General features: G+C 35.2%; 4 protein-coding genes across 19 annotated transcripts; 3 read left to right on the top strand and 1 right to left on the bottom strand.

Moving 5' to 3' along the window:
* Positions 1-17,894: 17,894 nt before the first annotated feature.
* On the bottom strand, positions 17,895-24,832 carry LOC122312108 (two-component response regulator-like APRR3). Of its 2 annotated transcripts, XM_043126843.1 has the most exons (9): positions 24,691-24,831; positions 24,331-24,507; positions 21,570-21,731; positions 21,339-21,469; positions 21,075-21,227; positions 20,731-20,902; positions 20,223-20,628; positions 18,763-19,513; positions 17,895-18,351 (listed from the first exon to the last, which is right to left on the bottom strand). In XM_043126843.1, exons 1-9 carry the CDS (start codon positions 24,791-24,793, stop codon positions 18,265-18,267), a joined length of 2,142 nt encoding a protein of 713 aa, XP_042982777.1. In that variant the 5' UTR covers positions 24,794-24,831; the 3' UTR covers positions 17,895-18,264. The 2 variants fall into 2 exon arrangements, with proteins under 2 accessions (XP_042982777.1, XP_042982778.1); XM_043126844.1 differs by lacking the exon at positions 21,570-21,731 and having other exon boundaries at positions 24,691-24,832.
* Positions 24,833-31,281: 6,449 nt separating this feature from the next.
* On the top strand, positions 31,282-39,319 carry LOC122311983. Of its 9 annotated transcripts, none has more exons than XM_043126812.1 (6): positions 31,282-31,561; positions 33,748-36,302; positions 36,410-36,497; positions 36,672-37,442; positions 37,649-37,718; positions 38,938-39,319. In XM_043126812.1, the coding sequence occupies exon 2, from the start codon at positions 33,748-33,750 to the stop codon at positions 35,095-35,097; it is 1,350 nt and encodes a 449-aa protein (XP_042982746.1). In that variant the 5' UTR covers positions 31,282-31,561; the 3' UTR covers positions 35,098-36,302; positions 36,410-36,497; positions 36,672-37,442; positions 37,649-37,718; positions 38,938-39,319. The 9 variants fall into 9 exon arrangements, 7 of the variants coding, with proteins under 7 accessions (XP_042982746.1, XP_042982740.1, XP_042982767.1 ...); XM_043126806.1 differs by having other exon boundaries at positions 36,602-37,442; XM_043126833.1 differs by lacking the exon at positions 36,672-37,442.
* A 1,610-nt stretch (positions 39,320-40,929) lies between these two features.
* On the top strand, positions 40,930-44,363 carry LOC122312037. Of its 7 annotated transcripts, XM_043126840.1 has the most exons (7): positions 40,937-41,095; positions 42,025-42,268; positions 42,441-42,679; positions 42,778-43,007; positions 43,151-43,243; positions 43,365-43,460; positions 43,611-44,363. In XM_043126840.1, exons 2-6 carry the CDS (start codon positions 42,058-42,060, stop codon positions 43,435-43,437), a joined length of 846 nt encoding a protein of 281 aa, XP_042982774.1. In that variant the 5' UTR covers positions 40,937-41,095; positions 42,025-42,057; the 3' UTR covers positions 43,438-43,460; positions 43,611-44,363. The 7 variants fall into 7 exon arrangements, 6 of the variants coding, with proteins under 6 accessions (XP_042982776.1, XP_042982774.1, XP_042982775.1 ...); XM_043126842.1 differs by having other exon boundaries at positions 40,930-41,095; positions 42,645-42,679; positions 43,365-44,363; XR_006243007.1 differs by having other exon boundaries at positions 42,778-42,987; positions 43,365-44,363.
* A 16,951-nt stretch (positions 44,364-61,314) lies between these two features.
* On the top strand, positions 61,315-68,240 carry LOC122311974 (conserved oligomeric Golgi complex subunit 4). Its single transcript, XM_043126780.1, has 2 exons — positions 61,315-63,113; positions 67,358-68,240. Exons 1-2 carry the CDS (start codon positions 61,503-61,505, stop codon positions 67,985-67,987), a joined length of 2,241 nt encoding a protein of 746 aa, XP_042982714.1. The 5' UTR covers positions 61,315-61,502; the 3' UTR covers positions 67,988-68,240.
* The last annotated feature ends 3,849 nt before the right edge of the window (positions 68,241-72,089 follow it).

The raw sequence follows: 72,089 nt of genomic DNA, 5'->3' as shown, positions 1-72,089 counted from the left end.
CTGTTGCAATGCCCTAGAACCGACTCTCTGCCCCCTTCTCCTTTGAGCACTGCTTCGGGAGCCAGACCCACAAACAAGTTTAGAATCGTTATTAATCGATGGGCTAGAATCAAAGCCCACAAACATATGAGGGGCCTCCAACACTGGAACATCCATAAGCCCATCTTCCACTTGATTCTCTTGAACGACATTTAAACCCACTGTTTCAACCACTTCCTTATTTGAGCCTCCTACATCCACGGGTGATTCCAAAACAGCAACCCCCTCCTTCAATGCAGACGGCGTAACAGTCGGGTCAGATGAAGATCCTTTATTTGCAGAAATTTCGGCCCCTTCAAATTCTGGATTTTTCTCCCCCACAGGATCCATAACGGACTGACCTCCACCCCCCTTTCCGTTACTATCCTTCCATGAAGCTGTCTCAACCGGATCAAGCGTCGCCGCCTCTGCTGTAGCCGTCGCAACCATTGTAGTAGCACGTCCTCCTCTCCTACGAGAATTAAGAAATCCCGCCCGTAGCCAAGGACGATATGGAAGCCTCTGGGAATCGACTTGATTTTCATCAATATCCTCACATTCCTTTAAGGAATGACCCAAAATACCACAGTGAAAACATAAATCCGGTAACCGTTCATAAGAGAACCTCACCCAACAGGACACCCCCTCCTCCACGATCATATGCTTCCGACGTAAAAGAGGTATGGAAATATTGATGAGAACCCTGACTCTAATATATTCCCCTCACTCCATCTCACCGTTGTCTAAGTCTACTTCCAAAACCTCCCCCAATGCACCCCCCACTAACCTCCCGATATACTCATTACGGGCCATTAACGGTAAATCGTGTAAACGGACCCAAAAATGAGCATGCACCAATTCTATCTTACCTATCTGCAACCTACCATCGAATTCTTTCAACAAAACCAGATGCTTATCAAAAGACCACAGAACCTCACGCATAACCTTGAGTTTATCTCTCATATCATCAAACTCAACCAACGTACACTCAGAATTAAGATCACGAAATTTCACACCCTTAACCAGACGCCAAACTTTCCTCATCGTCTGCTTAAACACCTCGTGATTATAATGCTTTTTAATCAAAAGCTTCATAATCAAACAATATGCCCCACGTTCCAAAACATCCCCCAGCCGGCTAATCTCCATCGAGACTGCTTCATTCTCCTTCTTAGTTAACAACAAATTTGCATACAATTCATCTAATGCATCCGCCATGCTGAACACCTCGTACAAGAGAGGAGAGGAAAAACCCCTACTCTATCTAGAGAGAGAAGAATAATTGAAGAACTGTATTTCTAAAACTTTACGTATTTAAGATGAACGGTAGTCATAAAAAATTAAAATTATTTTTTAATAAAATGGCATTTCGTAATAGAAAAATTTAATTACAAGCACAACAATACATTAATATGTGTACTAATTTAATGTGATTGATCAAAAAGTATATTTTATTAAAAATAGTGCTAATTTAAATTTTAAATATAAATTAATCAGTATCGATATGCAGATTAGTACACAACTTTATTTATACGTAGCAAAACTCGTATGTAATTGGGTTGGTTATTCACCTGCATGCTTCAACAAGACAAAAGGAAAAGTATATATATATAATGATCAAGGCACTGTCACATTTGGCAATACTACAAGTAGGTGCAAATACGAATAAATTAAGTTTTGAGATTCCGAAGGGTTTTGCTATTTATCATATTCATATACCACATATTATATTGATTTTAATTTTTTTAATTATTTTTTTATTCTTCTTAAACTAATTGAATTCTTTTACTCATCATCCATATATCACATATTTAGTAAGAGAAAAAAATTAAAAATTTAGAAATTATGTGTAATCTATGAGGATAATGAGTAGAATTTTTCATTTTAAATTACTCATTTTGTGTTTTGATGTGTCACTGCAATGTAGTGACATGGGACTTAATAAAAAATTTAAAAATATATATATTTAAAATAAAATGGCATCCAAAAATTTAAAAAAAAAATGAAAAACTAAAATTTTAGATTCTCCCTACTTTTTTATGTTTATGTTTTTAACTTTTTTTAAATTTTTAATAAGCCGTGTGGCATCGTATTGCAGTACCACATCAAGAAGGTAAAGTGAGTAGTATAAATCAGATAACATTGTCTCAATCGAAAACCAATGAACCCCATCAATCCTTTGGCAGTTGTCATCCCATAAGCTGTTGTAAGGCCTTCATGTAAGATTTTTATTAAAACGTTATATCCCACACACTCATAAACTAATGGGTTTAGACTAATTTAAATATTATCATTTAATAAGTCACAGTGGGACAAGAATACCTCTAGATTTAGTCGTAGTGGGACACGAATGTCTCTAAATTTTATGATGGCCAAAAATTTATAAATAGCATTGAGTGGTTAAAAAGTTCCCACGTACAACATAATTTGTGCTTTTAGCCATCGGGGACATGTGGAGATGAAGTTGTTGGGGTGATCCTTTTCTCATAGTCAGGTCAGATTCTCTATCAAATTGTGATGAAGAGATGCCTCTTTTCTAGCTGTTATTATTTAGTATCGTGAATAATAGAAAATTAAAGGTCCTAAAATTTAATATTTTATGTTAAAATATTTAACATGTGATATTAATGCTACAAGTTATAGGTATTTTATGGTTTCGATAAAATATATCACATAGATATAATAAATGTGTTTTGGTTTTATATGGCCTATGCATGCTTCTCCCAAATTGTTGTTGTAACTAAAAACCCAATGTTATTCTTGCTTCGGTCAAAGAGAAAATTTATATTATTATTTGGGAATTTAAAATTATTGTTACAGTTCTCATATATATAAATTTTGTAGCAATATCATGTGGAATTGCTTCCTTTTTATGAACTTGAGTTTTTTTTTTTTTTTTTTTTTTTTTTGGGTTCTTTGTATTGTGTTGTCTAAGAGAAAATCAATGGAAGAGTTTCATTTTTCATATGGCTTCAGAGAGAATAGGGAGAATCAACCACTAGGTGGGGTCGGGAGAGGCGGCACAAGCTAGGTGGTCAGAGTGCCCTTATTGGTACCCCGAGATGGAAAAATGCTTCTGTTGCCATGAAGCTCTCCTCTGTTCGATGACCCGATCTCTCTTTGAGATGGGTTTTGAAAAATCGAAGAAAATAAACGAGAGAGTGTGTGGTGACGCAAGGAGGCTGAAAAACCTCCTCACTGGCACCTCTATGAAAGTGCCACAGAGGACTGTGAAGCCCGGTGGCTGCAAGATTTGGTAATAGTAGAAATAATAAAAAAAAAAAAAAAGCCAAAGGAGTTGGGCCTATAGAGAAGGCCCAACCCAAATGAAAGGGCCTATAAAATCAACCTAACCCAACTACCGTCTGACCAATACACTGAATTGGGTTTTAGTCCAGGTTCTTGGACCAATTGGGTTTTAGCCCAGGTTCTTGGACCAATTCGATTCAGACCCAAACATGTAAGATTTATAATAATATTATATTATTATTCTTTAAAAAAGTCTGAAATTTTATTTTCTCTTATGTGCATGTTTTACTATTCAATAAATGTATAATTTAATTAATGTTGATTTCTAGCTTTTGTTTAAATTATTGATATGACATATGTAATTGTCTATCCCTTATGGGACAAATGGTTTGCACTAAAATTAAGGAAAATATTAGTTTCATGTAACGCTCCCAACCTCCGCTTGGGATGGAATGGAGACTTATAGTGTCGGGATATGGAACATAAGGTTACATATCACTGTTCATGAAAATTAATATGCAATGCATCTTATAAATGCATCTAGCAGTATGCAATAACTATAACCAAATAAGGGTGGCTAAATAAAACTTATGTCAAAACAAATTAAAGCATCCCAATTGTCATTCATAATCATCGTAAGCTGAAATCATAAGGTAGCATAATCTTAATACAATTATTCTTGATAATAAGTCTCTATGGCTAAATCAACTACTTCATGTGTTCTAATGCACGAAGGGTTATAGTTATAAACATCAAAATGAGATCTAATTTTTTGTTGAGATCTGGCTTCTCTTCAATCAGTCAGATCCAATGGTCCATCTAGTCAATCATCATCAGGTCCTAACACAACTTCTATCATTCTAAGTGATAGTGGGTCCACAAGGGGTGAGATTTACTTGAAATCTCATTAAGTTAGACAACTAATGTGTACAAAGATAAATTATGCATGATGAATGATAAATATGAAATGTGTACTATGAAGAAAATCAGTATTTGTCTTCCATCCAGATTCTTCAACATTTTTTAAAAACTTTAATGCACATTTTCTTACAGAGAACAGTTTTCACTTTAATTATCAAAAACATATATTTCATCATAACGTTTTCATCATTATTAGCAATTTCACATATAATCATAATATTAATATCATAATATATGGTATCGTCATAATTCCCCATATGCATTTTGAGTACTTGCTTGTGATTGTAGTATAACTTATGTTAAAACTACTTTGTTTACAAACTTATTCTCGATATATTGGTAACATAACATAACATAACATTATCATAACATCATAACATATATATCCACCAGTTTTAGGTGTCATAACATTTGATTTCGCTCTTGTGTTCTTTAAAAAAAACTCATTCAAAGCCCGTTGACTATTTTTCGTCAAGTCAGGGGTTACCACTCTATTTTTACTCACTCAAGAGTGGACAGATGAGTTCTACTAGGATAATTCCTCATTCTAGCCTTTGGAGTCATGACAAAAATTATTTTCAAACTATGTTTTGAAAAATTATAGTGCATGACATGTGCATGCGTAACAAACTTTCATGTGAAAATGAGATTTATATACAATATGCTAAAAATGGAGAAAATGTCACATGTCATGTAGGCAAGTAGTCATATACTCAATGTGTCATATAACATAATGTTTTCATGTTCAAAATGACAATTATAATATGAATGTAATATTTATCAATAAATCATAAATATCCTATTAAGATGTAAGTTAGAGACCAACTTACAAACTACCTGAGTTTGGGAAAGTTGTAGCGGTTGTAATCAAATTTGTATTAAGTTAGAATTTGTACTATTACAGAAGATGTTTATAATCAAAAGTTTCAAAAATGGGTATTTACAAAAATACCCTAAACTTTCCAATATTGCCACTTCCTAATTTTTCACTATTTGCAAATGAACTCCAAATTTAACCCAACTTTATGGACCTTATATTTTCCATATTCTAAAACCATATATTTCCTTAGAATAACAAAAATCAAAGTGGAGGTAGTACAAATACGCTCAACCCTCGACATGCAATCTAGTTTATCCCTAAGTGTAATTTCAACTATTGACCCTTATGAATGCATGCACTTTAAATTTCTTTAATTACAAAGAATTACTATTATCCTTAATGACATGTTAAAAGCTTAATCTTAGATGAATAAGTTCATCCCAGAACTTAATTATGGCTAAAAACCTTAATCTTTATTAATCTAGTTTTTAAGCATGCATGATATCTCTTAGTCTTTTTCATCAAGGAAAGTTTTAAACTAGAATTAAATAATGTGTTTCCCTTCTTATTCCAATCACAAGATTTTCTAAATACTCATATTTCAAGCTTAGGTGGAACAAATCAAAACTTCGTAAGTTAAGCATAATTTAATCAGAATTGTGCATTCTTGGATGATCAACACAAGATAGAATTAAAACCTATCATGGCATGCTTTCAACCTCAAATTTAAATCTTCAAAAATCATTCTAAGACATTATTAAATCATATCAAAACATGCTAAGACATGCCATAGCTAAAATTTCAACTTAAAACAATTTAAACACTTAATTCAACCTTAACGGATTCGGTTTTAATTTAAGCATTGTAACATTTTCTAAACTTAAACAAAAATCACTTCAGCACTAAAAAGAAAAACATACAAAATAAGATCTAGGGCAAGAAAACTTCCTATTTTCGTGACCCTTTGAAGCTCCCAACACAAGAATTCTCAAGAACACACCCTTCGAATTCACTCTAGATTTTCTAAAGGAAGAAGGCTCTCAATGCTCAAGAGGAGGTTTGGAGAAGTGGTGTGAAGGAAATTTGGGGAGTGAGGGGGGTATTTATGGGAAGATATGGGGGAGGTGACATTGGCTTTAGTCCATGGTGATTGGGTGAAGTGGGCGGTGGTGAAGAAGGATTTGAATTTCCAGCTTGGTTGCATCACTTTGTGTAGGTAAATAGTGACCCCTATCAAATAATTTTCTTCATTTTCAGGTGCTACCATGTAAGGAGAGGGTTCATGTGCTGCCATGGTGCATCATTAGAAGGAAAAGAAAAATGGTTTATGACATCAAGCATAGTAGTCGTAGGTTCAAGGCTAAAATCTTTGGATAGTTTTGATCATTTCTTGACTCACCCTCTTGTCCTCTCTTCACGGTTGTTTTATACAAGTCATGAGTCACTCTTGGAAGGATTTTATAAGTGGTAGAAGGTGGGTGATTGGCTACCAAGTGATGATGAAGTGGTAGTTCAAAGGGAAGAGGTGAAGGGAAGGTGTTGTCGAGTGGGGTGGTTTGATGCCATCAGTTTTGTGTATTACTTTTTGAAAAAAAATTTGGTCAATTTCCCATAATGAATTTGAGGGTCACTTGGGTATTGGTTGGTGATGGAGTGGCGTGAGGGTGTGGGTCATTTGACAGCAAGAAATTAAACAAAAATGCAAGACATTCGGTTTCCATCCAACTAGTATTTAGGTGCATTCTGTTCTTGGGTTTTTGGTTTGGTTCTTGGAACCAATTTCATCTACCAATAAGTATGCATTGAGAAGGGTATTTTGAGATGCTTAAAGAAAATTATTCCCTTGAGAAGAAGGCACAAAAATTTTGGGCTAGGGACTGTTCAGTCCATTGCACATATGGGCACACGTGTGTCAATTGGGGTGGGTTTAGGGTTTTGACATGTCATTACCTTTAGTGACATGTGTGGAGATTTATCTAGGGTTCTAACATAATCTAATAATGATGCAACTGAATAATAAAACAATAAAATTTCAGATAAAAAAGGCTAAAAATTTAGTAAGGAAAATTAAACTCAAAACATGATTTAAAGATCACTAATAATGGATAAGTTGATTAATGTCCTTAACTCAAGTTAAAAACTTAATTATGGACAAATGAGAGTCCTAAGGGGCTTGGGATACCATTTGGACTTGAGGGAAACTAATGGTATAGTGTGTGGGCTTCAAATAGAGGTATGAAAATCCAAGATAAGACTTTGGGCCTTGTTGGGCTTAAAAAAGCCATGAGTAGGAGTTACATGGTTTATGGGTTTTGGGTACGAGCTAATGGGAGATCTTGGTTCCTGATTTTAAAAGGTCATGAGAGGCCTCAAGATACACAAAGATGGGACTTGAAAGACTTGCCTTAACATAAATAGGTCATGGGTCAAGGCTATCTCTAAATTATGCCTAAAAGGCCTTATGCCTTTCTCACACTTGGACCAAACCTTTCTAAAGCTAGCTCACAAAGACTGCCTCTATTTGGATGTTGAGTTGAGTTGAATTGAATTGAGATGAAAGTTGAAAGTTGAATAAAATGTTAGAATATTATTTTTTAATATTATTATTATTTTAAGATTTGAAAAAGTTAAATTGTTTATTATATTTTGTATTAGAATTTGAAAAAGTTATAATGATTAGATAAGATAAGTTGAGAGGAGTTTGGAATCCAAACTGGCCCTAAACTCTTATAAGGCTTGGTTCAAGGCTTCTAAATTTTGTCCCATACCATTCTAAGGGTTTAAGGGCCTTAAGTAAAGCACTAAAGCCCATAACATTGTAATGGGCTTGCTTACTAAACCATTCATACTTAATCCTTAAGCTTAACCACTAATGATACTAAGTGCCATAGTTTAATGAGTAAAACAAATCTAACTAACTCCCTAATAATAAATCTTATGCTAAAAATATAATACAATATTATAAGCTCATTTTAAGGAAGACTGAGGGTTAATCCTATTAGGTAATTAGGCGGGGTGTTACAACGTCCAAAGGGTACAAGATTTTCTTAATATTGATGAAAAAACCATTAAACTCTATAGTAAAAATGGGCATGATGGAGTAAACAATTTGTGTGTCAAGATCCACTCATAAAAGGAGGATAGGAGGATTTTGATGACACTATTAGCTCATCCATTAAAGTAAAGTTTAAGTGAATAATTTGTGTGTCAAGATCTACTTCCAAAGGATGATTTTGATAACACTACTAGTTCATCTATTGAAGTATAGTTGGAGTAGACAATTTATTTGTCAAGATCTACTCCTAAAGGAGGGTATTGATGATACTACTAGTTCATCCATCAAAATAAGGTGGGAGGAAACAATTTGTATGCCAGAATTGAATTTACCCCCAAAGGAAAATTTTGGTGATACAGCTAGTTCATCCACAGAATTTAAGATTGGAGAGAACATTTTGTATGTTGAGATTCACTCCCAAATGAGGGGTCTTGATGACACTAGTAGTTCATCCATAATAATTTAAATTTTGTTATTTTTTATCAATGTGAAACTTAAAGTATTAATGTGATTAAAATGCTTTTCTTATAATAAGTATGTGAATATTATTACAAAGTTTCCTATACAAAATGAGTACTCTAGTTTAGAGAAACATGAGCATGTCATATTTACAGTAAGAGTTTTAGACCCTAGCTTATTCATTTTAAGTCTAACATTAATTATTATTAAAAATAGCATTAAGGGTCAGAAAAGTACAATATTTAAGAAGATGGCATTAATTACTACATATCAAACTTTGAACTTTAGGAATTTCTTAGTTTTGTACGGCATGATTTACTCTATAGGCATTCTTATTTCATCAAAGTAGTGAGAATTGAATTTTGAAAGAAATAAGGACACATGAAGGTTTAGGTGTCCTATGCATAAGACATGACTCAAATGGAAGGATAAACTTTTTCTGTATATATAAGTTTTGAATCAAATATTATAAATGTTTATACTTATTTTTTAAAGTTAAACTCAAGTGCAAATGTTCATGTTTTTTTTGTTTGCATGAGTTTCAAATCAAACTCTATAAATGTTGATACTTATTGTTATTATTATTTTTTGTGGTTAAACTTGAGTGCATATGTTCATATTTCAATTTGTTTCAAAATGCCATTTATGTTGGTTCCATTTTTCCTTCCAATAAAATTTTTATTTGTCATGCCTTCGTAATAATGTTTTTTTTAAAAGTTTTTCACTCATGAGGCATGTACTGGAACCAAAGGAAAATTATTTATGAAAAAATTTTACAATTTGTGGCATAGAATTTGAAACATAATTTGTGGCATAAACGTTTGGAGAATATTTTCAAGAAAATTTGTAGAAGTTAGTAAATATTTTTCGCATTTAGATTTTCTTATCTCAAAATGTGTGTTGATTTGTATTAAAAGAAAGCAAATCAAACATATTAAGAAAAGATACTACAAGGAATAGAGAGTTTTTTTTAGATTATGAATATAGACACATGTAAACCTTTTTCTCTACAATGTTTTATAGATAGAAAAGTATCTCATCTTCATAAATGATTTTTATGGTATGAAAGTATCTATTTACTACATAAGAAGTCTTAAGCCTTTTGTAATTATTGAGGTTAGGTAGAAAGGTGAAAATCATCGAATTGGATTAAAGTAGTGAATGCTAGGAAAAGTATTATGAGTCAAATCATAACCCTGGCCTAATTCGTTAGCTTCTTGAAAAAATGTGTAGCAAAATTCTTACAAACAGTTGTGTATATCTTAAATTGTGTTCCTAGTAAGTAGTCTCAAATACTCATTTTGAGTTGTGGAATGATAAGATACCTAATTAAAAGCATATGCATGTATGAATAGTCAATCTAAAGTAGACTTTACAATCCAAATAAGAGGAAATTGGATCGTATAACAATTAATGGGTACATTATTGATTACTCAGGGAGATTCAAATGATTTAGGTTGTATTGTTTCTATTCATAGTTTGAATTTTGAGAAAATTGAAATGTCAAATTTCGTAAGGTTGGTAAAACCAGTGGAAGCATAGAAACTAGAGATGTGATTGTTGTGAAGTTCATTCTTGTACTTTTGAAAATGCTTGTAGTTCATTTTTCTAATTATCTCAATGATAATATGGAACAACAAACAAATGATCATCCACCTCTTAAGAGAAACACTATTGAAGAATTGGCCATGGAGACATCAGAACAAGTAACCTCATGCGATCTTCTTGATTTTCTATGTGGTTAGATTACGTATTGTATTTTCAAAATTTAGAATTTGACAAACAAAGGTCTATTTATGTTCTCACAAGTTGTAGAAAGAATTGATTCTATAAAAGATCGATGAATTAAAGAATGATTGAAATCCACGAATCAATGCAAAGTCTTTAATATTGTCGAATTGTCTAAAGAGTGAAAATTCGAATGTAAATGGATTTTGAAGACAAAATCCTGACTTTAAAGGCAATGTTAAATAATATAGAGTTAGACTTGTAATCCAATTAGAATTGATTAGAAAAAGAGATTTATAATAAACCTAAAATGACTCATTCAGGATCACTATAGTATTAGTAGTTCATTATGATCTAGTTGGCAGTAGCTCATCATGATCCAGAGTACATTAAATGAATGTGAAAACTATTGTGGAGTAAAAGTTTATATTATGAGGTTTACGAGAAACAATCAAAAGGCAACATAGAAAATGTAAGTTTCAAAAAATATATTTGAAAATTGATAATAATATCACTACCCCTTTGGATTAAAGAAAAACATTTATTGTTGATGTATATTCCCAAAGGTTAGTGGGAGTACGTTTGTATTTGTGGTCATGTATATGACATTTTAGCAAGTATAAATCACGGTTTGTAGTATAACATTAAAGTTGTGCGTTAAAATCTTCAAAAATGAAATTTATAAATAAGACATCTTTCTTAATTGTAATTAAATTCCAATACCAAGATGAACATTGTTAGGTTATCTCAGTATATTTGCATTTCACGTAGAGTTTTGAAAGACTTTGCATGCATAATTGTTGGTCAATAGATGCTTTAAAAACAAAATGTGGCATGCTTAGTATTTTATATATCTAAAAATTGGTTAGGTTGTTAAAGAAAGTTTATACAAGTTTTGCTACTCATCATCCTTACACACCAAATACCACCCTTATTTTTATTTTATTTTTTTTATTTTTATTTTTTTGTTTTATTCTTCTTAAACTAATTGATTTCTTCTACTTTTCATCTATACACCACACATTTGGTACGAGGAAAAATAAATAAATAAAAGCATTATGTGTGCTGTGAGGATGATAAGTAAAATTTTTCATTTTGTATATGTTGGTTACAAGGAATCTAATGATTGCACAAACTTGTATAAGGTCAACTATCAGTTTTTCAGCTGACATCCTTGGTTATTACCAAAATAAGCCAAAGATGTTTGACCTAAAACCTATGAAAAGAGTACAAGATTATTTGCAAGAAATTAAAGACAATATTGTTACTTTTAAAAGAACCGATACTCTTAAGATAACTGGATATTTAGACTCTAATTTTGTGGGATTGCTCTGATAATAGAAAATACAATTATAGTTATGTATTTTGCTATCTAGTAAAGTTATTTTATGGAAAAATATTAATCAAATCTCTTACTATTTTATGTACAGTAAAGGCTAAGTTTGTAGCATGCTTTGAGGCCACAACATATGGTAAATAAATGAGGAAATTTGTCTTAGGATTTAGAAATGTCGACTTTATAACCAAACTGCTAAAAATGTATTGCAAGAATTCCTCTGAGTATTTTTTTTGTCCAAATAATGAGTATTTAATGAAATTTTAGATATAAGTATTAAGGATAAAGTATAGAAACAAATAATGTCCATATCAATATTGAGTTAATGATTATACTTTAAAGAACATGTTGAAAAGATGGATCTTATGCTCATACCCATGACGTGAACATGTTAAAGAGATCATTGATATGATGAATATTCTGCTGCTCGACATTCAGAGATATCTATTATGGTTGTTTCTATTGTCTTGTCTTATACTTTATATTTACATTGAATGGTATGGATGAATGATGACAATATAATATTTGAAATTCAACTATTTAACCTCTATGGATGCATGTGTACTCAAATTCATCAAGTGCCAATAGTAATTATAACTTTAGGGATAATTAAAATTAGGCATTAGGTCATACAAGTTCATCCTAACACTTAACATGGCTTCAAGACCTTAATTCTCACTAAACCATCTATTAAGCATATGCATGATGTTTCTAGCTTTCCTTACCCAAAGATGTTTTAAAACTTAGTTAAATCATGCATTTACATTCTTATCCCAACCACAAAGCTTTTCTAAATGCATATTATTCAAGCTTAGGTAAAATAATCAAAACTCTATAAGTTAAGCATAAACTAATCAAAACCGATGCATACTAGATGATCAACACAAGATAGAATTAAATCCTATTATGGCATGCTTCCAACCTCGAAATTAAGCCTTCAAAATTCATTCCAAGACATTAGTACGAATCATATAAAATTATATCAAGTTATGCTATGGCTAAACATTTGACCCAAAGTAATTTATGTGCAAGAAAAGGTAGTGTATTGTTGCATCTATGCACACTAGGGCACTCCCGTATCAGGTAAGCAGCTTAGGATTTTGGATGAGAGAGCTTCGTAGGAAGGTAGATCAAAGTCTAAAAGTTGATCAAAGATGAAGACCATTTGTGACCATTTGGCAAAATAAACAAACTAAAGTTTTGAATTGCGTATCGTATTGGTCGGTAGGGTCGGCATTTCTCGTATCGGAATAGTGATCGATGCGAAAAATGCATCTGTTTTGTACTAGGTCAAATACCGGTCATACTAGTGCTTTTTTTTCAATACCGACCTATTTTTGGTGTACTGGCCATACCAATACCGGCTGAAATTAGTGAATTTTTGTAATTAATGTAAAAATTCTAATTTTTTCATAATTTTCACTCCAATTCTCACATCTAAAGATTATTTTCTTAATTTAGAAGTATTATTGAATTTTATAAATATGTGTTTTAACTTTTTAAGACTTGCGTTGATATTATTTTAAAATATAATTTATACATATATAATTAATTTATTATATATAGACTATCTCGGAATGATACCGGTATTGAAATATTTTGTTCAAATGCCTTAACCGAAACGTCCATCGAAACGATATTCAAAACATTGAAACAAACACCCAGTATCCAGCCATGTCTATGAGTGAGAGAGAGAGAGAGAGAGAGAGAGAGAGAGGGGGATTTTGTAAATGCATGATAAGTAAAGGCAAATCTCATGATGTTAATGTCAAATCAAACAAATTAGTCGCGTATGAAATCATCAAACAAATTAGTATATGGCTACTGAAGAGAATTTCTCTTAAAAAACGATAAGTACGATGCTAGTTGAATTACTAGAAGCTGCCTAATGTGCTATAAATACATGCTTCCTCTTTTGTACTTCCAGCATAAGAGATAACAAAATCAAATTTAAATTTACTTATATTATTTTCACAATTAAAATAAAATAGGTAAAGAACCTAACACTAACACAACAAATATAACAAGAACATCAGCACGAAATACAACTAAATTACATATCACAACTAGAAAATCGAATACAGGCATCTATCAATAACAATTTCACAGATCTGAAAAATATCAATTTTACCAATAAACCTAGCATAAGCTTCTGAAAGACATGATCTTTGGGGTTATAGTTTTCAGAAAAGAACAAATCTTTGAAGCAAAAGATAACGAAAAGAGATTTGGACAATACCTTGAGAGAGTTTTGAACAAAGTTGCGCTACATAATATGAGATTTTTATAATCTGTAAAGGTGAATAGAAACAGCTCATAGGTGGCAAGAGACAAACCTTTTGTCGGTGGTAAGAGAGAAGACGAAGGAGGAAAGGCAGTGGAGCCTTCACGAAGAGAACACCGGCCCTGGGGGGGTGCTGGAGAAAATTCGAATCAAATTTTCAAATAGAAGACCTAAAACACACGCTTTAGTTTAGTAGGAATAAAAAAATTAGAAAAATATGTTAGCAATGGTATGTGATATCGACAACTAGATAAAAAGGACTCAAAAATAAATAGTATCTTGTGAAATTATTTCTTCAAATTCAATCGTATAAACATTATTGTTTCTTATTGCAATAAAATAAACATTGTTGTAATATTCATTCATAATAATGCACGTGTCTCTTTTAAAAATCAATTATAAAACCTTTATCACATAATAGGCTTATACTTAGTAGAGTATTTTTAAACCTTCAACAAGCAGCACATTTTCAATTATGGAAAATGATTCTTTATAAATTTAATCTATGCCCACGATTTTTCCTTTTGAGTTGTTTCAAATAGAACTGTTCATCCGGGTTTCGGACCGAGTATTGGGATATACTGGGCCCGGAACCCGGATTCCAAATCTGAATTGGGTTCTGGACCGAATCTATCCCGGTTATGACTCGGGCCGAAACCCTGATAAATCCGGGTTTTTATAACCCGAAAATTCGAGTTTCGGCCTTTACCCGGTTTTTTTTTTTTTTTTAAATTTAAAAACACTACAAAAGGCTATATACAATGAAATTTTTTTCCCAGAAAAAGATGTTCTTGTAAAGCATTTTTATTTTAATCTAAAGCCTATATTCTATTACATTTGAAAAACATTTTTTTTTATAGAAAATTGATTATCTTTTTAAATAAATGCATCTAAAAAATAGAAATTCAATATTTATAACCCACTTCATATTACATTATTTGGTATTTAATTACATTACAAAATAAAAAATTACAAGTCATTGTATCATCATCAATTCAATCAAAAGAGCTTCTGCAATACTCTGCCAGATCCAAATCTCCTTCTTCATTGCTCCATTTGGATCTTCTACAAATGGTCTATTTTCACCATCCCCATTAATGCTTATATGTATACTCCACTACTTAAAACATACAAGATATATAACCATCACTTTCGGTCTCCAAGTCCAATTTGTTGGCTATAGCATATGCTCCAACTTCTCCACCCATATGGACTGGACTTATCTACAAGTTAAAAGTTCCAGGCAAAAATAATAGTAATAATACTATCAACAACAACAATAATAATAATAGTAAAGATAAAGAAAGTGTCCAGGCCAAAAATGAAATGACATGTCCTACAAGAACAAAAGATAATGACATTACAAGTAAAAAATATATATATATAAGAAACAACAGTGATATAAAACTTAAGCCATTGAACAAGAAGATTGACCAAATTTAAGCCAAAAACGAGCCATATACCAACCAGGTCCAACCCATTTTCCCTACCAAAGTTATGACAAACACAAACACAAGCCCAAACACACGTACGCAGCATTCTAAGAATATTAGTTGGGAGACTGATCTTGAGAATCACCAAGTCTTTTCACTCTGTTTCTCATTTTGGTTATTTTTCTCTCCGGGTTTGAGCTGCAACTTAAGTTAAAAGTTACTTTTTGATAGTTACTATTGCCTTTTGGTTGGAAAAAAAAAAGACTACTAAATTTATGTGCCGCTTAAAAAATAAATGGCATTTGGTGCAAGTTTCATATACAAAAGGTTGAATCCAAACTCATTGACCACTTGAAATTTAAGGCCTTAACATGTGGTGGAGGTTGGCACCTTCTTAAAATATGGGCCAACTCATGATTGCAATTTTCTTCTTTGGGTTTCTCAGTCTTTGTATTGCTGTAACTCCTTATTACAGTTGTTTTCAGTTCACTCATGAAAGCAAACCATCTTGTATGTTTTCAGTAAAAGGATTGGGTAGCTGAAAAAATTACCCCCCTTTGGATGAGGCATCTCATTGGCCTAAAAATTTCAAAAAAAAAGAAAATCAAAACCATCTTCTCAACAAATAGCAGATCCCAAAAATTTTAGCAAAGCATGGCAAAATGCAATTTCTATAAACCAACAACTACGCAAGCATGCCAAAAGGGCGTTCTAATAATCATTCAGAAAAGTCTTATTGCAGTATTCAATACAAGACACGCAATGACTATTACAAAGAAAAATCAATGGCAATTAGATAAAGACTAACTTCAAAACCCCAAAACTATCATTCAGAGTTCAAACAAGTTTCACAGTGACTTCATTAACATAAACGATATCTTAACAAATAATTAGAAAAATTAAGCATTATGCGGCTTGAAAACCATATCTATGTATTTTTTAGCTTTGCATAAATCAAGCCTTACTAGAATGAGAGACACCATCTATTACTGACAAGTTTTTGTAAATTTTTTCATTCTGATGCACAATCTTTCTATCTCCACAACTTAGCTGCAACTAATTTAGGCCAGAGGACCAAGATCAACATCAAGAAAAACGGGTAAACATTGAAAAATAATATTATTTCCCGATTACTTACTTTGGGAAAGAGAATAAGCAAACAAAAAAGAATCACCTCACTGATGCTAATACAAACCAGTGACAAAGTTCGGGCACTTTATTTTATTTTTTTCCTTTTTGCCTTTCTTTTCTTTTACTCGGCGTTTTCTTTTTCACCACAGCAACCAAATAGAGACCACGAAAAGCAACAGATCAAGGTACAATAAAACAATGAATCAACACCAAAAAAAGGGATCAAGCGCAAAAAATAATAATTTTAAAAACGAAAACATATTTAAAAAAAAAAACCGAAATCAACAAATAGATAACACAACAGAGGGAAAAAAGAAAACATATATAAACGGAAATACGTTATAATCCCTTGGATCTGAAAGCAATTCTACCGTTTGGTGAACCACGCAATCAAAAGAAGATGATCAATGAGCCACACGATCAAATTCAGGTTCTGGACAAACAAAGGCGCTAGCACTTGAAAAGATGAGAGAGAGAGAGAAAGAGGAAACTGGGGGAGGGAGGTGAAGGAGTTCGTGTCGCAGAGCACAGAGAGAGACAGAGAGACAGAGAGAGACAAAGACAGAGAGAAATCTAAATTGGGGGGGGGCTAAAATAGAAGTAGGGTTTTTTTTTTTTTTAGTTTATAAAACCCAGGTACCAGGTTTTAAACCCAGGTCCCGGATTTAAAATATGGTACCCGGACCAAATTAATCTAGTTTTTCAAATCTAGATGCTGGCCCAGATTTGACCCGAGTCGAAAACTAGAACCGGATTCGGGTCTGGGCCGGATAAAATATCTGACCCGGATGAACAGTCCTAATTTTAAATACTACGTCCTTTATCTTTGGATGTTCAATAAATGAACTTAATTTTATCTCCAATCATATGTTTTGAATATCAAATGACTGCAAATTACTTGTTTTTATTTATAGAGAACTTTATGCATAATTGCAAAAATATTTAAATTACTTTTCTTGGTGGCCAAGTTGTTTCTTATCCTTCATTTATTAGTATTAGAATAAATAATATTTTTAGATACCTATCTGATCCTAATAGCCATGTTTTGTTTTCTTCTAATTGGACACACACGATAATTATGGTCGTTTTACTATCTTAATTGCAGACAGCTTGTGCTGCGGCGTAGGAAGAAACTAAGCAGACGCCCACGTTGTCAGCGTCCAAACAGGGCTGAAGTAAAGGGAACATGGGCTACCCACCTTATAGCTGTGCTCGATTACCACCACTCCCATTACTTTCAGCAAATGTTTGAAAGTTCAATACACATCAGGACTCGTTTCATTCCATTGCCATCATATCATAACTTTTTTCCCCTTCCCCTCACCCTTATTTAACTAAAGCCTGATGCTTGTCTCTTCCTGAATCAAAACACGAGCTGCAGCATTCAACAAAATAGGATGTAGGCAAACCCTTGCGTTAAAGCTGTGGCTGAAAAGATGTAAAGCTAAGATCATTCAAAATTGCAAACAAGAATATAGCTTTCAAAATATCAATAATTAGTATTCAACTTGTCAAAGCAAGTTATCGTATAATTAAAGCTGTCTTCTATATACACTCCTGCTGTCTGGTAAGCATGAAAGCATATTAACAAGAGGTAACATTAAAAGCTCGGGAAACCACACTACATAATTACAAAACTACCCTTTTATGGTGTGCAAAAATTATAGTCAGAACTCTGCCAACCCTGGCAGAACCTTGCAACCATTCAGCTCTCTAACTACCATCCTAATCTTTAGCTTCAGCAATACAAGAGATCCCATGTCACTCTTAGCTACAACTAGTCAATTTCCATGGCAATATGATAAAATACATATTGATAAGCCATCAGGATCATAGATCAGTTTGCACCTGGCGAACAAACTGTCCTTTCACTCGAGGGCGTTGCTCTGCCAGTCTTTTCCGGCTGTGATAGCGAACCTGTCCAAGAAGATCAATGTCAACGAATAGACAATACCTTTTCATAAAGATTAGTTTATGATTTTTGCACTCTCATCACATGCAACTAAAGGGGGGAGGGGTGCGTATCCTTCTAAGCAGCTCAGGCATGATGGGTCTCTGAATATGGTGTCATAGGATCTGCGATGACTTAAAACTGGAGGTTCAAAGCTAGTTGAGAACATTTATGCAGTTCAATTCAGGAACAACCATAATGGAATAACAACTCTTGGGAAACAAAAATATTATCTTGCATAGTAGAAGAAAATAGGGTAACAGACATGGTGTGTTGATGGAGAGAGCCCACAGTCAGTTGCAATAAACCAGATATTTAACATCGGCATAAAACAGGAATTTCTACACAGGTTTATGAATGAAACATGTGGTTGGTACCTTTTTTTCAAAGCATCGCTCTTTCCGCTTCAGTCGGAACTTTGTGAGAGCTGCTTCCCTATGGCTCGAGCGAAGAGAGTCCATTCTTCTTGATCCATCATGAATGGAGAGACCAGTTTCATTCCAGCTCTCAGGGGCAGTGGCAGTCTCATCTATACCCTTTGAACTGCTCCCATATGCAACACCCTTACTCTGATCTCCAGGGCCATTGCATAAACTACTAGTCTGACCAACAGCAGGAGAATTCTGCCTATGTTCTTCCACAGGTTCCAAATTGTTATCCTCATGTACAGCCTGGTGAATGGAACTTTCAGCAGTCTCATCAGAGTGGTGATAACCTTGTTCTGCGTTTTGCATTACAAGATTGGATTGAAATGAGGTACTCGAAGGAAGGGGAGACTGATCTCGCTGGCAGGCTGGTTTGGGACTCCATGCAGTGGGTGGACCAGACTGATTATGAAGCACCACTGGTAAAACATGACTGTATCCATCACAGCTATTATCATACCTTGTCCCTGGGACAGGAATTGTCCCAAGCTGAAGACTAGGAAACTTGAGTTCACCTTGCCTGGATGGACCAATGATGGTAGAGCTCAATTTTTCCTGATCGAGCTGAAGAAAATTACAATTGAGACTACGAGAGAGCTGATTAGATGACAGTTCATGGGATTTACTTCCACCCTCCTCCAACTCGGTCCAATTCCTAGATAGTGTCGGGAGATGGGGTTGCAGTATCTTACTGCTATCATACCTGCGGGCAGGTTTCAATAAACAAAGTAATTTAAGCTCAGAACTTGTTTCATTCAAAATTCATATAACTCGTTAAGGAGATTAATAAAAAGTAATTGATAATGGTTTTACCCTTCCCACAGATGAAAACGTCAAAATCAGTTTATCTCGTCTGGTCTGGTGTAACTGAGTCCTTGGTATAGAAGCATAAATTGTAAAACAGCTCTGTCAAGGCTTCTACTAACACCAGTCTTATGTTCAATTTGAAATATGCTTAAAAGACAACAGAATTCGATTATTGATCTTTATCGTGGATATATACAGTAGTACACCTAATATGAAAGGACCAAGTATTATTAAAATCACACGACTGCTATCTAGAAATTTTCCAAAGGTTCTTCTAAGTGCTAAATACATTTCCATGCTCCTTCCCATGGTCTGGTCTTTATCATGGTGAGTATTCTAGTTATTACGTCAATACTGCCATCCACCACAATCATACTCACTGCTACCATCATATCCATTGCTGCTTCAATAAATACTAAAACAAGAAATTTCTAACTTAGGAGAACATCATGATAATTAGTAAGTTTCCAAAAAAATTATTTTAACCAAAGATAAAACCAGAAAATGAAAAGGAGTTGAAAAGAGAAGGAAGAAAATAAAGAAGAAAAACTGGCATTCTAGCCTCTCGATCCATATAAAGTTGTGTTTCAACCTCAGTCACTCACCATGAAAAAGCAGAGGCACTAGAATGGTTCAGTGTAGGCCTCTCCTCAGCACCTTGGTAATTTAAGCTACTAGAGCAAGTTCTTCTCAAAGAAAGTTCCAAATGTGGAACAAATTCAAACTTGTTTGTGCCACCATCTTTATTATTACTGTTCAGATACATGCACTTGGGTTGATTATCAAATGTACCAATCAAGTCAATAGCTCCACTAGAAGGTTCAACAAGTTCATTATTGCGGCCATGAACCTTAGTGGCAACACCAGCATTGCCTCTGTTAATTTCTTCTTGCCCACCCGCATTGTGAGTAATTGATTCAGCACAAGCATGATCTCCTCTCAATCTCAAAGCTGTTGAGTTACAAGCCTCTCTGCATGGTGCAACTTCTGATCCCAATCTATATGATTTTTCTGCAGTAATTACTCATCAGATTTTTTGCATAACCAATGATAGGGGCGAAATCATTTTACACCAAAGCAAAAAAAGAGGAAAAACAAGGTAATATGACCGACCTCTATTTTCACTGTCAGGCATAACTGATTCCTTATCCAACATAGCACACTCTCCATGCTTCCCCATAACAGAGTTGCTCAAATTTGTAGCACTCCAGTTTTTCTGTGAAGGACCCTGCATATTTTGCATGTATGCACCCTCAGCTTCCGAGTAAGGTGTTGTACAAGAGCTCTGCACAAGAAGTGGTAAAGATCCATATAACAATGCATAGATGCTAGCACAAATATGCATATAAATACATATATATAAACTGAAAAAAGCACTTCTCTCACAAGTCACAGCATACATATCACAATGCTTTAACATTTACGTAAGGATGGCTAAAAGATGAAAAGGTAATTACATGGGCATCACTCTCTTTCTCACAGTATTCAATATTTCTGAGTGTAGATGCCACACAATCACTTGAGTTATTGCTTGGTGCAATATTTTCAAAAGTGGCCTCTACTTTTCGCTGTTGAACAGCCAAGTTTTGAGGAATATGTCCTCCAGTCCCCTGTCAATAAGAAATTAAAATAAAATTACATTCATTTCCTTGTTGATTTCTATGCTACAATCAAGAGAAACGGAAAAAATATTAAAAAAATACTGCAGAAACGAAACATACAGTGTGCCTTCTCCATACATGCTGCCAGAGGTTCCTAAGCTCATTCTTCCTGACAGGCTTTATAAGAAAGTCAGCTGCACCTTTTAACATGCACTTCAATACCATGCTAATTGAGTCATGTGAAGACATCACTGTATGACCCATGAGAACAAATCTTAACACATTTGCCTTCATATACAAATTAAGATTAAATAAATAAAATGAAGTAACAGGTTGGTCAATCTATCGTACTTATGACAGGAATATTTTTGCAAACGTCATGCTCCATGACTAAAGTAAGAAGTGCAAATCCGGATATTGATGGCAATTCGACTTCGGTTATTATGAGATCAATATTATGAGGTCTCCCCTTTAATGTCTCCCATGCCTTTAATCCATCAGGAACTGCTGCAACTGTTTAATAAATAGAGTTTGAGTTGAGTTTCAAAAATGTGATTCATCAAAAGTGAGCACATAATAATGCCTCTCATTGCCTCGCTTGAAATATAAACTTATAAATAAGATATACTTTTCACACAAATATTGTAAATCCGAACAAGATGTATTTTGGTGTTCCACAGAAATTGCAAGCCTAAAGACGATGTATTTCTCACAAGAAAAGAGGAACCCGACAAGCTGAAGATATTTTCTGAATTCCTAGTAAGCAGGTTCGCCAAAGCCCCAATATAATGTAACAAACAAATGACAATCAAAAACTACATTTTGCAGATCGGAAAACATATGCAATAGAAAAGGCATAGACCTAAGGAACAAGCTTTAAACTGCCCACATGGAACACAGACACCCATAGAGGACTGCTTTATTTTACCTATACATACCATGAATGACCAAAAAAATGATAGAACATGCATCCATCAGTAATATCAAAAACAGAGAACCAAGTGGTAGCCTCATCACCAATGCTACAAAAAAAAGAGCTAGGTCTACAAAAGGAAGTACACAAACTGGCATGGCTTAATGTGATATGTTAGATCTATTTACAATAAAAAGAGCTTTGCAATATAATGTGTCATATCAAGCCATGTCACTTTGTAAAACTCTACATAAACCAAGTACTTCTAAAAACTGATGAACTAATAGCATGGCAAGTTAAACTTCAATGGCGCGGACAAAAAGGGCACCACCAAGAGAAACATATGACTCCAGTGCCATACCTGAAAACAAGCCTTACTATATGTGGCTATTAAGTCATCCAAGTCACTGATACTAAAGCCACCATGGATCATAGATGCCTTATCCAAACAAAGATTTGATGCTGTGACCATGGGTAGTGTGTTACAGTTCCTATGAGACTAACCGACATCTTGTTCAGCAAGCCATGATAATAAGATGATGACGCTACTAAGTCGATTTGCAGCAAACCTGTGTTTTCACTTGAATTTTGAGCTTCTAGAGCTTAGTCCACTACATATTGTAGCTGGATGTGCCAAGCATGCTATATTTCTAAGGGGATCATTTTTTTTTTTTTTTTTTTTTTTTTTGTTGAGAAAATTCTAAGGGGATCATAAGTGAAATGAGTTGAGTTTGCAGGAAAAATGATATAAGAAATAAGTTTTTTTATCTTGTGATTTTTACAACTAAACCCGCCCTCCATTAACTGAAGATTGCTCCTTTATAACCCCAAAAGTGGCAGTTCTTCAAATTCTTAGTGTAATCTATTGGCGTTGAGAAGGGGGTTGAGGCAGCATTTAATGTACCTTACCATAAATTAATTTGGCATTATCCTATATTTATCATTGTCAGAGAAACTGTGGCAAGCAAACGACAAAGAAATTGGGTCAATCCTTAATCATTACACTAAGCCATCAGTGAAGTTATCAATTAAGAAAGATAAAGACTAACCATCTATTTCGGCTGGAAAAACCAATCATCCAAAATTTCTCAAACTTTAGAAACATTAATCTTTTTTTTTTTTTTTCTTTTTAAGAAACATCAGTGAATGCAAAATAGTTGAGCAATGAAACAATACAAAATCACAAAAGTCCAGTACAAGACACTGCCATTTCAAAACAAAAATCCCAATGACACAAACAAAACCACACCAAGATATTTTTATCCTTTTTCATTTTTTTTTTTTTTTTAAATACTGAGGGAAATGGGCGCCCAGGGCTAGTCGCCCAGCCCAGGACCCCTCAAGCGACCCAAACCCAAGTTGGTCGAAGAGGCCCCTAGAGTATGGACCTTGGACGGGCTGAAAGCCCATCATGAACCAGCCCCCTCAATATTGCAACCAGGATTCGGGCTCTAACCGGGTGCTCCAATCCAGAAAAGAAAGGCGGACCTATCCAAACACCGACGGTCCAAAGCGCGTCGCATTTATGACTTGCACAATCATGGACGGTCAGAGGCACGTCACATTTATGACCTATCTAGTGATGGGAGGCAAGAGATAAGTTGCATTTATTTCATGGCAGGATATACCTGCATGCGACCACAGTATGGCAAGACATCACCGGGTTAGGAATGAGACAGGGTCGAGGCCAGTTTAAGGTATGGTTTGGTAACAAAAACTTTTCATCTCAAATTTAAAATTCTCATCTCATCATTACAACTTTTCCAAATTCATGTACGAAATATAATAAACAATTCAATTTTTTCTTAACTTTTTCAAATCCTAAAACAATAATAATTTTAATATTTCATCTTAAATTCAAAATTTTCATCCCACTTACCAAGCAGAACCTAAATACCCAAACCCCTTTTACCAAAAAGATTGAGATACTCTACATACACCCGAACCCTCAACTAATTTAAGTCCAAACTAATTTAAGTATTGGACGACTCACGGGCTCCATCCGAGTTTAGTCTCTGTCTGTCTTGCAGGTTTCAAGAGTGGGCCAGTGCAACTGCTCAGGCCGCGAAACACGTTGACAACAAATACCATACAGAAAACGCACAAAAACCCAGGAAGATTTTTCAGTTAAAGAGAAAGGCAATGAACAAAATGAACCAGTCAAACCAAATCAAAGAAGCAGAAAGAAGCGGAAGCAACCTCTGTAGCTGCATTTGCGGAGGAGGGCAGTGATAATCTGGCGAGTGGAATAGTCGGCTTCGACCAGCAGAACCCTCAACCTCTCCCACTTGACCTCCTTATCTCCAGGCCCATCCTTGTTCTCAGCGTCCCCAAAATTTCTCTCCATTTCTATGCCTTCCCCAGCACACCCCGCCGCTACACCAGTCATCATACACCCCAAATTAGAAAATGGAAACGCAGAGAGCAAAAGAAAACCCTAACGCCTACGATTCGCAGAAAAAGAAACAGTAGCCCCTTGTGGCAGCATATGGAAATGCAAAAGCAAAGCGAATTAGTAAAAGAAAACTGTAAGCTCTGAAGAAGGAGTTATCTCTCGACCTCGGAATCCTGGGATCGCCGAAAATATCTTAAGAGGGAGGGAGGTCAGATCAAAAGGTGGGCCGTCATTGGCTTCTGGTTTGTGAGGCTGACGTGGCTCCATTCCAGCCACTCTTCACGTGATTTTCCCTTCTCGTGGTGGTGCTGATCTTCCTCAATATTGCATGGGACCCACCTGACAGACAGGTGGAGGGCTTACATTGTTCCGGGGAGGATATTTTTCTTTCCCAAGTTCGACGTACCGAAAACAGAAACAGAAGACAAGTCTATCCGTTTGCATTTGTTTTTAAAAAGAAAAAATTTAGCTGAAAATATAAATATTTATTAATATATGTATTAATTTAATATAATTGATAAAAAATAAATTTTATTAAAAATAATATTAATTTAAATTTTAAATATAAAAAAATTAATATTAATACGTAAATTAGTACTCGACTTTATTTATACGTAATAAAACTCTTTTAAAAATATTGAAATAATGGGTAAGTTGTGAACTATTTTATATGAGCTTTCTTACTCTTATGCTTGTACATTGTATATCTTATTTATTTAAAAAAATTAATTTTTTTAAAACTAATTATATTATTCTATTCATTATCTATATATTAAATTTTTGATAAAATAAAAAAAATAAAAATATATGTGATTTATGGTGTGTGGGTCTATGTTTAAAATTTTTCATCTTATATATAAGTTTTTGTAAAAAGCTAGATTCTATTTTTAAAACACATGTAAAAAAAATTACTTTTAATTAATGAGATTTATATTTTTATAAATAATTTATATAAGATTTATCTATTTAAAACTTATACTTAACATTATTATTATTATAAAAATGAATTATTTACAAATTTGGGCTCTATACACTAATTATTAGAGAATTCTTTAAAGTTTCAAAAAAGAAATATTAATTTTTAACATGTTCAATGGATTGAAATTATGTTATTAAAAATTGAAATAAATTATAAACTTAATTAAAAAGAAAAATTTTATATATCATACTATCATTTTACTCTCATTTTATTATATAAGATGTGACAAATTTAAATGTGTCACATCTTATATAATGAGATAAAAGTAAGATAAAAGTATAAAGTATAACATTATTCAACTAAAACTAACAAAATTTAAAAATAAAAATAATATTTCCTTTCAAATAATTATATTATATAAATAGAAAATTTAAGTTTGCAACTTATATTATAAAAGAGAAATACTATAAAAAAATTTATCTTATATATAATTATCTAATTAATATGTTATTTATTATTTTTATTATTCTATTTAAATATATATTAAAATAAAATAATAAAAATAAAAATTATATATTAATTAAATATAAATGTCAAATGTGTGGAGTACTTCTCCATATAAAAATATTATAATAAACATATATTTTTGTTGTTTGTATTATCTGCTGAGCACAGAAAAGAATATGCTAGATTCCTACTCTTATTAAAAAAAATTAGAAAAAAATGCACGCCACTCATAATTAAACATCGCCTTCAAAAGTAACAACAATTTAACCGTCTATACCAACTGAATTTGATACGCACGTGGGGATTAGGGGAACTTCGACACGTGGCTTATCTTTATCCCCCCCACCACAGTTGATTAGCGTCATGGTCGTAGCTGTTTACAGAGTTCCACACTGTTTGTGACACTCTACACTGTTTCTTTTCTTTTCTAGTTTTTTTTTTTTTTCATAGAATCTAAATTGACTATTTTGCATTAAAAAATGATACTATACCGCTTCAATTCAGAACATTCATATATTATTTCTTATAAATTTTCTTAAATTTTAGTTGAAAATTACCATCTAAGGGAGGTTCTTCCTCCTAACGGATCAGGCCACGAAAACTTGACCTACAGTGGGTCCTCAAGACTCTTGATTACCCACAGGGAGGAGATGGGCCCCGAAATAGCCCAACGATAGGAGAATTGGGATAGATGATAGAATGGGCCGAATTTGAGAGATGGGCTTGGCCTAGAGGCCCGGAATGCGAAAGGCAAAACTGTATACCCAGAGCATGGGAGCTCCAAGCAAAAGGGTATGATACATTTAATGGCTGACAAGCCTCGCACGCAATGTCAATAACGGCCACGACCACTTTTGGCAGCCAATGTGAAAAACGGCCACTACCATCTCTAGGTGACCAATGGTAGGAAGGGCATGGAAAGGCACGTCAGGGCAAAGGCAAGCCTTAGGCCCAACTTGAGAGATATAAAGTTTTAAGAATTTCTTAAAAGACACTAGAAAATGGGCCCAATGTAAAAGATAAACAGCCATTGGACCTAACTTAGTGTGACATCTCCAGATTTCGTTTGAGATCGAATGGATTCTAAAGCGTGAAGATATGTAATACAAGATTTCATGCATCCGTTTATTACAACTAAAGATGCAATGCACTTAGTATGCATATAGCAATAATGCAATATTAACAATAGATAAATTTTTTCTTTAAACAATACTATATATCAGAAGTGTAATATATCCCAAAATATAAACATGTTTAGTAAAATTCATGTGATAATTGGTATAAAGGGTTACAGTACTTGTCTACTATATCTTAAACATAAAAAGCACTGGAGACAGAACTCATTAAGTACATACAGAACTAAGGTAACTGCTAGGCTAATCCATTGAGTAGCTCTTGCAACTGGGTCAAGCACACCATAATAATATCGATGAAACGGAGCATCGAAGTGATGGCTCCACGTTGTGCTATCACTGTCTAATCTATCGTCTTCAGACAATCTTCTGCCCCATCTCCTGATCCAAGCACATGATCTACTATTTCGGGGTGAAACGGTAGTTGAAATTACTACGGTGAGATTTGATCACAAATCTCAGCAAGTTTTAGAATGTTTTAGAATAGAGTCTTATCTCATGGAGTTATTATAATAGAGTAATCTTGTCTCATGGGGTTACAACAATGTTTTAGAATAATAATGAACTGAACCATAACTTAACTATACACGGACATAACATAACTAGACTTCAAAAATACTATTTTGGAGACATACTACAAACTCGAGACATAACATGACATGAAACGAAAGGACAGATAGACTAACGTACCATGACGTGACATGTACGTGAGATAAATAACACGACATAACATGAAACGGACAAACATTTCATAACATGATATAATGTGTAACAAATGAATATTTCGTGACATGACATAACGTGTAACAGATAAACATTTTGTGACATGACATAACATGTAACTGATAACACTGCATGATATGGCATAATATGTAATAGACAACATTACATGACATAGCATAACATATAACATATAACATTACATGACAAAATATAATGCGAAACAAATAAATATTTGATGACAAAATATAGTATGTGTAACAAATAAATATGTAGTGATATGGCATGGCATGAGATATATGATAATATAAGTATATAAACAATTATTTCCTTACCAACACACATACACATTAATTTGATAGTAAGCTAGAAGTTAACTTACAGTGATCATTGCATTTTATGGGTCAAAGTACGAAACATAAGAAAATGTAAGTAGGAGTTCTAAATGTTAGAAACTTTATCACTAATGATTAAAAATATGAAAAATGCTAACGTTAAATAAAATTACCATTTTATCTTAAGGATTCTATATCCTAACTCTAAAAATCACTAAAATTTATTTTTTTCTTATAAATTTGTTTTAAACTTAAATATCAATTTAAAAGTAATTAAAACCAGACACAAGTATAAAAAATATTATAGGGCCAAATCTTTCAAAGGCCATATCTCTTGATTTTTTATTTTTACAATTTCTTCCAATTCCAAAACTCATGATCAAACTGAAATATTGTAACAAAAATCCTCATATCCTAAGTTTAAAAACATGCTTAAAACATCTAACAAAATCCACTTCTCATAAACACAAAACTTTTTAAGCAAAAGATCCAAATTTTTATCCACAACACAAACCTCAAGGTTTTAACCTTTTTCAAAACATTTCCAAGAACTAAAAAAATCTAAAAATTTCTTCTAAAATGTATATAACACATTTCTAAGAACTAATATGCTTTGAATCAATACATAAAAGTCATCAAAAATCACAAAATCTCACTTGAAGTACTCAGTTCCAACACTTAATCAAAAACAAAATTGTTTCTAAACTTTACTTTGATCAAACACTTGATATGAGGTATACCATGATGAGATTTTCAAACCAAAACATTATATGGTTTAAAAATGTATCATAAAATAGATCAAAACATTAAACTTAAAATCACATAATTAAAAATAAACCAAAACATAGATCTAGCCAAAAACATCAAACTTTTGACCTAATCGAGTATTCTCTTGCATTACAATTTCATATCTTTGAACAAAAAATCTTCAAAATAACATCTTAAAATGTAGATCAAAGGCTTAGGATCATAAAATAAAGTATCAAAGCAATTAGAATAAGATTAAATCATAAAATATCCGAACTTTCTTAAAACAAGAATTGTTTGTCCTTTTCCAATTTCTATCATTTTAGATTTAAGAAAATATTTTATCAAAAGTTTTAATCATACAACTAATATCTAACAAACATTCATATAAACATGTTGATAACACTCCTTAAAAATTTCGGACTAAGATTTTTCTATTATTTTGGTCAAAAACTCAAAAATACAATACAATATCTAGATTATTGCCCAGATTGACCTTTCCATAGTTAAAATATCCAGATCTTGGTCATAGGGTTTGGCACCATGTGTCCTTCACATGGTGCCACACCTTAATTTACTTCCCATTGTGCCAAGTGTCCAATATTATTTAACAAATGTGGTCAAGATTTAGCCAAGTGTTTAAATAAAATTTCTCTAACCTAATTTGGACATTCTACATTATGATTTTGAAAACACTGCACTTTGTGCTATTATTGAAGTTACTATTCACTTTGAGGAAAGTGAAAATAAACTTTAACATTGTAAAATCTTAAACATACACACTATACTAACCATGCAATTTGTTTATCGAAATTCAACCTCGAAGTACTTCAAAATAAACAAAATGTATTTTCGAAAAAACATTTTGTTCAAAAATTAAAAATGAAATTATTGTGCCATAAAATCCTAAAAAACAACTGAGTCTAATAGTCTAGACTATATCGCATTCTAACACTTATAATTATCTCAAATAAAAAAAAAATCGTACTTTTGGTACTATAGTGAGTGGTAACACTAATTATATTGACAGATTAAAACTTACGCGATTGGTTGATTTGTGAAAGCTGATAAAGTTTCTTCAAGGTTCTTAAAGCCTATACAAATTTCACTATTGAATTTTTAGCCAGCTATTACACTTAGTAAGCATGAAGACTTTTGGCCCAACCTAAGAATGACTTAAGATTAGGAACCAACTTAGTAGGCCTTTGAGGCCATAGATAATCCCTTTAAGTATGGACATAAGGTCTATACAATTACCCACTCCAAAGCCCACAACCAAGGCTTGACATATGACCCAACAAAAGTCCAACCCTTGAAGCCCAAAACTTTGTCTTTTATTTCATCCTTATAATTGGAACACACATACACCATATTATAGGTTTCCATTAAATCCAAGATGTGCTACATGCCCCTAGGGTTCCCACCTAACCATGTTTAAGCTTCTAACTGAGTTAAGAAGCATTAGTCAACTCTCACATGATTACTGACCTCTAAATCATGTTCTTAGATTAATTTTTTCTTTAATTTATTTTACCAAATTTTTAATTTGATTTTTTTTAATTGTTGATTGACATTGTTCTTAGATTAACTTAGAAGGTTAGACTTGACCCAACACATGTCAATAGAAGCAAAAGCCATGACAATGCCCAGATCACCACCATTCAGTACTAGGTGCACCCTCACGTGCATTGCATCAAATCAGCCCCTAGCCCACTTCATTTACACTATTTTCTTAAAGTAAATTTCATCATTTATACCTCACCTTAACCCTTCTAGTTCAGTTCTAGCATTGGAAGAAATGGTTCTAAGAAACAAAAGCCAAAAACCCAACTATTCACCTAGGAAGTGTAGTTGGAACCAAATGGAGTGCCCTTGTTCTTCAATAAATTTCTACACCTATTTTGGTCACCTCCCTACCCCACCACACTTGTCTTTTTTTCCCTTGAAAGTGCTTTAAAGTACTCAAGTGCTTGCTTAACCAATTACCTCCCCAAGCAATCCAACCGATTGGCACAAAGAGAGGCACACTTGAAAACCATCACCCATTTTGTCTCTTTTCTTTTTTTGCTCAAGTATGATCACTTGAAAGCCACTCATGCCTCTCTTCCTCACTTAAAAAAGCCTTCTAATGACACTACAACACAATCCACTTTTAGTGTCTAAAATATTACCGGCGTTATATGTATTGACGCAAAGTTATCTTGTCAGTCCAATTAGTTACGGCGCCTAGAGACATGACACTAAAGCTTATCTTTTACGGCGTGAATTCTGTCGCCGCATACAATTCTGACTGAGATTTATTTTAACCGCGGTTTGTGTTTATTTCACTGCGATTTTGAACCGACGCAATTAATTTGGCGACGCAAAATACAAATTTAATTTTTTTTTCGCCGTAATAGGTAAGGAACTAAGGACGTATATTTTCCCCTCTTTTTCTTCTTCCCCAGCCCGATATCCTAGGACCCCTTGCCGCCCCTTCCCACGTCTGTCTCTATCACACAAAGTGCCCCAAGCCGCATCGTTATTGCCCCACGTCTGTGCTAAGGCCTCTCTGTCTCTCTCTCTGGCTGATCTCTATTTGCAACACATAACCCACAAATCTGGTTGATTGGTCCCTCACTTTCACTCCGATAGAGATTTTCTCTGGCCCACAACAGCACGCCGCAAGAAGAAGGTAATCATCTGCCACTTATCTACTGTGATTTTCCTTTCTCTCGGTCTCTCTCGTCCAAACTTGTTTCTAGAGTATAATATTTAACTGAATGTGTTTCGTTTAGTTTTGAAATTAAAAATTTATTCGGGATGGGTTCTGGAGTATAATTGGCTTCTACGTGTGTTTGGTTCTAAGTTTAATGATCATGAACCTGCTTTATTGAATGGATCGATGAATTATGCTGTTAATTGATATTTATTTTGGTCGTTCAAATTCTGTAGAATTTCATTAATGATATGCAAAATTAATACCACATTGTTGATTTAAACCAGAATTATTCACAGACTAGGGCTTTGGGCATTAGGTGAAATGGGCTTTTGAATTTTACGCTGAACAACAATGAGCTTGAGTTATTCTTTGGCATATGGGAATTTAAAGCGTAGTGTGGGCTTTAGTATTAGTGTGTGAGATTGAATTGTACCCAAAGCATTTTCTAATTTTTATTGGAATGTTGTAAATATGCTCCCTAATATATTGATCCACGACTATTTCTAAAATTGTTTGATACTAGTTTGGCTATTTCTTTTAACCATCAAGATCATAAAACTGTAGAGGACCTCATACTTTTCCCAAGAAGTCTAAAATAATAGTCTAATCGTGGCCTAACTAACTTTTAATTATGATAAGAAAATCGTGCATGCATCCTTCATTAAATAGTATGTACCTAAATCCATTTGGTTATTAGAGAACTAACTTAAGCTTTCGAAATTAAGATGATGTCTTGATTGTTAAATAATTGATTACCACCACTTCCAAGAGATCATTCAGAGCTAGCTTCACCATTAAAAAGGCTGCCATGTCCATTATTGCCTTGCATTTGAAGTATATCTAATTTAAAGTATATATATAAGTATATATATTGAATATTCTTATTTGTAAGCAAATTCTGATCAATTAATTCTCGAATTTCCAATAATTAATTAGTTTATATTTTTTTAAAATGGACATGCTTATGACTATGTAGTTTATAAGGAGGGATATTTCGACTCTAAAAGGTCCAAAAAGAAACTCAAATAAATGGGTTGAACTATTTTAAAGCAGGTAAGCTACCACAGAAACTTTTGGCATGCATGGGTACTGATGTTTCCATCATATTGATGTATTTGATCTAGCTTGGTAGCTTTGGATTAGATGAATAAAACAATTTCCATAACATGATTTGACACTTTCAGTTTTTTCTTTTTAGCTTATATATAGTTCATGGCTCCATCAGTTTGTTATTACCCAGTTAATATTTTGGTCATTGAGTATGAACAAGCATTTCAAATGGTCTTACTTTATTGGTATGCTTGAGAGTTTAATATAACCAAATATATTCACTTGTAGCTTACTGCATTACAACGTATTTAAAATTTTGAATTTTACATATGAAGAACAGCGAGCTCTCTTGCTACAAGTAGAATGGCAGATTCTACTTCCTTAGGCCAATTTAATGTTGGATATAGTACTAGATCCAATTTGCCACCTTAAATTTGTTTTTCATTGAACGCTGAAAATATAAGCCCCAAACATTCCATTACATCAACTTAGGTACTAATCTGAATGTTTACCTGCAGAAATTTCCTCGTTGAAGCACTGTATTTTCAGTGTGGTTCATATTCACAGCTTGTGCCCTTTAAAAAAATTCACCCACTGCCACACAAAGAACACATACATACATATAAAGGCATCACTAGGAACAATTATAAATCTAAACTAGTTCACTTTACCAGCAAAATGCATTGTAACCCCTACCTATTTTTGAGAAAACATTGTGAGTAATCATGAAGAAACTGGATCTTTATGCTTTTCCACTGCATTTTGGCATTTTGGACCAATTTAAGATAAAGTTGGCACTTGTTAATGCTTCATGCTTTGCTGTTGACATTTTTTAGGCTTCTCAATATTCCCAACTTCAGTTCCCTTTTTTCAGTTGCAAGAATGGTCGTTTCATTTTTACAGCCAAACTTTATCCCCTGTTTTCAGCTTTGCATAATATTTCACACTCTATTCTTGTCGTATATAATGTACTCTAATATTTTTAATGTGGGAGGTTTTCACATGAAGTTGCTAGATAATAAGTTTTGGTTTTTACTAACTCCACTCCATGTTTGTTAGATTGGATGTCTATGATAATAAACATAGTGTTTAAATATTTAATTTTTCAGATGGATAAAAGTTGGATGCATCTCACCGATAGATTTAGGTCAAGGGAATATGGCAAAGGGGTCAGGCAGTTTCTCACAATGGCTCGAGCTCATGCCCTCGGAAACAACAGTGTGAAGTGTCCGTGCCGTAGATGTCGTAATAATTTGTTCCTACATATAAGGGAGGTAGAAGAGCATTTATTTATTACGGGCATAGATCCAACTTACACTTATTGGATATTTCATGGGGAGCAAGAACCAATGAACATTGGTTGTATGGATGAAGATGGGCCTGATAATCTTGATGATAGTTATGTCGATGACATCGACGATATGTTGGGTGACATTCATGCGGCAACCACTGTTGGAGTTGATGAAGACACAACTCCACATACTATGTGGACCAGCACAGTTGAACCCGAACCAACCACTTTTGAGAAGCTTTTGGAAGATGCTCGGCGTCCACTTTACAATGGTTGCACAACATTTTCTAAACTATCCTTCACTGTGAAGTTGCTTCACATCAAAACAATTGGTGGGTGGAGTGTAAAGTCCTTTGACATGCTACTTCAACTATTGAAAACAGCTTTTCCCGAAGTTGAGTTGCCAGACTCTTTCCATGATGCACGATCATTGGAGCGCGGGTTGGGATTTAGATACATTAAAATTCATGTATGCCCAAATGACTGCATACTATTTTACAAGGAACATAGTAACAAGCAAGAGTGCCCTAAGTGTAAAGCATCTAGGTGGTTGTCCACTACAACTTCTAAACGACCAATACCCCAAAAGGTAGTGCGGTATTTTCCACTAAAGTCAAGGTTGCAGAGACTTTTTATGTCCAAGAAAACTGCAGTATCCATGAGGTGGCATCAATCAGAAAGGGTACACAATGATGAAACTTTGCGACATCCTGTAGACTCTGAGGTGTGGACCACATTTGACAGAGAGCATTGTTGGTTTGCTGAAGATGCTCGTAATGTGAGGCTCGGTCTTGCTAGCGATGGATTTAACCCATTTAATAATATGAGCAAACCATACAGCATATGGCCAGTGATTCTAGTTCCATATAACTTGCCCTCATGGTTATGTATGAAAGATTCGTTCTTCATGTTGTCTACACTAATTCCTGGGCCTAAATCTCCTGGCAATGAAATTGATGTTTACTTACGGCCTTTAGTTGATGAACTAGTTGATTTGTGGGAAAATGGTGTTGATACGTATGATGCCATGGTTGGAGAAAGATTTCAATTACATGCAGCGTTATTGTGGACAATTAATGATTTTCCCGCATACGGTAACCTTTCTGGGTGGAGCACTAAAGGAAAGTTAGCATGCCCAACTTGCAATCTGGATACAGAGTCACATTGACTGAGGCATGGGCGAAAACATTGTTACATGGGTCATCGTCGCTTCCTACCTGTAGATCACATCTGGAGAACTAAGAAGAATACTTTTAGTGGCAAAGAAGATCTCCGGATGCCACCTATGCAGCTTTTGGGAGAAGATATAGTGCACCAATTAGATAACATTGGTCATGTAGATTTTGGCAAGGCGAGGAAGAGAAGGAAACGCACCCCTGAGGAGTTAAATTGGACCAAACGAAGTATCTTCTTTGATCTACCTTATTGGGCATCTTTGAAACTTAGACATAATTTAGACGTGATGCACATCGAAAAAAATATTTGTGACAATGTGTTAGGTACTTTGATGAATATTCCAGGTAAAACAAAAGATGGTATCAAGGCCCGACGAGACTTGGCCGAACTTGGTATAAGAAAAGAGTTACATTTGAGAGAAAATGGTGATTGAGTGATAATCCCTCATGCCTTTTTCATGTTCCATGGAGATGAGAGAAAAGAGTTTTGTGCATGGCTGAAGACTATAAAATTTCCTGATGGTTTTGCATCTAATATAGCTAGATGTATTAATGTTAATGACTGTAAAATTTCTGGTATGAAAAGTCATGATGCCCACATATTCATGCAAAGGCTACTGCCAGCTGCAATCGGAGGGTACTTAAGACATGATATTCGCTTGCCATTGATGGAACTTAGTACATTTTTTAGGGAATTATGTGCACGAACATGTAAGAAAGAAGTAGTGAAACGTCTTGAGACAGACATTGTCCTCATTCTTTGCAAGTTGGAAATGATATTTCCACCAAACTTTTTTGACGTAATGGTCCACCTAGCTATCCATTTGCCCCGAGAGTTGTTACTTGCAGGACCAGTTCAATATAGATGGATGTATCCATTCGAGAGGTATTTGGGCAAATTTAAGCGGTACGTGAAAAACAAAGCTCGCCCAGAAGGATCTATTGCAGAGGCATATATACATGAAGAATGTTTAACATTCTCATCGATGTATCTACATGATGTACCAACTAGGTTCACTCGAGAGGATCGAAATATTGATGTGGGTGTGCAAACATCTGAGAGCTCAATGTTTGATATTTTTAATCAGAAAGTGCGGGCACTAGGTAATTCAACCCCTATCCACTTAGAGAAGAAGCTATTTAAAACTGCCAGATGGTAGGCCCTCAATAATTGCACTGAGATTGTCCAGTATTTGGAGTAAGCATCTGACATTAACACAGCTCGTTAGATATACAGTTTGGAGGTACCATTCACCATCTTCGCACTTTGCGCTGCATGCTAAAACATTTTATTACTTATTGCAGGGAGCACTATAACATCTTGAAGGAGTTGAGCACATCTAACATTGAACGGAGGCACGAAGCTGAGTTTCCATCATGGTTTAGGAAACATGTAAGTTCTATTTATGTTTAAGTATATGCATCAGACCTTAATTGGATGATTATTAAACCTTATGTCAATAATGGTCTTTTCTTGTCTTATGGCCATAATTTTAGATTCAAGCACTACGTGCTTTGGATCCACAAAGTGTATCTAATGATCTTTATGCAATTGCTTGTGGACCAGACCCTTGGGTGGGTTCATATTCTGGGTGTATAATGAACGGTATACGGTTTCATACACGAGGCCGGGAAATGAACCGTAGGACACAAAATAGTGGTGTATTAGTTACAAGTGAACACCAATCCTTTATGGTTGACTTCTATGAGGTTCTTAATGATATCTTAGAGGTGCGGTACATGGGATGGCGACAAGTTTGGTTATTTTCCTGTGATTGGTTTGATGTTGGCGATACGATTCGAGGTATCAAGATCGGTGACCATGTGACAAGTGTCAATATGTCTAGGCGTTGGTATAAGGATGAGCCGTTCGTGTTGGCATGCCAAGCTTCGCAAGTATTTTACCTCAAAGACACTTCATTATCTGCCTCTTGGCACGTCATGCAAAAGATAACATATAGGAATGTCTATGATGTCCAACCATGACACTTAGATGATGAAGGGGATGATTCTAGCAAGGCCAATGTGTTTCAAGAAGAACAGTCTTCTGATGTTTATTTACATGTTGACATCGACCACAATGACTATCAGTCCCCATTGCTAAGGGCAGATGTTGAGCCGAACATTGTATCCACTGCTGCTTTATATGGGGGAAGTAATAGCATTCTTGATGGCCAGACTAATATCAACGACATTTTAGAGGAGGCTGAGTCTTATTCCAGTGATACTATGTCCAACCCTTCTACTGATGAAGACCTTCTTGAAGACATCGATGTAGAGACCAATGCTGAAACTAGTTCCATGGATGATACCGATCGACCATCTCCCTCAAACTAAGGTCCTAAGTTCACTTAACACTTTCTTATCCAATGTAATGGTTCTAGTTGATGACAATGTTCACTCGTATACAAAAATAAAAATATGCAGTATATTACTCATAGTGTAATTAATTAGTGGGTTTGCCTTCTAATTAAGATTAATAACCTGGTGATGAAACTCTATGTAGAGTACTCACATTTTTTTATCCTTTTTTTTTTTTTACAGATGCAATTAACAAGTGACCACAAAATGACTTTAAGTTACTAAAGTCTACTGCAGCATTCGCCGCTACATGGTGAGTTAATCACACTTTCAAAATAAGCTTGTTCTATTCAGTATACCTATTGAATCTGCATGACTGTTACTGCTACATTCCGCTTAATGTATAATTTTACTGTGACTTAAGCGTATTAAGTCATAAGCTTGTGGGTTTCCACAATCTATTTTGAACAAGTTGTTTACTTTATGTCAATTCTTAGGTGACACAAAGTCTTGGGGGTGAAATGGTTTTTACAATAGTCTGTGTTGAAGGAACTAAATGCGAGGATCTTCCATGGCTGTCAAATTTAAGTCTATGACATGAGTTTTTTTAGAAGTTTACTGCTGTAACACCCTTATGTCTTGAGCATTGACTTAATGGTTGTAGCTTTACTTGCAACAATTTTCCAGATATCTTGTTTTTGTTTTGGGTACTTTAGCTAGATGGCTCCACTCTGCTTGTATGCACTGTGTATTTCACCTATTTATTTATGCTTACAATTGGAAAATGACTGATGGGTTCACATTTCTGCCACAAGTTGTTATTGACTAATAAGTGTCACCTTGTGTGCTCTAAAAACAGTAGCTTATGTTTGAGTCTATGACATATATTTCTCTAATAATTGATAAATATCAAACTTGTGGCAAGAGAACTGAAAGGGCTTAGACTGTATATAGAGTTTATTTTGTTGGTGCAATTGTTGCAGGCAAATAAGCAAAAAAGCATCTTGTTTGCCTGCAATTTATCAGCTTGGTGGATTTGATGGCTGTAAAACTGTCAGTTTTTCCTCAAATTCAAACTCATAATTGGATAGTTGATAGGTAAGATAAAGTTAATAAACATAAATCCATTCATTGCTGGTTGTTGAGATGTTTTGATATGATGACAATGTTATTTTATTGGAAACAAGGCTGACAGACTGTTTGAAATCCTCTGTGTTAACATAAATTTTCTTAGCAAGCGTCCTATGTGTGCGGCAGTTGTTGCTACAAGGGGATTTTGAGTGGTGGTTGATTCCCAATCAGGATTCTTGCAAATTTTTTCATGCCATTAATTTTGAGGCTTGGGTTCATATTTATTTTAGATTGTGTTATAATAATTTTGTATTAGATGGAGGAGTGGGTAAAGCCCAATGGTCTTAGATGCAGCTAGGAGTGGGTTTGGCATTATGTCTCCATGTGCTAAACTGATCTTAGCATCTTGATGAATTTCCTTTTCAAATTATTATATAATCTCTCATGAATGATTTGGACAGGTTGTAAAGGCCTTGCAAGACTCTGCATGACTGATACATAGCTCACCTAGATGTCAAGCAAATATTTCTATTGAGAATGGTGTTCTCTAAGATCGTGATTGGTGGATGTGCAACTCTCTTTGACAAGAATGATGGCCTATGTTCAACTAATCATGATGTGTTCAGAAATATTGGGGGTTGTTTAGAATCTGTAATATGAAATGATTTCAACTATATTCATGTCAAACTCAATACTTGGTTCCAATTGGCACGTTTAAACATGGTACGCCCTCCAAGTTTAAAGAATGGTTGAAGAGAAGTTGGCGCCCATATTTTTCAATTAGTTCGATGGGCTTGGTTTTTATTTATTACAAAAATGAATAGATTACCTTAGTTCGGCAAAGTTTGGTTTTAATTATATTACTATGATCCTCTGTTTTGCTTAGATGTTCAACAAGCTTGTTCAAATTTAATTTAGAAATTGTTATGTTGTTTTAAGTGGGGTTGGGCTAGCACATTTCTCTTCCAATTGGTTTTTGATTAAATAAAAATTTAAGTACCAAGGCTGTATTTTTAAGGTGTTTGAGCTGTCTACTTGGAGGTAAATTTGTTATTATCCTATAGTATTATGAGCTCTAGATGGAGAAGTTTTTTTATTTTTATTATTATTATTATTTTAAGAGTCATGGCCACATGTTTCCAATAGTGGTCCCTATCCCAAATTTATAAAAAGATCCTCACTTATTGTGAGAGAAAATTACGGCATTTGGTAATTTGGTTAGAAATGTGGCTTAACCAAAACTTCACATTCCGCCAAATAGCTTCAATCGATTCATGCACTGATTCCATTATGGCCTTACATCTTCTCACCCATAATTTCTAAGTGATCAAGCACAGAATTAACCCCACCACAATACCTTTTGAGAAGATCTTTTCACATATCTAAACCATGCTGAAACACGGCCACGCCAAGTTAAGCTTTCCATGCAATGAACTTCCAACTCTATCGATGCTCTACGCCAAACCGCTAAGAAGTACATATTTCCATTGTTTCTATTTTTTCAGATTTTTCACAAATTATTATGTTATACTTTAAATATACTGGTTTATAAATTATATATATACATATATAAAAATATAATATTTAATATTATATCAAATTATTTAATTATTGTTTCTATAATTATATATGAAATAAAATTATGTTAAATATTTATAACATAAAACTTTAAAATCAAATATGAACATTTGATTGATCATATGTATAGAATACTAAAATATATATATTAATTACATTTATTAGCCTACTAAATTCTCAACATATTCATTTTAATAAATACATAATACATTAGCAATACTAACATACAATAATATATTAATTACATTTTGCTTATAGTAATTAAGTAATTAGTATATAGTTGTATATTAATTTCATTTTACTTTAATTAATTATTAAAATTAAAAAATTGAAGCGAATTGGATAGAAATGTGTAAAATTGAAAATACTGATTTAAGATGGTAACTGGTTCGGAATCGGTTATTGAAAATGCAAATATTATATATATTATTTTAGTTCTAAAATTTGTACAAAACAGAGCTGAACTTGAGTGAATTTAAGTTTAAAATGGTAATTTTGGTGAATTTCCATAAAGGGAAAAAAAAGTTCTACAATAGTCAAAACTTGAGTGAATTGATGTTTAAAAGAGTTACTTTTGTGGCATTTCAGCGTAAAACCGTACTCCCAAATATCTAAGGCGGGAAGGTGAAATGGGTTTGGCGGGTTTGGAACTTTGGTGACCATATTCAGGGGCAAATGTGTAATCGCAAGTGTTTTAGTGCCATTTCGTATGCTAAAAGCAAACTTTTGTGGTTTGAGTTTTGCTACATACAAGTATAGTCGCGCACTAATCCGTGTATCAATACTGATTTATTCATATTTAAAATTTAAATTAACACTATTTTTAATAAAATCTACTTTTTGACCAATCACATCACATTGGTGCACAGATTAGTGCACAATTGTACTTGTAACTATATTTTTCGTTGTGGTTTATTGTGAGAACCAAACAAATTGCTAGAGAGATAAACTCCACTACCCAGAAGAATCCCAGTTTGCAAGGACGCGAGGATTAAGCATAGAAGCTTGTGGTGCGCGCTGCGGTTTCGGAACTGACGACAGGTAAAATATCCTTGTTGCCATTTAAGTATGTTCTACCAATTTGTGGTCATCGATGATATATATGTCCTTCGAGTCGTTGAGAGGTATTTTCGGTTGGATGCCTATACAAGGAAATGTAGTGTAATTCGTAGCATAGAAATAATATTACAAATAATCATAGTGTGTTTGATTAAAATCGCATATGACTTGCTTCTATGGGTTTTTAAGCCAACGATGTTGACAAAATAGCAGAGCACCCTTGTGCGAGTACGACTAGATGTAGGAAACCCATTCTCACGGGCTATAAGTTTCTGGTTGGTATTTTTGACCCATATTCTAAAATTCAAATGTTCTAAGAGGTAACACAGACCTCAATCCTAGGTTTCCATGGTTTAGTTCAATGTCATGAGACACATACCATTCCTCATGAAGAGATGTTGTAAATTTGTCAAACTGCAGTTTACCCACATATATGCAGTATAAAAAAGTAAAGGTATATACCTATTTTATTTAAACTGCATCTTCAAGTTATCGAAGTCACACAAATCCACTTAACACATCAAAAGTATATAACTAGTATGAAAAAAACCAACAACTATCAGGAGCACCTAGATGCTTTCAAATATCTAAACCATGGAATTTGGGTGGGAAATTCCAAGACTACGACTTTGTGGGTGCCAATAGCATTGTATGTGATTAATACCTTTTTAAGAGGGAGGGTAAACCTTGTGGATATTTTGCTCAGCCCACTGTTAGGATATTTACTGTAAAATATCCTCCCCTCTTGAACACAGCAATTGGTGGGTGAAAGTTTGAGAAATTTTTCAACTGTTCTAGAATGTGATAGGTATTATTAACTTATATTATGAATGTATAAGATGCTCGGCGTATAATTCTATGTTGACATAATTGACCAGTCATGAGTTTATGAATGTTGTTATTGGTAGTAGCAGGAATAACTGGTTATAAGTGTAACGATATAAATGGTGCGAAGTGTAAGAAGAGGCGTACGTGGACGAGGGGGAGGATTTGGGGGGATTTTCGTGCAGAGGCCAGAACTACAAGATGAGCCATCTCCACTACAAAATGTACCGACACTAAGAGATGACACTGACGACTCATCGGATGACTCCACCCAACCACCTGATGTAGTATTCGAAACTGAGTTCCCGGAACAGCAAGATCCTAGTACAGGTAGAGTTATACAATTTAAAATTGCATTTTACTAGATCTTGTTACATAGGATAGTGTTAATTATTATTTGCGTCACATACAACATTGTAATATGGTGTTCACTTACATTTTGTTGGGATACATATGAAGTGGAATGACCATTTTTTTTCTTTTGATCTTCTCTAAAATTTAGTAGCTGTGAGTAAGAAACAAGGTCGGGGACGGGCAAAAATGACAAAATTTGACATGCTTAGAAAGATTGGACTGATTCCATTGCTAATCAAGGAAGGGGACACAAAGGTGTCGTGTGAGAATGCAAACGTATTTAGTGGTAGAGTCACATGGATCATCAAGCATTATGCTAACATGGGTTACCAACGTTGGAATGATGTGCCAGAAGCTGAACAAGAGGAGTTGTGTGCTCGTGTCCGAGTAAGTAAATTGGGTAGACACTTCATTTTGGGTCTTCATGTGGTTCTTTTTGTATACTTATTTAAACCATAATTATGATTTAATTTGTGGGTGTTTAGGCTGACTTTATTATACAATGGGAAAAACCAAATCATCGTAAGACGATTACCGAGCAACTACATAGGAGGTTCAATTCTTTCCACTACGACTTACACAAAATCTACCTCGAGTATGGAAGTCATAAAGTTGCTGTTGCTAGAGGGACCTCCATGGTGGATGAAGCAGTATGGAGGAAATTGTGCATGCGTTGGGGTAGCAAGGAGTTTAAGGTAAAATCGTGTGATTTGGGGTATTTTCTCATTGTTTACTTCTGGTTACTAACTAGAAAATAGAGAATCATTTCATTTGTATAGAAATGTTTATATTTTTCAATGATATGTAGAAAGTAACAATACTGGGTTTAACTGTGTAATTTTTTTAAATCTGGACCAGACCTTGTCATTGCAAAACAAGGCGAATAGAGCACTACAATGAACCAACCATACTACTGGCAGGAAGTCCTTTGTTCGAATACTGGCCGAGCAAGTAAGCATCTAGGTGGTTATGTGTATGAGTCCTAATTTCAGCATTATATTAGAAGTTTAAGTCAAGTATGGCACCCATAAAAGTTGGTCCATGAAATTGAATGTTTAATTGGTTGTTTCAGCGTGATGGTGTTGCTAATCTGGTGGACTTTTTTAAAGAGACTCGTTGGTCAAAGAAGAAAAATGGGTTTGTGACCAACATGACTGAAGAGCTTCATGTGAGTTACATGTGCTGATCTCAAGGGAAGTACCCAGTAATATTAAGTTGTAATTAACTTAATATTAACTACCTAGGCTAGATCTTGTTTTGTTATTAACTACCAATGACTTAAACCTTATGTATAAAATTTCTCATATTATTTTGGAAGGACAAAATGGTAGAAAAGCCGAATGAGATGGAACCAGAAGAGCGGACTAAGGACGCAGCTGCTGCAGTGTTCAGGGACGTTCTAGGAAAAAGATCAGGCTATGAAAGGGGTTTGGGCGAGAAGGTGATGCCTATAACATCAGGAACAGTGAGTGCTCCTGAGAATGGAGGTGTCTTGTCAGAGGATGCATTGTTTTACAAGGCCCAATTTGAGGCACTAAAGGCCAATGTTCAGCAAATATTGGTCAAGCAAGCGGAGTTTGATAAATTTATGACATACTCAATGTCACAGCAGCTGCCCCAGGGAGAGTCTCCGAGGGAGACACCGGGAGCTGTCTAACTTTGGTACACAACACTTATTGGGATTTTTTGGTTTTTTGAGAGGCAATGGGATGACGTCCTAGTGGGTGGTTGTCTGTGGTAATTTTGTGAGTGCTTCTCTAGACACATGGTTGGGTACATGGTTGGCCATATTAAAGAGGAATTATGCCTATTTTCTGTTTATTAGCATTGCTGAGAGGTCCTAAATATACGCACTTGGAAGTGATAGACTAAAGGGACTGCTGCATGCATTATTAACACATGCTTAGCAAGATCCAGATCTTGCAGGATACAAAGGATGGGCAATGGGTTGTATGAAATGATGCTGTAGCCATGGAGCACTGCAAGAGGGACAGCTTGTGGCATTTTGCATGTACTACAAGTGTCAATATTTCCAGAATTTTTGTTGTGGGGGTGATAGTGCCCTAAACAGGTACCTACTTCTGCAAACTCTATAGTGACATATGGTAGAATATCTTTGCAATTTAGGTTGATACTTTGGGCTGCTTCATTCTATGCCATAAATTTATATGGTCTGAAAACAGCTCCTGTAATTATTATTGGTGGATATAATTGTAGGGTAGGTATGAATATATTTTACTTAATATAGTGGCCTTTTAGCTTGATTAAACTTGAGGTGTTACTACTAATTTATGGGCCTAAATTGTAGTATTGCTTCTTTAAGATGAACCCTGAGTGTTGATGCAACTTGGTGTGTAAATAGTTTGGAAAATGTAGTATGAATTTTCCAGAATTGTACTAGCTTAGATGTTGATCATGTGATAACATTTTTCGCCAAATAAGTTCTGTCACCAGTTGGTTGCAATGGGACTTGTGGGATTTAGTTAAAAAATTTAATATCTGACATGTATATAGTAGAATGAACAAACAAAAAGATGGTTCTTAGGTTCTAAGGCTATGTCCACATAGGTAGTATGAAAATCCCTTTATTTGTTTTAATATATACATGGGGTTAAATGAGCCATTGGTAGTTTATGTTAACAAGCTGAGAGCTGCTACAAGCTGTTGTTGATGGCATATTTGATTTTTTAAACAACTTCATTTATGTTGGATTAGTGGTCTTTCATATCTCATGTTAATATTACTTGGTTGATTCCATTCTTAGAAAAAATGGAGCCAGGAAAAGGTATATTACATTGCCAAGCTGATGGGTCATTGCTAAAGAGATGGGATCTATAGGTTCTGTTCAGAAATTCTCACCATGCTACCAAGATAGAGAGGACTCAAATTTTATCTGCCACATGACATTGTGTAACCAGCACATATTAATGTTGCCTTGTATTAAATTTGCAAATGATCATTGAACATGTTTCGGCATAGTGGTGTGTTATTTAACTTGATCTTGTTTTGGTACTAATATATGTATAGAGTGATTGGCACATTTGTCACTTAGATTAGGAAATATAGTACTTCTCAAACTGGGTGGTAATTTCTGTGCATGTAATACTCGTTGGCCTCCAAATGATAGTATAGTAGTATCTTTTCGGTTGAAATTGAAACTATTTGAATCCTTGATCAATTATGTCAACTGCTGCATTATTCTGTTGCTAGTCAGGGTTATAATAATATTGAGATCTGGCTAAACTAATATAATTTATAGCTTATAAATATTTTCATACAACAATATTAAAGTTAGCATTTTTGGTAACCAACTAGACCCAGAAGGTAAAATCTGTGATAACACAGATATATGTTGGTTTCCTATTTTAAACAATGATTCCAGTGGGATTAATATTTGTGAGGCAACTAATTGCGTCGGTAATTAGTTGGAGTATTTGTATTAAATACACTTCTATTGCGGCAAACATAGAAGTCCATTTGTGTAGAAATGGGACAGTTATGGGGAAATAAAATCACCGCAAATATATTTCACTATGGGGATCTTTATTTGCGTCACTATTTGTTCGCTGCAAGAACTACAACTTTTGCTGCGCATAATTAATGCTTTTGTGACGTATATTAGAAATATATTTCATGATCCGATTTGCGGCGAACCTGCTAATATTTGCTGCGTGACGTTTGGACCCATTAACGGCAATTTCCATTTCATTTAGACACCCAACAATAGACGCTAATAGATTTTTGCTACCAATATTTTTCGCTGCTAAAATCATTGATGGTAGGACACGAACTGTTTGCGTCTCATACTTTTCGCCGTAAATATAAAACTTTATCAATTAACTTTGCAGTAGCAATGATAACGTTTTTGCGATGTTACGTACACTGTCACAACAACTATATATTGCGGCGATGTGGTAGTATTTGTGACTTTAAAAATGGACGCTAAAAATTAATGATTTGCACCATTCAGCATTTTTGGCGGCAGATTAAACATGTAAATTGCGGCGCCCAATTCGCAGGTAGACTTCCTGCTTTTTGCGTTGCATTCTTGTTGCGCCGTGTAAAACTTTTTGAGACCAACTTCTACCGACCACATAGCAGCGAACAGCATGGGACGGGAAAACTTTTTTGCGAGCTGATTTTGAGCTATTGCTGCGATTTTCACCGACACAAAATGTGTGTTATGTTGTAGTGTGATGGTCATAATGCCCCCAAAATAGACCAAGAAGGACAAGAAGGAAATCAAAATCTAGACAGTTGATTCAAAAGTTGGCCCCCTTTGAGTAGTTCTCATTTGATTTTTTTTTTTTTGTTTTATTTTTCTGCACCAATGCAGCCCACTTCACCTATGGCATTCTTCTACCTCCTTTCCATGGTTTAATCATAAAGGTTTAGGTCACTATTTAACTGATCAAGTCATAACAAATCTGAAAATTTATTCAAGCACTTCACCACCCACACACACCAATTACAACACTTCCCTTCATCCAAGACCAACACCCCTTCACCTCTCTTCCCACCATTTGAGTCATATAAATATCCCCCTTCACCCCTCATTCCCTCACACCACTCATCAAATTTTTCCTTTAGAGTTCTTGAGAGCAAAGCATTCAAAGTGTGAGAAAGGGTGCTAACCAAGTAGCTTGAGTGAGGTCTTAAAGTGAGTTGAGTTTTGAGAGTTCAAGAGCCATAGATTTTGTAAGTATTCTTGCCTTATCTCTTGTTGGGTATTATATTAACATGTTAGGCTTTGATTTATGGCATGAAAATGATGATTTGATTGATTTATAAAAGGTTTTACTCAAGGTGTTGCATATCAATTTAGATTTGGAGTTTTAATTGAATAAATTGTTCTGAAATGATATATCTTGACATTATTTTATGTGTTTTAATAGTTTCTTGGGAGATTAATTGATGGTTTAAATTTGAACAAAATAGCATTTTATGATCGGTTTATAATCCAATATCTTGTATTGATCATTTAAGTATTCGCGTTGCACTTGTATGAGCATGATCTTGGCATATCATGTTCTATTTCCTCAAGGATGGCATATCATGTTCTATTTCCTCAAGGATGGCCTTATGAGCCTTTAAGAACCAATTATCATCATGTTATTCATGCCTAAGTATTTGGATGAACTCGTGTGGTATTATTCTAAGCTGTAAACATGTTCCAAGATCAGTTTTATGTATCTATGTTTAATGTAATTGGATCACACACGCAAGCATCCATAGAAGTTATAGAGTTGAAATCACATATAGGCCCATATAAATGCATGCCATGGGTTGGCTGATTTTGGCATGTTATGATTTAATTCTTGAAATTATAATGGTGTAGATGATTTTGAAATATAAAAAATATATGGTTTGTGAAATTTGATGAATTTTGGCGCTCAATTGTAAATAGTAAAAATTTAGGACCTTATATAGTAGCAATTTTGGTAAGTATAGAGACAGTTTTGTAAATATTGATTTGTGACCGTTTTTGATTATGAACATTTTCCTTAGTAGTGCAATTCCTAACTTAAAATAACTTTGATTACAACCACATCAATTATCTAAACCTTCGGAAAGTTGGTAAGTTAGCTTCTAACCTATTCCTAGATAATTTATTTATGATTCTTGTATAAATGCTACATTCATATTATAAATGTCATTTTGAATATGAAACATCATATGAAACATTATTGAGCATTTGATTACTTGCTTACAGGACATGTAAAACTTTCATCATTTTAACATATTGCATATATAAATGTCTTTTTTACATAGAGTTTACTATATATGCACATACCATGAAATATATTTTTCAAGCATAGCATAAAAATAAGTTTTGTCATGACCCTAAAGGATAAGATAGAGAATTATCCTTGTGGAACTCTTTATGAACATATTGAGAGTATGTTATTGAACTTTTGAAGTTTTTAGAGTTGTTTGAAAAGTGATAGACTATTAACATCAATGGTTGTTCTTTGAGGTCAAAGTACTTAAAGTTTTGATATGAAGGAAGTTGTTATTTTTATGATATAAGTTTTTGGTGTTTGTTCTAGCATGTTATTAAAACTTAGGATGTAATTTTGTATGTTGCCTGTTTCGGTTTTAGCATGAAAGATAGGGTTTAAAAGAATTACAACAAAAAATAAGAGTTTAGCATGTTTTATGTTTTGGCCTATGCTTGGTTCACCTAGCTATGTTGTGTTTGAAATTCTTATAATTATATATTTGGATTTAGGTAAAAACTTACTTGAGAAATGTAAATTTTGGTGAGTTTTGAAATTAAGATGTGAAATCTTTAAACTAGGGATAAAATGGTAATTTTATTTTAAGTCAGTAATTTTATGTTTCTAAATTTTTTTAATGGGGAGTTTCTAACTTTCAAAAATATCTCCTGACAGTTCCTGTTAATTCATGCATTAAATTCTTCACACTACACTCACTATAAATTAGTCTTTAACTTACTTTCAAAATACTGTGTATGTATGGTTGTAAGAAACCATCATCCATGTTCATTATGCTTATCATAAACATCATATTATGACATGCTATGATTTATTTCAAATACATGTTTATGTATGAGTAAGTTAACATCTAACTTACTGTTAGGATATTGTGTATTTGTGTTGATAAGAGAATAATTATTCATGTTCTTATACTCTATACATGTCTCATTATGCTATGTCATGAAATATTTATTTATTATACATTATTATTTATTACACGATATGCCATGTCACAAAATGGTTATCTATTTCATGTTATAACATGTCATTCATCACATGTATATGTCACGTTATGTTATGTCATGTCATCTGCCAGTTTGTTTCACATCACATCATGTCTCGACTACAAAGTATGTCACGAAAAATAGTATTTTTTCAATCAGTCATGCTTAGGATACTCATGGCATAATTACTATGATTGTCCGAATTCTCCTTTGATAATTCATGCAAGGTACTTTTAGCATAATCATTCTGATTGTTAGAGTATCTCTACTAAAATGCTCATAGTATTATCATTTTGATTGTTAGAGTTTTTTCATTCAAGTTATTACTAGGTATTCCTGGTGTAATCATTCTGATTGTTAGGGTATCTCTACTAAAATACTCATGGCATAATTATTCTGATTGTTAGAGTATTTTCATTCAAGTTATTAATAGGTACTCTTAGTGTAATCACTCTAATTATTGGAGTATCTCTACTAAAATGCTCATGGCGTAATCTTTTTGATTGTCAAAGTATTTTCATTCAAGTCAATACTAGGTAGTCCTAGCATAATCATTCTGATTGTTAGAATATCTTCACTAAAATGCTTATGGCCTTATCATTCTGATTGTTAGAGTATTTTCATTAAAGTTATTACTATATACTCCTGGCGTAATCATTTTGATTGTCTAAGTATCTCTGACAAAATACGTTAGGCGGAATCATTATAATTGTTCACCTACTTTTGATGAAACTACTAGTGAAATCATTCTAATTGTCAGGGCATTTCACGTTCTTGTCACTTCAAGTTCATGTCCAATTTGATATTTAGATTCACATGAAGTTCAAGTTCAATTAATGTATAGTTTCACGTTCAGTTCATATTTAGTCTCACATACAACTCATGATTAGTTTCAAGCTCAGTTTTATGTCACTTTTATTTCATGTTCAATTCAAGTTATTTCATCAAGTCACGTCAATACATGTCATGCTATTTGTTAAGTTATGTCACGCTTATTCATGTTCACGTTAGCATTCTTGTATTTTATTGTTATGCATGCATTTTTATACTTTTAGTTTAAGTTGATTGTTAACTTGTTGATATTTATAATCAAATTTCACTTAGTAGTTCTAATTACCATTCCTCTCAGAATGATAGATCATATGCCAAGACCAAGAGTATCAACATAAGATCGCTTGGAGGAGATTGATTAGGTCGCAATGCAACGATGAGGGGCTCATTATTTTGATCAGTCTAGTTTATATATAAGATTATGGCTATCTTACCTGAGTTGTGCGAGCTACTCAAAGAGCTTGCTAAGTAGTTATATTAGTTTGTTATGTACTTAAGGAGCACTGTCTACAGTACTCATGATGTCGCTAACCTTTTGAACTAGTACTGTAACTTTTGATCACCTGATATCTTAAGTTTATGAAGTATGTTTTTGATGTTTTGGAATATATCTTATCTAGTACATAGTATTGTTAAAAAAAAATATATTCGTTATGAATATTGCATATTGTTTAGATATATACTAAGTGTATTGCATCTTTATTTATCATGAATAGTGGTAGGTAACCTTGTGTTGTATGTCTCGAGACTTAGGCTCTATCAAATCCTAAACGAAATCTGGAAGTGTCCCAATAGGGGCTGACTTGGTGTGGATTGAATATATGACATATGATGGGAAGTTGACTTGTGAAAGAAGGGAAACAATCTGCTGGAAATGGAGGGAAGGAAGGGTGCTCCCGAGTTGGTGACTTTAAGGTAAGAAGCTTGAGTGTTTGGCTTGCCATAAAATACACTATTTAGGTTGAACCAAAGGAATTAATTCAGGCCATGGAATGGTCTTTCAATGGGGAAAAGTTTGTGCAGAAACGAAGGGAAAAGTAGAGTCTCTACTGGAACCAAAAACACCAATCCAATTGGCTCATTTAAGGTTAGTGTTTTACTTAGGGTTTCAAGTCCATTTGCAATTGGTTTGGTCAAATGAGTATACCTTAGTGTAAGGGAGTGAATGGTGTAAGAAATAGTGCATGAGTGGATGGTTGCTTATAGAAGTGGTTTAAACTAAGAGGGAAACATAAGTCAAAATTGAGTAGCACATTTTTGGGGTTTGGGATTTTAGGGTTTTGATTACCCTTAAAATTTGGGGTTTCAGTAATGACTCTCGCTAGATAGCTGCCTGTTTCTCTCTTTTTACAGTCTCGTGGACGGATGAAAGAAGGGAAGTTATAGAATAGGGCAGTGAAGGCAGGGTTGAAATCCTCTTTGTTGATTGGCCATTGATGTACTTGAGTAGTTAGAATAGTGGAATGTGTAAGAAAGCATGTTAGCTTACTTGGTTTTCACTCCATCCACCCTATATTGTGTACTCCTCTTAACAAGTATACAATAGGCTCCAAATGGAGAGCTATAATGGTGCCATTTGTCCAAAAAGACGTCCTAGTGATCCTAGGGTCATTTGGACATCCTACATGGCGATGTGGCAGTTGTTTGTTGTAGGTGCTACATGGCACTCTCTGGTTGACTGAATTTTCATCCAAAAAACTCAAAACATTTTTTATTGCATCATAAAATTTTAAATATTCATAAGAGTCTAATGGAACAATTCATTTTACCAAATTATAATCCTAGGTGCCTCAAATAAATAAATAAAAGTAAATATGTCCTCATAGCGAATCATAATTCCATAACGTCAACAGTATAAAAACAAATCAACTGCTCAATTCATGAAATCCTCCTATGATTTCATGGTGTTTCTATGGTCTAAAGAAATAGACCGTTACAGCCACCAAGCGCTTACACCAAATAGTTACTCCATCAACAGTCGCTGCCTAGTCAATTGCAAACCACCCATCTGTGAAATTAACAATGAGAATATCATTAACAATGAGAATATCAAGGACCATAGACACAGACCTTTGTGAACCACCACCTCACATTGCTAAGCTCTTCCCTACACAATGGAAGATGCTAGGCCCACTGCCTCAAGCCTCTGTCTTACACCATAATAGACCCACGTCCCGTTCTTGTTCTAGCGACAATTACAACCATGGTGTCTCTGCCCATCAAGACCACCTTAATCCCACTGAAGTCCACACAATCTGATCCTTTCTTCATTGTAGCGTCATGGAATCCCCTATTTTGTATACCAAAAAATAGATAAAAATTATACTCGTAGTATGGCATTTAGAGCCCCCCAAACCAACATAGAAAGTGCCAATCACTGTGTGGGTTGCATCCTCTGCATCTCGACAAGATGCTAGTGTGCCATGGCTGCATTGAAGAATTACCGGATGCTACCTAATGAGTTTCAACACCAATGTTGCACATGGTAAGCCTCTCTCTCTCTCTCTCTCTCTCTCTCTCTCTCTCTCTCTCAGACACTCCCGAGTAACCATGAAATCTCCACTGAGATAATGCCCTTTGTCGGCTTGGGGTTCATGATACACATATACACCCATAAATCATCTTAAAACTGAGTGTTAAGTACTTTGAAAGAGTACATCAAAGTAATCAATAATTAATAATAACAAAACATGCATGTTAGAAGATCATGAGCGAAAGAGACAAAGGTGTAGAAGATGAACATCCTGAACAAACCCATAGACATTACCTATGGCGCCTTGTTTCTTGGTAAAGAATTTGATAAGGATTTGTGGTGTCAAGAGTTCTAGATGTTTGCAAAACCCAGATTCAAATTGGGTTAGGTGTGCAATATTCACTAGGAAGTGTACGTGTAAAAAATAGATATCTTATTTGCAGCAGAAAAGTAAAGGTTTAGTCTGAAGGCTAAACGTTATTGTACTCAAAGTCAACCATATATACATTCTTACAAATCCACAAGTCACTTCATTACTTAAATAATTATACACATATCCAACTGTTTCATTCATACACCAAAAATAAGGCTAATTGAACACATATGGTCGCTTGACTGATAAATATAAATACAACTCCCATAAATGGACAAGTTTTACAATAGGAATAGACCTACACACCTGCTGCTTGAGCTGGGTTGGCTCTTCCTCCTTAGGTATCACTCCTGGATCTAACTATGCATCAAAGTCTATGATTTTGATATCAAAACTATAGGTAGATTAGGCACCTATGACAAGACCGCTAATGAGAAACAATAGTCATGAATATGCAATCAACAGTTTCATGTAATGAAATGGGTGAATGCATGTATTAGTGTATCACCCTCTTAGGCAAAAACTTATGTATTTGTAAACATGGTGGTGAATAACCCTCTTAATAAAACACATTTATATAAGCATGGTGATGAATCACCCTCAGAAGAATTACCCTCTTCTCAGGAAAAACACAGTATATATCAATGTTTTGAATACCATACCGGATGCTGTACCGATCAAGGCATTGGAACGAAATATTTCGATACCGTTATCGTTCTGTATACCATTTTGGGATAGTCGATATATGAATAAATAAATAAAAAAAATAAGTAAAGGTTGAAATACCGGCCAGTACGTAGGTCGATACAGGCAGAAATATTGGCCAGTACGGTCGGTATTTGGACTGGTACGAAACAGGTGCAATTTATGTATCGGACCAGTGACTGGTATGGCATATAACAGTCGTACCGGCCGATACAGTACAAAATTAAAAATAGTGGTATATTTAATTAATTGTCGCCGATGCAAGTGACTCAATCAAAAATGAGTAGCACTAAAGCTATCCCAAGTGCAGGAGGATGTCGTGTAATAATTAGAAATAAATTCCTAGATCGTCTCCTCAGGGAAAGTTACTTAGAAATCAAACTCGTTGAAAAAGGTGAAAAACTTCACAAAGAGAAAATAAAATGATGGTATGTGCAATGGATGGAAAAGGGTACTAGTCATGGACTAGATTCATGTCTTTTGATTTTGATTGTCGGATTGGAATGTAAAGGACTAATAGATTAAACTCAGAAATTAATAAAATTAAATTAAGCATTAAACTAAATTAGAAAGTAATTGACAAAACATGAATTGAAAATTGAAAATGCCCAAAACCAAGATTCTAGAATTCATCTTTGTAATTAAATCACAAATCCTCAAAATAACACATAACAATTGTAATCACTATTAAATGAAAACTTAAGGAAGTGAGAAAAATAAATAACACGAAATAAGTAAACAGAAAATAAATTAACCAAACTTCTAAGTAAAAATATCTCAAAAGTATTCTATAAACTTTAAACTGAAGTTAAATAAAAATAGAGAACGAAAAGTCTAAACGAAAACTCCCTTTCACTATTCAATTGAAATTTAAAAGCAAAAAGGAACAATTTCTCACGTATCACTCTTGAAAATTAATCTCTAAACCTTTAATAAAAACTCTAGAACAATTCCTCTACTCCCCACGTATGATGTTTCAGAAAAATCAAAAACAAAAACAAAAGCTTAAAACCAAACCTTTCTTGCAATAAATTAAGGTAACACAATTAATTAAAACTTCTAAAACAATTTTTTTTATTGCATGAAACAAAATAGCACACTTGATTAAAATTAAGGTATTACACTTAATGAAATACAATTCTAGAACAAATCTTAATACACTAAAAAAAAAATGCTAAAACAACAAAGCTTTGAAGCTAAAAGGAGAAACAAAATTTCCGAAAACAATAAGGAGCTAATTCTTTCAAGTACATAGCAGAAAATTGTGTGTATTGAGTTGTGTTTGTCTAAGTTTTAGTTGTGTCTTTGTAAGCTTCGGATTGCACCCTTTTATAGCCGAACATCTTGGCTAGTTGCATCTCCATTCAATTGGTTTCACACTTCAATCTTGTATTCACACCTTAATTCAGCCACCTTTTGCATTCACACCTTAATTGGTTTCACATTTCAATCTTGCATTCACACCTTAATTTCGGCCACTTCTTGTTGCATTCACACTCAATTTGTTTCACAATTCAGCCGCCTCTTGCATTTCTCCTAATTGCCATGTCTTGCATTGCATTCCTCCTCTCTTATTTTATTCAATTAGTTTACTAATTCAAATCAAACAACCAAGTCTTCATGCCTAACTTCTTGCAAATTCATACACGGTTTCTTCATTGCCTCCCAGCCGACTTCTTCAATCTGTTTTCTTCAATATGTTATTTCAATTTCAGCACACAGCAATTCATTCACACGTCTCTCTCTATTTCCCACCGACTCCCTCTCTTTAACCATGCACAAACCAACTATCTCTCTAAACTTGCACTCTCTCTACACGTCTCATCCTCTCTCCAACGTACCCCATGCAGCTCCAGAAAATTCATGCACTGATTGACTCTTCAAAAGCAGCACCGATTGACTCTTCAATTAATTCTGGAAATTCCCCACAATCATGCACCAGCTTTGCTTTTTTTTTTTTTTCTTTTCACAATTCCTTTTTCATTTCCAGCACATCATGCACTTTAATTTCAGCACATGTTTCTCTATATTTTCTTCTTATTTCACCCAGCAATATGTTTATATATTAAGTCGGCACCAAACTTCCCCCAACCACAATTCACAGCTGACTTCTCTTGTTGAATATGGCACTCTACTTCAAGCATTTCGGTGGACAGCAGCAGCATTTGATGACTTCTTCCTTCCCATCACATGTTCCTCACCTTAATTTAGCTTCACCAACCGATGTAAGTTAAGCCAAACAAGCAGCCTTCCAATTAATGTATAATTTAGGTGGGTTGAAAATGAGTTGGTGGATTTGTGGGGTGATTGGTGTAGCCGTGTATGAGGTTAGATGGAGTTGGGATTGTTTGAATGGTGAGAAAGCTCAAGACAAAGTATAAACAAAGCATAAACATAATGAACCATGGTATGCATGAAAAATGGAGATGGAGATTAAAAAAAAGAAAACACTCAACAACAAAATAACATAAATAAAAAATTAGCTTGAGCAACTTCCATTCAAAGATGGCAAGAAGTGCTTCTATCTTTTGAGGTTCATGGATTGAACCCAAAAGATGGAAAGATAGCTCAAGAAACTTTATGAACATGAAGAACAAGAAAAACAATGGTACAAACGCAAATGATAATGGAAAGCAAGAAAAATTATGAACTAGAATGCACAGTAATCAATAGTTGGTAGAATTCAAGCAGAAATTCATGCTTTTAATCAATTAAAATCACAACTTTGATTTATTTATTTTAACCATTTTTCCATTTAAAACCAATAATAATGTCATGATGAATTTAAAATACATTAGTTTTAAATAGCTAAAATATACAATATTTCAGCTCAATCAGCAAGGAATCACCCTTTTCTCATGCACGTAAAACCCATAACTTCAATCACATAACTGTTCATAATTATCATATAGATATTTATCACACATACATCTACCACCTTATGGGCAACCAAGGGAAGGGAAATCAACTCCACCATTCGAAATTGGGGAATCATACCAACCCAACCAATGTGCAAGTCGACTCGCCTACTCTCAACACAAGTCGACTCTTATGCAAAGATGTGACGCCCCCAAATCCCCACGCACGGACATGGAGAAGTCGAATCGTCTGGATGGTGACATCACGGGTCACCACCCTATCGACGTGTGCCAAGTGTGTGTATAAGCAACAAATGTGCACGAAGAAACACGCAACAGATAGCAAAGTCATAAACTAAGTACCAGAATTTTTCTTGTTTAATACAAAGCTATTCAAAACTTACATATTAAAATATTACAAAACACAAATATAGTTTCAAAGCTAAATACAAAGCATAACCCAACTCAGAACTCCGGCGGAGCTGCATCCTCAGGCTCAGCCTCTTTCTCCTCCTCGAATTCTGCACCAAAATCTACGGAACCAAAAATAGTGCCGCAGGTAAGCAAAATCCAAACACCACTAGATAAAAACATAATAAACTCCACAATATGCAGGAAAGAATGCAAATGCTCACATCCCATAAAATCACATTTTTCCACGTACGCCAAAATCCCATTTGGCCTCAAAAACGTATTCCTCACCAATTCACGCCAAAAGTCTCATTTGGCCCAAAACATATCCTTTAAACATAAGCTCGCCATTATCCCCGATAATGGCCCAAAAACCAGACCGTTATAGCACTGTAGGCGGGAATTACAGGCGAGACTCTACCACCATCCCTACTCACCACCATCCCTACTCACCACCGTCCCTATGTGAGTACCGTAGGCGGGAATCATAGGCGGGATTCTACTACCGTCCCTGCTTACCACCATCCCTACACATGCCTCTGACTCAAACCAGTCAGTCCAACCGTTCATATATACCATAAATCATTTCTCGCTTACAAGTCCAGCTTTCATTTTTCAAACACATGTACATGCATGCAACTACATGAAAAACCCAGTTTTCCCTTTTAAAACTTGAACATACATGCACTATACAAAGCAAACATCAAGGCACAAATATCTCAAACAAATAACAACATCAACCAAACAACTCTGTCCTCAATCCATCCGACCTCCGAACTCCTCGGACTCAGTCCGGAATCAACCAACTAGCAGTCAAATAATTATTGTTAGAGCAAAATATATTTAAATCTAAAAGTAGAGTTTGGAAATACTTACAGCGCTATACGGTATTTTTTGAAAGCTCGCAGCGTTGCAAAAGGAGGAGGAAAAGCAACGTAACAGTGTATTTTACACTGTGGCCGTGGGTAATAAATTACCCACTTTCGAACTGGGACAAACCAAGGCACGAAATTGATAGGGAAAGGTCTTGAGATATTTATAAAGTTAAGGAAAATGAGTTTTGGCTGTGGGTGGTGGTGGAAATGGCGGTGGAAAGCCAAAAAGGGGCTAAATGGAGTTGAGCTCGTGGGAACTGCTCCGGCAACGGATCGGGGCTGAAATTGGGTGGGTTAGGTCGACAAGAGGTAGAGGAACAATCTGTAAAGAGATGGTGGCCGGAGGTGGAACGACGGCGCCGGAAACGGTGAAAAACCGTGTGGAAAGAAATGGCTCTAGGTGGTTAACGGCTGGCCGGATGGGGGAGATATTTGGTGGGGTGGTGCGTCGGCCGGAGGGGGTTCGAACGCCGGTGGCTGTGTCGGCCATGCCGACCGGCGGCGGTGGTCTGGGTGAAGGGGCTGGTCGGCGACGGGGAGAGGGAAGGAGGGGGTTCAGGCGTGCGGGAAGAGAGAGGAAGAAAGAAGAAGAAGAAAAAAGAAAAAGAAGGAAAAAGAAAAAGAAAAGAGAAAAAGAAAAAGGGGGAAAGAAAAGATGAGGGAAAGAAATGAAGTCCAGTCCTCACTCTGGAAACCAAAAACTGATCCGCCGAAAACGATTTTAAAAACCATAAAACGACTAAATAAATTAAACACTGCATCAAATAAATTAAAATCAATTTAAAATAAATAAACCAATATATTAATTAAATTAAAAACAAATTTTCAGTAAAAATACACGTAAAAGCGGGTCATCACAAAAGATATACATGGAAAAATGTCTACTCAGCCAACCAACTCTAAGACACAACATTTGATATGGCTAAGGGAGTCTTCTATCAAGTGAGGCCAACACGATACTAGCCCACTCCAATTATTACAATAACTCTCTTTACCCATATGAAACTCATGGAGAAGTACTATAGAAATGATCCAGGGAGTCCTCTTTCTCGTCCATGATGATTGACACATGATACGATTATTCACACAAAAATAACAACGAAAACAAACGCATTTAAATCACAAAAAAGACGAAGTACAAATATTCAAGTAAAAGTATTCATAAACATAATGGCAACAAATTTATTATTTCATGATCAGAAATGGGGGTGATTATAGAGTATGCATGTGCCAAAATTCCATAACATGTGTACACAACATTTACCTCCCATTCCTTGGAACTGTCTTAGAAGCAAAGCAACTTCATTGTCTTAGAGACCACCTTCAAGTGACTCCTGAGTTGAATATATTTCGTCATTCCAAATCCTATGTTGTGTAGCCTCATTCATAGACAGATTAGAGATTGACGTGAAAACCTCCCATTGCAACGTGTGATTTGGTCCTAGACACCAGGGTTGTATAGAAACCAATGGGACCGAGCATCACTGATGCAGACTATTGGTTGGAGTCCAGAACTAGCCAAAACCGACAGAAAACCGGTTTGCCAGCGGTATAAAAATAAGAAAAACGACGCCGACTGATTTGGTTTTAGTCTGAACCAAACCCAAGCCGACGAATTGGTCAATTATATAAATATATATATATATATATATATATTATATTATACATATATAAAATGACGTTGTTTCAACTTGGGATTAATAACCCTACGGATCTTCTTCTTCCCCCGTCTTCTTCTTCCCTCTGGTTTTTTCCTATGCATATCTGCTTCTACCCACCAACGACACAGTCCGCCGCTCTCCTCCTTTATAGAGACATCGATAGTAGACCAATGAACTTCACCAATTCATGCTAAGATCGGCTCTAAGCCTCTTCAAAACTCGTTGGTGTGGCTTTTGGACTAAAACCACACTGAATACGTCAGTGTTCGACCCTACTAGACACCACGACGTACCTCAAGAATTTTTTTTCTTTTTTAATCTGCCTTCCTGACCCTTGCAAAAAGTGGGCTGTTATGTTATAGCCTAGAAGATTGGGTGAATGGGCCAAGTAGCAGGCACAAAGCTAAGGGAGTTGTTTTGCTATGTGGTAAGGATGCTGGATAGATGAGCTGGACAACGGGGCCAACTACCCCGCCATTATTAAGCCCCAATGTTAGAAGTATATTGACTGTAATGAGAACCGTTGGCTAGGCTTGACACTCTATATAGTTGGCTAGGCTCTAGTGTCAAGCCTAGCCAACTATATATATATAAATAATTTTCTTTAATAAAATAGTGTTGTTTCTTACTAGATTTGTTTAAAACCTAACACCTTCCCCTTGCTATGTCTCTATTTTTTTTCCCTCTCAGTCTCTCTTCCTATTGCCCAAAATCCCCCCACCATCCATCAATGTCTCTCTCTCCCTCTCACAGTTGCTCTCGACATCCTATTGGGGCATGTCTCTCTCTCTCTCTACTAGGGGTTTAGATTTTAATCAGAAACTTGGTTAGACCGGTTTCTAAAATGCCAAAACCAGCTGGAACTGATCCGGTTCCAATTCCTTGATTTTTAGAATCAGATCAGACTGGTTCATTATAATATATATTTAAATTAATTTTTTAAATATTATATATAATATGGTTTTATATTATATATAATTTATATATATAATAATATAAATTATAATTATATATAATAATATAAATAAATTTTTTTATTATATATTTTTGTTTCATATTATAACACTTTTTCTAGTAAGGGGTCTCAACAATTGTATAATCCTCTAATCTTTGATCTTCTCCTCATTGTAAAATACTCTATAAATGCCACTGAGCATGTCATAATTTGTAGAAATTGAATTTTTACTCCCTCTAGAGACACACTGAAGTATCATCTACAAGAAAAATTTGAATATTCGAGATAAACCTCTAATCATGTGCTACGATAAAAGTCATTTATTAATATCTATTTCCCCTGTTGGCCTATTACAGCCGTCTTTATTATAATAATATATTATATATTTTTGTATAGAAGGTTTTTTATAATAGAGCTTTTTTACCGAACAGATGTTTTTATAAAAATTTTTTTTATAAGCAGTAACAAATTTTTAATAAAACATATTTTTTTTAAAGAAGTTTTATTTTTTAATAAAAGATTTTTTTATGAAAAATTTGTATTTTATTAAAATTGAAACACCGGACTAGTAAAATTGGAGGTACTTGTTTAGAAGAATAATTTGTGCATAATCAATTTAAAAAAATATAAAACTAGTACATACTAGTTTGATCCTAAATTTTATTTAAAATCAGATCGAATTAAATTAATTACACCTAAACTCTATTAGAGTTTGGTTTTGGAATTTAGATTTTTCTTTTTAATTAGTTTTGGACAGGGCTGATGGACAACCGTGGAGGCCAATCTACCTTAGCATCTCGATGAGTGCACCCACCCACGAGGGGTGGTGGGTGGTGTCGAGATTCGGGAGTCCAAACTATCTTTGTGGAGCAATGTTATATACAGTCGTGGAATTACAAATGCTGTGCAATCGCTTTGAAAAAAAGTGAGGTCCACGATTAAAAAGTTAATTTTTTTTCATGTAAGTTTCATATTAATTTATTTTTTTCAAAATAACTATACGTCGCTTGCATAACTACAAATGTAAATATCATTTCTCATCTTTATGTCATGCGATAGGTTAAACAAAGATGGCCCTCATATCCCTATTTCTACCACCAACTCTACCTCAATTTAGGTTTCATTTTATTAAATGATAAATGTATTATATCTTAGACAGTTGTGTAAAAGTGAAATGTTGATATCGTGAGTATTTTTTTTTTTGTTTGTTTTTTCTTCGCTCATCTCTTCAATCCGTTCTAAAACCGGTGAAATTCGCACTGGAGCATAGCCGCTCCCAAAATAACAGCCACAGCCGTCATTTGTATTTGGGATTTGGATTGAAGTTGGAAAGATCAGGAGACAATGGGGTCGATCGCGGCCGAAGAAGAAAATGGAGGCGTCACCACCTCCTCTGCTACGTCCATCAATTTCGGCACGCCGGAGGCCATGAACCAGATTCGAACCCTAACTGACGTCGGGGCAATGACCCGCCTGCTCCACGAGTGCATTGCCTACCAGAGGGCCCTCGACCTCGACCTCGACAACCTCCTCTCCCAGCGCTCCGATCTTGACAAGCAGTTCCACCACCTCCAGAAGTCCGCTGAGGTCCTAGACATCGTCTCCGCCGACTCCCAGCACATGCTCTCCAACGTTTCCTCCACCTGCGACCTCGCCGACCACGTCAGCCGCAAGGTTCGCGAGCTCGACCTCGCCCAGTCCCGCGTCAACTCCACCCTCCACCGCATCGACGCCGTCGTCCAGCGCTCCAACTGCATTGACGGCGTCAGGAAGGCCCTCGATACGGAAGACTTCGAGCTCGCCGCCAATTACGTCCAGACCTTTCTCCAGATCGACGCCAAGTACAAGGACTCAGGATCCGATCAGAGGGACCAGATGTTCGCCTCCAAGCACCAGCTCGAAGCAATCGTGCGCAAGAAGCTCTCGGCGGCCGTAGATCAACGCGACCACCCGACAATCTTACGGTTCATTCGGATCTATTCGCCCCTTGGATTGGAGGATGAGGGATTGCAGGTATACGTTGGTTACCTAAAGAAGGTGATAGGAATGAGAGCGAGGCTGGAGTTCGAGCACATGGTGGAGTTAATGGAACAGAGTAGCAAAAACCCTAACCAGACGAGCCAGGTGAATTTCATATCCTGCTTAACGAATCTGTTCAAGGACGTGGTCCTCGCAATCGAAGAAAACGACGAGATTCTGAGAGGTCTCTGCGGCGACGACGGGATCGTTTACGCGATTTGCGAGCTCCAGGAGGAGTGCGATGCTCGAGGTTCATTGATCTTGAAGAAGTACATGGAGTTCAGGAAGTTGGCCCGATTGTCCTCGGAGATCAACGCACAAACCAAGAATTTGCTTGCTGTGGGAGGAGGATCCGAGGGTCCGGACCCGAGGGAGATCGAATTGTACTTGGAAGAGATACTATCATTAATGCAATTGGGGGAGGATTACACCGAATTTATGGTATCGAAGATCAAGGGCTTGAGTTCCGTTGATCCGGAGGTGCTTCCGCGGGCCACTAAGGCCTTTAGGAGTGGAAGTCTTAGCAAGGTTCTTCAAGATCTTACCGGATTTTATGTAATTCTAGAGGGTTTCTTTATGGTGGAGAATGTGAGGAAGGCGATCAAGATCGATGAGCAGGTGCCGGACAGCTTGACCACTTCCATGGTCGATGATGTCTTCTATGTTCTGCAGAGTTGCCTGAGGAGGGCCATATCCACATCCAATATTAGCTCGGTCATTGCAGTGTTGAGTGGTGCGAGTAGTTTGTTGAGCAATGAGTATCATGAAGCTCTGCAACAAAAGACGAGAGAGCCCAACCTCGGTGCTAAACTGTTCTTGGGTGGTGTCGGCGTGCAGAAGACCGGGACAGAGATTGCAACGGCCTTGAATAACATGGATGTTAGCAGTGAGTATGTCCTTAAGCTCAAACACGAGATTGAGGAGCAATGTGCTGAGGTGAGTCGTATACTTAATCACGTATTACTTTAGTTTGAATAATTGAAACAGAACTATTCTTTAGTCTGTACCTATCCCTCACGTTTTCACTTGGTTGGGGTGCATTGTCTGTGACATGACATAAACATTTTAGAGTATTACGAGGTAATGTACATGGATGCCACACTTTTGAAGGTGAAGCTATCAATTCGATTACTTGTGTTGCTTCACATGAGATATTGCAACCAACGAATGGATTTTCAAAGTAGATAGATACATTGTCTGATCATTCAAGCTCTTGCTTGATGCATAAGCTGCTACTAGCTCAGGATTTGGATTAGAGCTAATTCTGAGACGGAATTACAAGGCTATAATACACACCTGATATCTATAAAAATTGGAAAAACGAATGCTTTTATTTCTGTTTCTTCTGTAACTCAGTTCGCGAAGTTCATAATTCCCTACAGCCCATACCTATAAAATAATAATAATAATAATAATTCCCTAAAGCCCAATTTATGCTGGCAATGTTGTTGACTGTCACTGAGGTTTATGCAGATAGAGAAAAACAGAACCTTCAACCAACTGAGACAATTGTATACTTTCAACTTTTACAAAGGGCTAACTGTTTGATATTGAGATTAATTCAAATAGGCATTAATACAGATAAAAAAAAAAAAAAATGTAAGGCTTAACTTGGGTTAAGCCTTTGTGTCTTTCCATTATTTTCCCAGGATTGAAATGTTTGTATCTTTCAATAATTTGCACTGGAACTATATGCATTCTCTTCCTGAAATGTTTGGTGTGGTGTGAGTAGTTGATGGAACTTACCTTGGTGCATTGGCGGTGATTTTAATATGCCTTGGTTCCCAAGCAAAAGATTGGGAGAAGCTCCAATTAGCCATGCAATGAATGAATTCTTTGAATTTATCTTTGATATGGATTTACTGGATTTTCCTCTAGCCGGTGGCATCTACACATGGTCCAATAACTGGGCTTGGTGTATGGACAGATTTTTGGTGTCTCCCTCCTAGGAGGCTTATTATTCTACATTGCTCCAAAAGAGGATTTTTTTTTATTTTTATTTTTATTTTATTTTATTTTATTTTTTTAATTTTTTATTGGCACCGGGTTTCCAGGATCAACCTCCTGACTAATCCTGAAGATGCACAGGTCCTTAGCAAGGAGTTTCTCGCAAGTGCACCTCAAGTAATTGAAGGGAAAAATCCCCTAGTCCGATAACCCTTAGAGATTATTTGCACTCAAGGAGATTTGAACCTTAAACCTAGGGGGGAACATACTCCTAAGCTCAAGGCCTTTATCATTGCTCCAAAAGAGATTACCTAGCTTTTGTTTAGACCATTTTCCTGTTGTGCTTGATTGTGGAGGTATTCATTTTTTTATTGGCATAGGGTATTTGGGAACAACGTTCCCACTAACCGTGGGGGTGCATAGGCCTTTGACAACAAGTATCCCGCAAATGCACCTCAGGTAATTTAAGGAAAAATCCTCCAGTCCGATGGCCTCTAGAGATTGTTTGCACCTAGTGGGATTCAAACCTTACACCTTGTAGGGAGCATCCCACCAAGACCAAGGCTTTTACTACTTGAGCCAATCCCTAAGGGTTGATTGTGGGTGTATTCATGAGGGTAATAGATATATCAAGTTTGAAAACATGTGGTTGATAGTTGAGGGCGTTATGGAGAATGTAAGATCGTGGTGGACCTCGTATCCCTTGGAGGGCACACCAAGTTTTATTTTGGCTGGTGTACTCAAAGCCTTAAGGAAGGATTTGAAGATGTGGAATGCATATGTTTTTGGGCATATTGATCTTCAAAAATGGTTGCTTTTTTAGGATTTATAGGTTTTCAAGCGAAGGAAAGTGATCTCTCCTCTTTTTGTGGAGTAGTCTTTTAGTAAAAGATTTATCACCATGGAGCTCCAGAAGGTGCTTCTGATGGAAGAAATCTCATGGAGACAGAAATCGCGAGCCTTTGGTCAAAAGAAGGGGATAGATGCACTAAATTTTTCCATCGGGTGGCTAATTCTCATGATAGAAATACTGATGAAAAAATTTATCATCATAGGAATAATGCTATTGAGATGCTTTAGGTTGATGGCCAGGTTTGTTCGGATCACGAAATTATTAAGAGTTATATTGTCAATTATTATGAAAATATTCTTTTAGAAGAATTCTCTTGGAGGCCTAATCTTGATGACTTGGCCTTGGTGTCCATTGACCAGTCTTGTTCTATTTGGTTGGAGGGACCATTTGAGGTGGATGAAGTTTATTAGGTGATTGGTGGGATGGCTAAAGATAAAGCTCCAGGTCCAGATGGGTTTTCTATGAGCTCTAAGGTTTCTTGGCTTCCGATGAAATATCTTGGTCTTCCATTGAGGGCTACCTTCAAGGTGAAATCTATTTGGGATATGGTATACTTTTAAAACTTGAAAGAAGATTGGGAGGATGGAAAATAATTTATTTGTCAAAGGGGGTGGAACCACTTTGATAAAAAAACACTTTATCTAACCCACCAACATACTTTGTTTCTTTATATCCTTTACCTGCAGGTGCGGCTTCTTGTGTTGAGAAGTTCTTCCACTCTTTCCTTTGGAGAGTTTTGGGCAGGAAGCTAAGTTCCATCTTGTTTATTGGGACAAAGTTTGTTCTCCGGTAGCTTGTCGTTGTCTAGGGATGCTTAACTTGAGGATCTTCAATAAAGCACTCTTGGGGAAGTGGTTGTGGAGGTATCATCGGGAAGGGGAGGCTTTGTGGAGAGTAGTTATCAATTCTAAATAGGGGAGTATTGGGGGCTGGTGTTCCAATGAAGTTAGGGGGGCATATGATGTGGGGTTGTGGAAAAATATTTGTTTAGGTTGGGAAAGGTTCTCCAACTTTTTCAGATTTGAGATTGGGAGGGGCCACATTGTTTCTTTTTGGCATGATGCTTGGTGTGGTGCAAGGGCTCTTAAGTGTGTCTTCCCCACTCAATTGTGAATGACGAAGAGGCTTTGGTGGCTGACCTGTTGGTGTATTCCAATGGCTTTATCCAGTGGAATGTTAGTTTTTCGAGAGTAACCCTAGATTGAACACTTGGAACTTTTGCTGATTTTTTGGTTCTTTGTATGCTTTGGCTTTTGGTAATGCTATTGAGGACAGGATGATTTGGGCTCCTGGTGGGTGAGTTTAAGATTCTTATTTCTCTGTGCGATCCTATCATAAGGCCCTTTTGGGATTTCATAATGACCATTGCTTTCCGTCAAAGGGTATTTCGAAATGTAAGGTTCCTCCTAAGATTGCTTTCTTCGTTTGGACTGGGCCCTTTGGGAGAATCCTCAACACTGACAATTTAAGAAAACGGGGTCTCATCATTATGGATTGGTGTTTTTTGTGTTAGAATAACGGGAAATTTGTAGATCATCTAATGTTAGATTATGAGGTGGCTAGGTTCTTGTGGGTTGAGATCTTTAACTGGATTGGTGTGGCATGGGTTATGCGTGGAAGAGTAGTGGATCTTTTCAAGTGTTGGATAAGTCTTAGGGTAATGTTCATATCACCGCTGTGTGGAAACTCAATACCTCACTGTATTATGGGGTGTTTGTGGATGGGAGAGAAATAATAGGTGCTTTAAAGACAGCATTCCTTGGACGAGTTGAAGAGATTATTTTTTGCCACACTGTTTTCCTGGGCTTCTGTCATGTTTTTAACGAGGACGGCTGTCATAATTTGCCTGTATCCATCTTTAGTGCTTAGTGGTTATTAGGTGTATTATGTGTATACTTCCTGTATAATTGGGCTATGCCTTTTACTATCAATAAAGTCTTACTTATCAAAAAAAAAAAAAAAAATTGTCTGGGGTGCCATGGGTTCAACAATTGCTGTGTTATGAGAGAAACGTTTTCTCTCCATATTAATAATCATTTGGGTCTCCTGTTAAAGGGCATCCTTTTTTCTAATAACTATTATTATATGGGATGTATGATATATATGAAAAGAATCCTAAATATTTGTTTTTGTTCTTTTTTCCTCCTAATATCCTTATTGATTCTACTGATGGGTAATTGGGTCCCATGTGAAAACTCTGGCTCCTAAGCTGGATACTTCTCTCAGCTCTTTCTTCACTTTATTATATTTGTGTCAGGCATTGTTGTCCAATGTGTTGATACGCCTGATTAGGTTCTTGTCAAGAGATGTAAATTTGCCTGCTGGTAAAAATAGTTTGTATTGTTTTACGTTAAATATGGTTAAAATCATATTCTTTCAGGTATTCCCAGCACCAGGCGATAGGGAAAGAGTGAAATCTTGTTTGTCTGAATTGAGTGATATGAGCAACATCTTCAAGCAAGCTCTGAATGCTGGCATGGAACAGCTTGTGGCAACCGTGACACCCAGAATCCGTCCACTGTTAGATAGTGTAGCAACCATCAGCTACGAGCTGTCAGAGGTTGAATATGCTGATAATGAGATGAATGATCCATGGGTCCAGAAACTTCTTCATGCTGTCGAGACAAATGTGGCATGGCTTCAGCCACTAATGACAGCCAACAACTATGACTCGTTTGTTCATTTGGTCATTGACTTCATTGTTAAGAGGCTCGAAGTGATCATGATGCAGAAAAGGTTCAGTCAGCTCGGAGGCCTTCAGCTTGACAGAGATGCAAGGGCATTGGTAAGCCATTTTTCTGGCATGACTCAGAGGACTGTTAGGGATAAGTTTGCCCGTCTTACTCAAATGGCAACAATCCTCAACTTGGAGAAGGTGTCTGAGATTCTAGATTTCTGGGGCGAGAACTCAGGACCTATGACCTGGAGGTTAACGCCAGCCGAGGTTAGGCGAGTGTTGGGTCTCAGGGTTGATTTTAAACCCGAAGCAATTGCTGCTCTCAAGTTGTAATTCTCATCTGTCCAGTCTCCCTCTTTATCTTCACATTCTTTTATTCCTATTATATTATTTTTCATAAGCTTTTGTTCGGCAGAGTGAGATACTTTTCAATATTCCGTTGATACATGCCTTCAGTTCGTTTGAAACTACCATATTTTAACCTCAAGTGTAAAAGCATACTTAGATTTTACAGCAAATATGAAAATTTTACCTTAAAATTGTACCCATCTGCATTAATGGCTAACTCTGTGGTTTTGGAAGTTAAGAGCAGTCTTATTGTTGTGAGTATGTTCTTTCCATGTGGCTGAATGAAATAAACCTGCTTCTCTTTCTATGACCCACTTCTCTCTAGAAGAAAAAGTCACCCTCATCCTCACCATTCTGCTCTTCCACCGGAGAGGAGGATCTTCTCTCTGTGTTTTAATTATTTGATTAAATTATTTCTATATGTTATTAACCATTCAAATTTATGTTATTATATTCTTATTTATTCTTTTATACATTGAAAATTTTATTGAGTCATTAAAAATTGAACTAGACTTGTTAGAAATCCAAACCCCAACCATATCTCATTGAACCCCAAATGATGAACCCCAAATGATAGCCTATTCGGTTAAGGCCCACACAATTGCACTACAAGGCAATGCTTGTAGAGGAAGTTCTCCCTTGCCGTAGGTGTCTTTTTACTGTTCAAGTTAGCCACAAATAATGGTTGATGAGAAGGCTAAAAGCTATCTTACGACCTAATTACGCTTAAAAAATAATGCGATAATTGTAACACAGTTTTGGGATGTCGATTCCATAGGGAGACAAATTAAAAGAATAACAGAAGGAACAAAAAAATTAAAGAAAAATATTAAATGATTAATGGACAACAAAAATTAATTTTAAACGTAAATTAAAGTGAAACAAACTGACTAACGGAAAAAGTACTCAAATTTGACGAACAATAAAACATTGGGAATCTCTTGCACAAATCTAATATTTTAATTATTCTTAATTCATTGAATAACTCAACTGGAAACTTACTTCCCAAAATTTTCAATCAGAAGGTATAGATTTATAAACTAATGTAACCCTTTGAAAAATTATTCACCACTTTTAAAATACGTAAATTATTATCACTATTGAGAAAATCAAACGACGACAATATATTCAGGGAGCAATATTGCAACAAAGAACTAAATCAATATAGATAAATAATTGATCCAAACATAATCCAAGAACTAATTCATTCAATAGAAAAAGTATGACTGAATCCATAAATAAAATAAATTTTATGATTATTTGGAGAAGAAAATGTCAACAATGAATTAAGAATGATAAAATAAGAGAGTTTTAATAATTGAAAATCAAATACATAAATTAAAAATATTATCTAATATGCAAGTTCATCCCTAGTCTCACCAAGGAATCAGTTCCTCATTCGAAAGAAAAAAAATTCTTTTTCTGAAAAATAAGTTCTCCAAGTCCTAGCATCCTCTTTTTCAAAAATCGGAAGTCTTTCTTTTCTGCCTCTCCCACCCTCCCCTCAATTTCGTACTAATGATATACTTATATAGGGTAGGAAAGAAATCCTAATATTTTCATGATTCCCACATAAAAATAATTGCCTAAATTTTAGGACTAATCTTGGCAGTCACGTATGTATTTCAGGAGTTTGAATTTGAAAATTTTTATTAGAAACAAATTTATAGCCCTTTGAATATCTTTCCAACGCATCAAGAATCGCATCAATTTAATATGTGAGTGGAAAGTTATTATTAAAATACTAAAATATGTCCAGGCTGTCTCCTAGTGAATTTCGAACTTGGACTTCTTGCAATCTCTTTTTGTGATTTTTTTTTTCTTTTTTTTCTTGATCCAAATTGCTCTAAAACCTCATGAAAGTCCTCATTTGAATTTGACTGGGCTTTGACTTGCTCTTTTATAAACTCTAAAATTAAACATAAAAATCTGTTTAGGAGTATTCCAAAGTAAATAGAAACTCAATTCAAGAATACACATTAATTTCTATTCACATTTTAACATATTACTCTAATAATAGGATATTTAGAGTGCACTTTCGTGTACTCATCACCACCGTCATTCAGGTGGAAACTTCCTTGGCTTAAAACCATATGCTACATTACATGATATTACCCATGGTTTTGGCTAACAAAACCACCACCAAGGGGCCACTCTCACACCCCCTCTCAGCCCTCTAGCACTATAAAAGTCATCCATAGCTTTCCTTCACCCTTTGATCATTTTCCATCCACTTTCTTGGAGAAGATGCAAGAGGCAATTTCTGACAGCTTTTTTGGCCTTTCTTGCTCAAAATTTTCAAAGCAGTTCTAAGTGTTTCCTCATGAAGTTTCCTTCACATTAGTTGTTCCTCATTAAGTCTAGTTTCTGTTGGTATATTTTGTATAAATTTCGTAATCATTTGATGGGTAAAAATTTTATGTAAGCATGAAGAGATCATTATGGGAAATAGTTTGGACAGTGTGTAATATTTTGATATTTTTGATTTAAGTTATTGGCAAGATCTTGGTATAATATTTTTATGTTTTATATTTAACATGATAATATAAATTTTTGATATAGATTGGTTCATGTTTTAAGTTTTTTATAAGAGTTTTATAAAGATCTAAAAAGTTAAAAATGGGAGGAGGAAAACAGATTCTGTTTTGGTTAAGCTTAGGCCTTTTGTTGTGAATGCATGTTTCAATGACTTTGATATTTACATACTATGCTTTTAGGAATTTTATCTACATTTTAGAATGCTATTTAAAATTTATGGAGTTGAACTTAAAGATATGAATTATTATGCATGCAAAGGTTCGAATAGGTCTTGTATTTGAGGTTTTCGAATGGATCTATGTTTTATGAAATTTTTGCCATGTGATCTTAGGTGCTTAAATATTTTTTAGGACTTGGATGTGACGCCCCCAAATCCCACGTACAGACACGTGGAAATCGAGACGTCGGGATGATGACAACACGGGTCACCACCTTATCGCCAAGTGCCAAGTGTGTGTACATGTAACAAGTGCGCAAATAAAAACACAACGGATAACAAAAAGTCTTATAACTAAGTACCAGAATTTTTTCTTTGTTTAATACAAACCCGTTCAAACCAAACTACAAGGCATAAACTCCAAATAAATACTCCGGCGGAGCCGCCTCCTCGGGCTCAGCCTCTTCCTCCTCCTCCTCCTCGACCTCTGCGTCAAAATCTACGGTATCAAAATGGTGCCGCAGGTAAGTAAAAATCCAAACACCACAAGATAAAAACATATTAAACTCAACAATATGCATGAAAGACTGCCAAATGCACATGTCCCATAAAACCTCAGTTTCCACGCATGCCAAAATCCCATTTTTGGCCTAAAAGATATCCGTTAAACAAATCCTTGCCGATATCCCAGATAATAGCCCAAATCAAGAACACCTTCATTTTCCCAGAAAATGGATCACAAAGCCTCAAACATAACCTCGTCATTTTTCCAGAAAATGGCTTGTATCCAATATCCCAAACCCGTTCCAATTTATTGCATGCACCATGATCTCCCCTAAGGATCATCCGCACGCTTTGGCTCCTGTGCTACACCGCAGGTAACAACCACGTATGTGATACCTAAATGAGCAATGCCTAGTTCTCGTGCCCAGTGCGTACCTGGACCAGGCCATCCTCTAGTCCCCGCCACCCTAGGGACCACGGAGTCGACACAACAGCGTTACCGTATCATGCGATCCGGTCGTCGCCCAGTGACAACCCAGAGGATGTCACTTAGTATTATCCACTTCCGAGTGACTAGAGGAGCTTCATCTAGATAATACCTCATCCCGGCTTGGGGTTGTGATACACACGCACCCGAAAATCTATTTACGCAAATAACACCGATTTTTCTCAATTAAATAAATGCACATGAATGCATCATGCAATGCACACCTCAAGATACAAATCATCCCACCAATCACAATATCAACAAAACCAAACAACTCCGTCCTTAATCCATCCGACCCCCAACTCCTCGAACTCAGTCCGGAATTAACCAACTAGTCAAATAATTAATTGTAAGAGCAATAATATATTTAAATCTAAAATAGAGTTTGGAAAATACTTACT

Source organism: Carya illinoinensis, chromosome 1, assembly GCF_018687715.1.
Source record: "Carya illinoinensis cultivar Pawnee chromosome 1, C.illinoinensisPawnee_v1, whole genome shotgun sequence".
NCBI classification, from domain to species: domain Eukaryota; kingdom Viridiplantae; phylum Streptophyta; class Magnoliopsida; order Fagales; family Juglandaceae; genus Carya; species Carya illinoinensis.
This window is presented reverse-complemented; position numbering and strand designations above follow the sequence as displayed.

What these genes read in the sequence shown, in the direction of transcription:
- LOC122312108 (XM_043126843.1), bottom strand. Translation starts at nt 24,793, where the DNA reads ATGGAGCCACGTCAGCCTCACAAACCAGAAGCCAATGACGGCCCACCT. An exon ending in AGTGCCTCTGCTTTTTCATG is followed by an intron (nt 19,514 to 20,222) that starts GTGAGTGACTGA and finishes ACCTGCCCGCAG; the next exon opens with GTATGATAGCAGTAAGATAC. An exon ending in AGCGATGCTTTGAAAAAAAG is followed by an intron (nt 18,352 to 18,762) that starts GTACCAACCACA and finishes CTTCTTGGACAG; the next exon opens with GTTCGCTATCACAGCCGGAA.
- LOC122311983 (XM_043126833.1), top strand. Translation starts at nt 33,748, where the DNA reads ATGGATAAAAGTTGGATGCATCTCACCGATAGATTTAGGTCAAGGGAA.
- LOC122312037 (XM_043126840.1), top strand. Translation starts at nt 42,058, where the DNA reads ATGGTGCGAAGTGTAAGAAGAGGCGTACGTGGACGAGGGGGAGGATTT. An exon ending in ACAGCAAGATCCTAGTACAG is followed by an intron (nt 42,269 to 42,440) that starts GTAGAGTTATAC and finishes TCTAAAATTTAG; the next exon opens with TAGCTGTGAGTAAGAAACAA. An exon ending in GTAAAATCGTGTGATTTGGG is followed by an intron (nt 43,008 to 43,150) that starts GTATTTTCTCAT and finishes AATCTGGACCAG; the next exon opens with ACCTTGTCATTGCAAAACAA.
- LOC122311974 (XM_043126780.1), top strand. Translation starts at nt 61,503, where the DNA reads ATGGGGTCGATCGCGGCCGAAGAAGAAAATGGAGGCGTCACCACCTCC. An exon ending in TTGAGGAGCAATGTGCTGAG is followed by an intron (nt 63,114 to 67,357) that starts GTGAGTCGTATA and finishes ATATTCTTTCAG; the next exon opens with GTATTCCCAGCACCAGGCGA.